We start from the raw sequence: 60,948 nt of genomic DNA on the forward strand, positions 1-60,948 counted from the left end.
GCTGCCCCATTCTGGAATCACTTATAAAAGCCAATCAGATCTTCAAATGTACTCAGTTGAATTTTGTTTTCTACCATTGGCCCTGCCCAGCTCCTGGCAGTTTTGCTTCAGATCTCAGCACTCAGCTTTCTTGCCTTGAGGGCTCCCCACTAACATAGTCTACTTGGCCAATTAGCTAGACATTGCTAATAGAGTCCTGTCATGGAGGTCTATCTTTCTAGTCGTGTGACTTTGTCCAAAATCCCAAGAGGAGAATAGGTTCAGCTCCAGCTGGGTGGGGCCACTTTGTTCACAGAGACGTTCTGTGGTTGGAAGTGGTGACGGAGGCCCCATCAGGAAGTACAGGATGAGACACACTTGACTTTCCCAAAATTCGTCCCTGATCCCCTCTCCAGCCCCTGATTTTTCCTGAGACTCGCAGTCCCCAAGAAACACAACCTCTCTTACCCCCAGCCCACAGTAGCCAGAATTCAGAAATCCCTCGGGAGCCTGAGACGTGTGGGTTTATTTGATACATTATGGGTTTTGAAAGTTAAAATAATTCCAAGTTCATTTCCCAGACAAGATGGGAACCTGGGCACACTCTGTGCCAGGAAGTCAAGAAAACTCAAGGAATGATGGGAATGTCATCCAGTTTGGGGGTCCCTGTAATAACCCCATTTTCTAGTTTCTAGTTTTAATGCTTTGACATCTGGGGCCTTGTTGACCCTGGAGGAACTGTCCCTCTGGGGGTACCTAATTCCTAAACATAGTGACTCATCTTTTCATACGCAGACCAACCATTGCAGAGCCCACACTCCAACCTCTTCCTCTATCAGGCTTTCGTGCTCAGGGTCACTGTTCCCCTGCCCTAATCACCCCAGGCCCCGGTGCAAGACAACTAAGGACAGCCCCTTTGACCCAGAGCCTGCTGAAATTATTCGAACTAGCCACTCTTACCCCTGCCTACCTTGCCTGGCCCATTCTTTCCCATGGAAACTACAGGAAAGGCCTCCCCCATTTTCCCCTCACTTCCTCTGCCTCCTTTACTGACACTGGTGCCTCCCCATGTGGCCCCATGCTGTGTCTCCTGTTTCAAGGGATCTGTGCGTATAAAAAATGTCTTCCTGCAAAACAGTCATCCTTGTGTGTGATGTTTTCATATCCTGATTAAAACAATCCTGAGTATCCTTAAAACACTCCCACTGGCCAAAGTGGGGACAGTTTGAACATCAGAGTAAGGAATGACAGCAATGGCTTAAAACCCATTGCATAGACTTCCACTCGTTACTATTGATAATAATGAATAAAGGAACAAAGAAGTTGATGGGGAAAGAGGAAAGCTCTTCCTTACAGTAGAGTGCCAACCAGTGAATGTGGAGGGGACAAGGGAATCAGAAATACGTTAATACTAAATGCTGAAGCCAGTGGGTAAAGGTCTTAGGAACAGGGTATTGGCATGGTCTCAAAGGATCTCCCCGGAAATTACTTGTTCATTTGAAAATAAAACTCGGTAACTTTACCGAAGAGAAACGGACAGACACAACCCTCACTCAGAAGGGAGGCTGTTCAGCATGGTAGACCCTGATAAAGCAAGTACGAGGCCACGAGAAGCTTAGAAAAATCTGTAAGAAAGGTTGCCTCAAGAAGGACTTTTAACCACACTTCTGAAAATATCAGAAAATCAAATTAAGCAGAGGATCTTTTCCCCTGAAACTCTAACTGGTTGAATATTGCTGCTCAAGTGATAGGAACTCAGATACCCTGCCATTGGGGGTAATTCTGCCACTTCCAAATTACTTTGCCAAATATTATCTCACTCGACGCTATTTTTCACAGTAATTCCGTGATGCGAGATATTGTTACCTCCTGTTTTACGCAGGAGCAAACTAAAGCCAGAGGCGAAGAGACTTGCCCAAGGTCACACAACGGAGCCACGACCTGACCTGACCCCGTGCTGTTGGCTCAGCGCCGGCGTCCCTCCCACGCTGCACTGTCACCGGTAGTCACTAGCACCCTCTGTATCCTTTGAAAAACTCTGGGTGACTCCACCTTACAAAGGAAAGTGTTCTTGACGGGGTAAGAAAAGCATTTTAATATTTCTCTTGAGTCTCATTTCACAAGTACACTTAACCTGGATCACTGTGCTCCTTTTAGTAAAATTCCTGAACACATCAGAAAAAAAACCAAATATCAGAGCAGTAAATTACATTAACAGAGTTGTGTGTGTGTGTGTGTGTGTGTGTGTGCGTGTGTGTGTGTTAATGTTGGTCAAGTGAAATGTGAAAAACCCCACGGGGATGAATTTCCATCCATCCGGAAAAGCCAAGGAGACAAATATCACCATCCCCCACCCCTCAGCACCACTTTTGTCCTGACGGGCACACAAACCTCCATCAGTGTTGTTTTCCGCATCTTCTGGTACCTTGTACGCGGAAAGAGTTGGCGGGAAATCAGTCCCCAGAATGCTATCTTACTCTCTCCAGATTGCTATCACAGAATACCATAAAACTGGGTGCTTTCCAAACAACAGAAACTCATTTCTCACAGTTATGGTGGCTGGAAAGTCCAAGACGAAGGCACCAGCAGATTTGGAAGGAGAGTCGTTGGCTCAAAAATGGCCATCTGCTTTGTGTCCTCACGCAGCAGAAGGGGTGAGGGAGCTCGCTAAGATCTTTTTCATAAAGGCACTAATCCCACTTGAGAGGGCTTCACCCTCGTAACTCGATCACCTCCCAGAGGCTCCCACCTCCAGATACTATCACCTTGGGGATTAGGTTTCGACATGTGAATTTGGGTGGGACACGGCCGTTCAGTCTGTAGCAGATATGTTTCCTGGTTATCCTCATGGTTCATGCCAATCACAGAGCAATCACTTGTTTTCCAGAATTAATGCCTTGACTTCTTCTCTTTCTTTCTTTCTACTTGTAATTTTGAGAAATTTACAAAATACCAACAAAGTCAAAATAATCCAAATGTTAAATATTTAACAAATATCCTTATGCCTACTTACCCAGAACTGACTACTGTTAAATTGTTGATATTTCTTTCCATCTTCTTTTTTATTAAAAAAAAAAAAAGTAAAATAAAATAACAATACTATAGATAAAACAGAAGTTCTTTTTGTTGTTCTCCACCTAAATGTATTCCCCATCCTCGACAAAAAGCAAATATTAAGGGTGCCTGTGTGGCTCAGTTGGTTAAGCATCTGACTTCAGCTCAGGTCATGATCTCACGGTTCATGAGTTCTAGCCCCGCATAGGGCTCTGTGCTGACAGCTCAGAGCCTGAAACCTGCTTTGGATTCTGTGTCTCCTTCTCGCTCTGCCCTTCACCCGCTCACGCTCTGTGTCTCTCTCTCAAAATAAATAAACATTTAAAAAAAATCTTTTTAAAAAAAAGCACAAACATTACAGGAATTTATTTATAAAATATTGTACATACATATGCTCAAACAGCCTATACTATTATGTTTATTATCCAATACTTTAGCACAGATTTTTTTCTTCGCAAGAGAAGATAAAGATGACTACATCCTTGCAGTTTTGAAGGCTTTCTGGCTAAAATCGAATCATCTTATTTCTTCCCAACACAAATAAAACTTCATGAGGTGAGTAATGATGATAATCACATGCATGTTTATAGAAATTGTATATGTATGTATAATGTGTATACATTTATATTTATTCATATATAATATGTTATATGTTACATATTAAAATAATACATTGTATTATATATTGTATATTATGTATATAAATTCAATACCCTTATTGGCTACTCATGTTTCCTGCTCCTGGGAGCACCATTTTCTCTTGTTGTCTCCATAGATCTTTGCACTTCAGGACTCCATGGCTACCTTTTGGAACTTTCCGTCCATTAAAGCAGCTAGACTCCACTGCTCCGGACAGTTCAGCACTGCATCTGGCCTCTGCTGGTCACATATCCTTTTTCCCTCTTGCTTTTGGAGACTCTAATTCTGTGACCGTATCTCCTACCGGCAGCTCTGACCCACGTCTCCCTCTGAGCAGCTCAGCAGTGCTGGTGCTCCCGTTGAAGTCTTCATAAATCAGTCCCATCGTCCTGCTGAGGGAGAGGTGGGACAGAATCGCAGACCCATCTAACGCACTCGGTTCTCTGGGTCTTGCTTCAGGGTCTGCCTTGGGACCTTCATATATGTGTGCTTATTTCAAGAGGGTAATCACTTTTGGCAAGCTACCAACAGTCATATTAGAACTGGACCCAAGGAACATAGAAAAGATCTTTAAAAGGTTTCAGAGAGAGGGGTGCCTGGGTGGCTCAATTGGTTAAATGTCTGACTTCAGCTCAGGTCATGGTCTCGCTGTGAGTTCGAGCCCAGCATTGGGCTCTCTGTTGTCAGCACAGAACCCATTTTGGATCCTTTCTCTCTCTCTCTCTCTCTCTCTCTCTCTCTCTCCTCCCTCTCTCTCTCTCAAAAATAAATAAACACATTTTTTTAAAAAAGTTTTCAGACAGAAAAAACAGGCTATGTGCAGAACAGGAATCTGAATGACATCAGATTTTTCAACAGCCAAACTCTGAAAGTTAGATTACAAGCAATGCCTTTAAACTTATGAGGAAAAAAAAAATTATTTTTTCAATATAGAATTCTAAACTCAGCAAAACCACCAGTTAAATGTGAAGACGGTTTCAGACATGGAAAATCCCAAAATTTGCCCCTTTTGAAGAAGCTACTACTATGAATTGAGTGTTAGTGTTCAACACCCAAAATTTATATGCGAAGCCCTAACTCCCCGATGCACCAGTCCTTAGAGGAGAGACCTTTGGGAGGTGATTAGGTTTAGACGAGATTATGAGGGTGGACTCCCCACAATGGGATCAGTGGAAGAAGAAGAAAAAGAAGAAGGCCAGAGTGCCCTCTCCCTTTTTCTCTTTCTCCTATGGAAGACACAGCAAGAAGGCAGCCATAGGCAAACCAAGGAGAGGACCCTCACCAAGAACCAAATTTGCCAGCCCCTTGATCTTGGACTTCCAACCTCCAGAATTGTGAGAAACGAATGTTTTTTGTTTAAGTCGCTCGGTCTGTGGTATTTTGTTACAGCAGCCTGAACTAAAACACGACCCTGGTCTGCGCTCTACCATGATGAGAGACTCCCAAGAAGGAGGAAGATGTGTCATTCGCAAAACAAGGAATCCACCCCAGGAAATGAGGCAAGGAATTCCCAAAGAGCTTTGGGATCCTCCAGGAGGGACGTGTGCACAGGATCTGACTATGTGAGAGGACTGACCATGTAGAAACTGTTTTTGAGAAGCATTTTGTTGAACTGCTCAAGCATACAGTAAGACTCAACCAAGGAGTCAAAGAAACACACGCCGTTTTTTTTTAATCGACTCAATTATTAACTCCAAGAAAAACAAAACTACATCAAAGGTTCGCTTGACTCAGACGAAATTGCCATTTTCATAGGTCAGAATGAACAGATATTGAAAGGCTTAACCTGACCTACTCAGAGGAGAACACTCAGCTCATCAATGAGCCGGATTTACTTACTTAAAACTTGGGGGGAAAAAATCAACGTGTTGATTTAAACAAAAGTTGTGATGTAAATGTGAAGGGGATAGAAGGGAATAGAAAAGGACTACTCAACTCTCATGATAGGAAGTCAAAGCAATGCATAATGTCTAAAATGTATGAATCAGGAAGGAAAGAGCAGAAAATAAATTCAGAGGACTCAACGTTTAAATACTATTTGACTTTCTGGGGCGCCTGGGTGGCGCAGTCGGTTAGGCGTCCGACTTCAGCCAGGTCACGATCTCGCGGTCCGTGGGTTCGAGCCCCGCGTCGGGCTCTGGGCTGATGGCTCAGAGCCTGGAGCCTGTTTCCGATTCTGTGTCTCCCTCTCTCTCTGCCCCTCCCCCGTTCATGCTCTGTCTCTCTCTGTCCCAAAAATAAATAAACGTTGAAAAAAAAATTATAAATACTATTCGACTTTTTAACTACGTGCAGGTATTGCTGTGATAAAAATAGACTTTCTGAAAAGACATAATCATCTCATAGCTGGGCTAAGAGAAACACATCAGTTACCTCCCACCACAGGATAAAGAGCTTGCATCCCATGAACCATGGGGCTCGTGCTGGAAGTTCAGAGCCGGGAAAGCACCCTGCAGCACCCCCACCCCACCCCGGGGCTCAATTCCACAACAAGGTTCGAGGCTCAGCAGCTCTGCTCCCCACGGCAGCCTGGACCCAGCAAAGTGGCTTTCTCTTGAACCGGGAGGGTTTCTCTGACACATCGGAAGGTTCGCACAAGAGCAGCATCCAATGGCAGAGGCCAAGTGATACTTAACTTTAATTCCATCTCTGAATGAAAGATGCTTCCAACCTTTGGGGGAGACAGTTTGCTGCCGTTCTGAAGATGGAAGGAGTTGATTAACATGGTAGATCCCACCCCCTGCTTGTTCATGGTTTCACTTTCCGCTGTTTCAGTTCCCAGGTGGTCAACCACGGTCTGGAAGAGACGATCCTCCTTCTGGGGTGTGGTCAGAAGGTCAGTGGTAGCCTAACGCTACCTCTCCGTGCCCACATGACTCCCCTCCCTGCACCTCATCACGTGGGCATTTTATCCGCTCACTCCGTGGTGAGAAGGGAGGGTGTCATACAATAAGATATTTTTGCAACGTTTATTTATTTTTGGGACAGAGAGAGACAGAGCATGAATGGGGGAGGTGCAGAGAGAGAGGGAGACACAGAATCGGAAACAGGCTCCAGGCTCTGAGCCATCAGCCCAGAGCCCGACGCGGGGCTCGAACTCACCAACTGAGATCAGGACCTGAGCCGAAACCAAGAGTCAGCCGCTTGACTGGCTGAGCCACCCGGGAGCCCCACAGCAGCGGCTTTTCAGCAAGTCGTACTTTATGGAATGTTGAGGGTGAGAACAAACCTTACGGAGACCAACCTTCCTTTTGTAGATGAAGAAATTGAGGCCCAGAGGTTTAAATGATTATGGGCCCAGCACAGCCGGCCCTGGGGTCAGGTCCAATGGCACCCAGGGCAGCCTCTGCTTCTCACCATGCTTGCAGTGCTGCTCCTTCTCCATGAAGAAGGCTCTATTCCCTTCATGTCACAGGAGCATCCCTCCACTGAGATCTGAGGGTACCGACTACACCGTCCCGAGTAACTGAATTATTCTTTGTGTACACGTACGTGTCTTCCCAGATGGATCCGAGTTCCTGAAGACGATGATACGGCATCACGTGCACGTCTGATGTACTTTAGCATCCTCGCACAGTGCCGAGGTAAGGCTGGCAGTTAAAAGGAAATCAGTAAGTTCTTCCTGTTTCTGAGAAAGCAACGCTGTGAAGTCACTCTCACGTTGGCCCGAGGTCAAGTCTTGGCCAACTTCTCTGTAACGGCGTGTGCTGTTTTGAAAGGTCTCTGTTCCCTCAGCACGTGGAAGCAACGTGGAGATAGTGTCTTTCTTTGGAAACTAATCTTGGTGGTTCTCTTACACGCTTTGTATTTACATTTTATGGAAGATACCTCCGCCGCCATGATTCCTGTGTCTTTCTTCTGGCAATCGCAGTGCCGGCTATAATATGAAATCTTGCTGGGGCGCCTGGGTGGCGCAGTCGGTTAGGCGTCCGACTTCAGCCAGGTCACGATCTCGCGGTCCGTGAGTTCGAGCCCCGCATCAGGCTCTGGGCTGATGGCTCAGAGCCTGGAGCCTGTTTCCGATTCTGTGTCTCCCTCTCTCTCTGCCCCTCCCCCGTTCATGCTTTGTCTCTCTCTGTCCCAAAAATGAATAAACGTTGAAAAAAAACTTAAAAAAAAATAAATAATATGAAATCTTGCAGAGCTCGGTTTTTAGAAACTTACTGAATTCTAGTGCTACTTGTACGAACCTTCTGCACGGTCTCCTTATACCCACATCTTAAATTAAAAGAAGGTTAAAAGCCTCAATAGGCACTTCCACATCTGTGCAGGAAGATAAAGGTTCAAAGGTAGGTTTGTGCCAAACACGTGCGGGCCCCATGAACAGAAACACTGTCATGGGATGCTAGATAAGCTGTAGGTAATAAGCGCATGTATGCATTAGCTCCAGGTTTTACGTACTCTGTTAAAAGACAATTTTTGGGGGCGCCTGGGTGGCTTGGTCGGTTAAGCGTCCGACTTCGGCTCGGGTCATGATCTCACGGTCCGTGAGTTCGAGCCCCGCATCGGGCTCTGTGCTGACAGCTCAGAGCCTAGAACCTGTTTCGGATTCTGCGTCTCCCTCTCTCTCTGCCCCTCCCCTGTTCATTCTTTGTCTCTCCCTGTCTCAAAAATAAATAAACGTTAAAAGAAAAAAGACAATTTTTCAATAAAAATATTGAACCATACAAAATATTCATTCCCTTGATCCACACCTATACATTTAGTCTAAAGAGAGCATTACAAAGAAAATAATTGAATGCATAAAACTATTTCCAGCCGGAGCATTTATAATCATGAAGAATTTGTAAGCAACACATAAACCCAACAATTGAAGAAGATTAAGGAAATTACAGAATATTATCCAATGGAATTGTATACAACCATGAAAATGATAAATATGAAGACTGCATAAAGGGTCACCTGGGTGGCTCAGTTGGTTAAGCATCCAACTCTTGATTTCTGTTCAAGTCATGATCTTATGGTCATGGGTTTGAGCCTGACTTTGGGCTCTGTGCTGACAGCATGGAGCCTGTTTAGGATTCTCTCTCTCTCTCTCTCTCTCTCTCTCTCTATCAAAATAAATAAATAAATAAATAGGGGCGCCCGGGTGGCTCAGTCGGTTGAGCGGCCAACTTCAGCTCAGGTCATGATCTCTCGGTCCCTGAGTTCGAGTCCCGCGTCGGGCTCTGTGCTAACAGCTCAGAGCCTGAAGCCTGTTTCATATTCTGTGTCTCCCTCTCTCTGACACCCCCCCCCGTTCATGCTCTGTCTCTCCCTGTCTCAAAAATAAATAAAACGTTAAAAAATTTTTTTAAAAATAAATAAACTTTAAAAAAAGACTGCATATAAAATGGAATAGTCAGGATGCAAGATCAAGGTACAAAAATCGATTCTATTTCTATACACTTGCAATGAACAATCCAAAAATGAAACTTAAAAAAAGTAACTCCATTAGCAACAAAGAAAAAATGTCCCTTCTCACCACTCCTTTTCAACATCATATTGGAAGTCTGAGCTAAAGCAGTAAGATAAAAAAGAGAAATACAAGGTACACAGGTTAGGCAGGAAGAAATAAAACTTCCTTTGTTTGTAAATGACATGACAGTGTATATAGAAAATCCAGAAGAATCAATAGCAAAAACTCCTGAAACTCATAAATAATTATAGCAAGGTTGTAAGATATGAAAGTCAATTGCTTTCCTTTATACCAGCAATGAACAAATGGAATTTGAAATTTAAAACAATACCATTTACATTAGCTTCCTAAAAATGAAATAATGAGTTATAAATCTAACAACATATATAAGATCTACATGAGAAAAACAGATAACTCTGATTAAGGATGTCAAAGAATAACTAAATAAATGGAGAGATGTTCCAAGTTCACGAACAAGACTCAATATTGTCAACACGTCTATTCCTTCCAACTTGATCTATCGAGTCAAGGCCATCTCAGTCAAAATCTCAGTGAGTTATGTTGTGGATATTGATGAGCTGATTCTAACCTTAATATGGACAGGCAAAAGATTCAGAATAGCCAACACAATACTGAAAGAGAACAAAGTTGGGAGATTGTCATTACCTGATTTCAAGGCTTACTATAAAGCTACAATAATCAAGAGAGTCTAGTATTGGTGAAGGAATAGAAAAATAGATCAAGGGAACAGAAGAGAGAACCAAGAAATAGACCCATATAAATATAGTCGACTGTTCTTTGACAAAGGAGTAAAGGCAATGCAATGGGGCAAGGATAGTCTTTTCAACAAATGATGCTGGACATTCAATGCAAAAAAAAAAAAAAAGAGTCTAGATCTGTGATGCATCCTCACACCCTTCACAAAAACTACCTCAAAATGGATCATAGACCTAAACGTAAAATGCAAACGTGTCACACTAGGAAAAAAATCTTGGATATGGTGATGACTTTTTAGATACAACAACAAAGGCCCAGTCCATGAAAGAAATAATTCATAAGATAGACCTCATCAAAATTAAAAACCTCTTCTCTGGGAAAGACACTGTTGAGAGAATAAAAAGACAATCCACAGACTGGGAGAAAATATCTCCAAAGACATATATGACAAAGTATATGAAAAGGTGCCCAACACCATAAGTCATCAACAAATTGGAAATTATAATAACGGTGAAACACACCTCTTAGAACAGCCAAAATTGAGAACACTAACACAAGATGTTGACAAGGATATGGAGCAACAGCAGCTCTCATTCATCGCTGATAGAAATGCAAAATGGTGCAGACACTTTGGGAGACAGCTAGGCAATTTCTGACAAAATTAAACATACTCTTACCATACAATACAGCAGTTGAACTTCTTGGTATTCATCTAAAGGAGCTGAAAACGGATGGCTACACCAAAACCTTCACATGGATATTTATACCACCTTTACTCATAATTTCCAAAACTTGGAAGAAATCAAGATGTCCTTCAGTTGCTGAATAAATAAACCGTGGTATATCCAAACAATAGAATATTATTTAGCGGTAAAAAGAAGTGAACTATCAAGCCCCGAAAAAGCATAGAGGAACCTTAAATGTACATTACTAAGTGAAAGAAGCTAATCTGTAACAGCTACATACTGTATGATCCTAACTCTCTGACATTCTGGAAAAGGAAAAACTAAGAAGACAGTAGAAATATCTATGGTTGCCAAGAAAGAAGGCTGGAGCGGGGTGGGGGGGGGGATGCATAAGCAGAAAGAGGGCTGGGGGACAGTGAAAATGCTCTGCATGATACTATAATGATGAATACAGGTCAGTAGGTATCTGTCCAAACCCATAGAATGTGTAAGAGTGAGTCCTAATGTACTGGGCTTTGGATAATTGTGATCCATCAGTGTAGGTTCATAGATTGTGACAAATATACCACTCTGATGTGAAATGTTGTTAGTGGGGGAGGTTGTGCATATGGTGGAGTGTGGGGGGGTATATTAGAACTCTTTCTATTTGTTGCTCAATTTTGTTGTGAACCTAAAAGTACTCTAAAATACAAAATCTCTTCAAAACAATTTCTATTCACAATAGCATCACAAAGAATAAAATATTTAGGAATAAATCTAACAAAAGAAGTTAATAACTTACACTCTGAAAACTGCAAAATGCCAGTGAAAGAAATTAAAGACAACCTAAATAAGTAGAAAGACGTTCCATGTTCGTGGACTGGGAGACAATATTGTTAAGACAGCAATACTGACCAAATTCACGTATACATTCAATGCAATTCCCAGATGCCCCCACCCCCCCTTTTTTTTTTCAGAAACTGACAAAATGATTGATATGGAAATGGAAGGAACTCAAAAGAGCCAAAACAATTTTGAAAAAAAGAACAAACTTGGAAGACTCACACTGCCCAATTTCAAAATTTACCACAAATCAAGACAGCACAGGGGCGCCTGGGTGGCTCAGTTGGTTGAGCGTCTGACTTCGGCTCAGGTCATGATCTCATGGTCTGTGGGTTCGAGCCCCGCGTCGGGCTTTGTGCTGAGGCTCAGAGCCTGTGCTCAGAGCCTGGAGCCTCCTTCGTATTCTGTGTCTCCCTCTTTCTCTGACCCTCCCTTGTTCATGCTCTGTCTCTCTCTGTCTCAAAAATAAATAAACATTAAAAAAAAAAAAAGCACAGTACTGGAATAAGAACAGATATATAGATGACTGGAATAGAATTGAAAGTACAGGAATAAACCCAAACATCTGTGGTCAACTGGTTTTTGATAAAAGTTCCAACACAATTCAATGGGGGAAGAAACAGTCTTTTAAACAAATAGCGCTTCAAACAAAAGAATGAAATCAGACTACTTCCTTATACCGTACCCAAATTTAACTCCAATCAAATCATAAGCCTGGATATGAGAGCTAGAACTCTGAGGCTCTAAGAGAAAACATAGCAGCAAATCTTCATGACCTTCTATCAAACAATGATTTCTAAAATAACAACACCAAAGAGGGGAGCCTGAGTGGCTCAACGGTTAAACATCCAACTCTTGATGTTAGCTCAGGTCATGTTTTCACAGTTGTGAGAATGAGTCCCGTGTGGGACTCACATTGGGCTCAGATAGGCTCAGGATGGGTTTGTGTTGGGCTCCATGATGAAGCCTGCTTAAGATCCTCTCCGTCTCTCTCCCTTTGCCTCTCCTCCACTTGCCTGTGCTTGCTTATACATGCACGTGCACTTGCTTTCTCTCGTTCTCTCTCACTCTCTCTCTCTCTAAAAAAAAAAAAAAAAAAAAAAAAAAAAAAAAAAAAAGATACAGCACCAAAGAAGAAAATAGATAGATTAGACTTCATCAAAATTAAAAATTTTTGTGTTTCAAGGGATACCATCCAGAAAGTGCTAGGATAACCCAGAGAATGGGAGAAAATATTTGCAAATCCTCCATCTGCTAAGGGACTTGTACCCAGAGCACCGGAAGAACTCTTAGAGCTCAATTACAAAAAAAGATACACCTAATAAAAAATGAATATTGGGGCGCCGGGGTGGCTCAGTTGGTTAAGCGTCCGACTTTGGCTCAGGTCATGATCTCACAGTTCCTGGGTTCGAGCCCCGCATCGGCTCTGTGCTGACAACTTAGAGCCTGAAGCCTGCTTTGGATTCTGTGTCTCCCTCTCTCTCTCTGCCCCTCCCCCCACTTTTGCTCTGTCTCTCTCTCTCTCTCTCTCTCTCTCAAAAATAAATGAACATAAATAAATTTTTTTAAATGAACAAAGACTCCAAACAGACATTTCTCCAAAGTAGATACACAAATGGCCAATAAGAACATAAAAAGAGACTCAACATCAGTAGCCATCAGGTAAATGCAAATCAAAACTACAGTGAAGTACCATTGCACACAGCTGGGATGACTAGACTCAAAAAGATAAGTAGTAACATGTGTTGGCAAAGATGTGGAGAAAGTGGGCCCCTCATACACTGCTGGTAGGGATAAAAATGGTGCAGTGGCTTTGGAAAACAGATTAAAAAGAGTTACTATGTGGCCCAGCAATTACATCACTAGGTGCGTACCCAACAGGAATGAAAACACACGTTCGTATAAAAACGTGTGGGCCAATATTCAGAAAGACGTTATTCATATTAGCCAAAAAGCATGACGAACCCAAATGTCCATCAACTGATGAATGGATAATACATTGTGGTATATCCATGCAGTGGAATAGTATTCAACACTAACAAGAAATGAAGCACTGATACATGCTCCAACATGGATGAGGCTTACAAACTGATGCTAGGTGAGAGAAGCCAGGCACAAAAGGCCATGGTGTGTATGACTCCATTTGTATGAAATGTCCAGAAGAGGCAAATCTATAAGGACAGAAAGTAGATTCATGGTCACCTAGACCTGGAGGAACAGGGGAAAGTGGGAATGAATGCTAATGTAATGTGTACGGGGTTCTTTTGGAGTGATGAAAATACTCTAAAATTGTGGTCATGGCTGCACAACTCTGACGGTACAAAGAAACATTTAAAGTGTACATTTAAAACCATGTGAAATGGAATTGTATGCCAATAAAGCTGTTGTTAAATGAGCTGTATCACAATTTTAAAAAATATATAAATTATACCAACAATACAACAATTATGTATAAATTCAGCCAAGCATGTAAGATAGATAAAGAATGAAACTCATGGTCAAATCTGACCATTTATATTATTCAAGGGGAAGATTATGGGTGTAGTTACTTTCAAGATGTTGTAGGGTTTTTTGTGGTTTTTTTTAAGGTTTATTTATTTTTGAGTGAGAGACAGAGCGCAAGTTGGGGAGGAGCCGAGAGAGAGAGGGGACAGAGGATCCGAAGCAGGCTCCATGCTGAAGTAGTGAGTCTGGTGTGGGGCTCGAACTCACAAACCGAGAGATCATGACCTGAGCTGGTCAGAAGCTCAACAGACTGGGCCACCCAGGCACCCCAAGGTGTTGTAGTTTTTTTTAATAAATGCTATCTTCAGATGGTCAAGGGGTGGGGGGAGAAGGGATAATATTTCTTTCTTTTTATTGGTCCAGTAAAAATGGGGAGCACCGGGGAGGCAGAAAAAGGGCCACCTGCTGACCCACTTCCTGATTACTCCTTGCCGGTACTCATAACCCACCTGGGACATCTGTATACCAGACCTTGCCCAAGTGGGCCTTCCTTCTTCCTTCACTCCTTCTCCGTTCTTTTCTTTCTGCCTGCTGCCTGCCCTCCTTCAAAAAGCAATTATTGAGCCTCTGCCACTAGGCGGGCCCGGTGGAGTTGGACATTCCCAGACCCACACCCTCTACATGAACCCACAGCCAAATGCTACAACTACGCAGAGTCATGACATGATATCATTTGTGTGCTTTGGGTATGCCAGTGTCTTCGCTTGGGATGCACTTTTTTTCCTTCTCAGTCTACCAAAGTCTGTCAAGGCATGGCTTACAACTCACCTCTTCCATGAAGTCTGCCCTGATTTCCCCGATCAAAATTACACCTTCCTGTGTTTACATTCCTCAGTCACGTTGCTGGTATCATTTTATTTTATTTTTTTTTGATGAATATGTGTTCACAAAACTTTATTAAATCACATATACTTAGGTCCTAATTTTTCTGGTTTTGATTTTACCACGGTACGCGTACCAAATTTCTTAAGCGATGTACAATCTTTTGAGATCTAGTTATCAGTTTGCTGTGACATATCCAAGTTTATTTTCTCAATTTGAGTGCGGAGTTTCTATGACCCAGAATATTGTCTATCTTGGTGAGTATTCCATGTACACCTTCATCTGATTTTTATCATTTATTTTATTCTGTTTGGTATCATAATTGGTCATTGTGCAAATGCCATTGACTCTCATCAGGTATTAAGTTCCTTGAGAGCAGTTACCTCATTTAATTCATTTATTTCCCAAAACTTAGCATAGGGCCAGACACACAGGAGCTGCCCAATAAATGTTTGTAGAATCACCCTGCTGTTTAATCCTTAATACTTTTTCATGATTATTAAACATGCCTAGTGTCAGCATATTTATGCCTGTTAAAAGCTATATGAACTGTGCTCTCAGTTTTCAACTTTTTTAAAAAGTTGAGGGGTGTCTGGGTGTCTGGGTGGCTCAGTCGGTTGAGCATCTGACTGTTGATTTCAGCTGGGGTCATGATGCCAGGGCCATGGGATCAAGCCCTGTGTAGGGCTCCACACTCAGCATAGAGCCTGCTTCAGATCCTCTCTCTCTTTCTTCCCCTGGGCCCCCTCTCCCACTAGCAATCTCTCTTTCTCTCTACAAAAAAAAAAAAAAAAAAAAAAAAGAAGAAGAACTTGAAAAATTAAAATGCCAAAAGGAAATTCTGATTTCTCAAAATTGTCTGCCACATGAAAAAGAGTTATTTTCTTTAGCTTGGTAAACAACTGACAAAGACATGTGTTTGGGAATTAGGGGGAGGGGAAGATATTTGAATAATTACGATGAAGAAACAACCTAAGATAAATGAAAATACCCTCCAAGAATTTCTTGCAGGTAATTTCAGTGTATACTTAGCCAGGTATCATAGTCTGTAGTGAATGAAGCATTATTACCAATTGGTTCTGATTTCCCCAGGGGAAGGAAAAAGAGCTGGAACATAGCTTTTCGTTTGGTCTTTGGACAAGTCGTTCGGCACTAGAGTGACAGAATTCTCTCTCTCCCTAGCGGTGGGCAGTCCTGGGCTAGGTCACTGGTCCCATAGATCTCCTGGGTGGCTCAGTACCCCATCACAGGTCCGCAGAGTGAAATCAGGGAAGTCCAAAGCTCCTGCTGAGTGAGCACACCGCCACCTCCTGGTCGGAAGAGATAATGCAGCCATCTGGCCCTGACCAAGGTCGCCAGGAAGAAATGCCCTGACCAAGGTCGCCAGGAAGACTGCCTGTGGGTTAGGCCTTTTTCCAGTACACACAGCCAGCAACCAACCAGGAAGCCTGGGTATGCAGCTCTGAGGGGAGTCTTACTAGCCACCCTTTGTGTGCTCTGAGGCACCATTCGAGACCCCGAGACTTAGCAGGGAACCAACCAGACCAAGTTTCCTGCCCCCAAGGAGCTTAAAGTGTAATGGGGAGACGGACAGCAAACAAAATATATGCAAATTATTTATAGGGAAGAAGGCACTAGTGCTTGGGGCAAAACAAAACCCGAGAAGGGGTAACGGGACGCTGGAGGTGCAGCAAGGAGGGCTGCAATTTTAGTAAGAGGTCAAAGGCCTCCCTGCAGCCTGCAGGAAGGTGTCCCCATCAGAGGTGCTGTGAAGAAAAGACCCTGCAGAAGAGCAAGGCCTATGGGTGGCGTCCTCAGAGAATAGCCAGGAGCTTGGTGGGGGTGGGGGGTTGGGGGTGGGGAGGTGGGGGGGAGGGGGTTGGGGGTGGGGGGTTGGGGGTGGGGAGGTGGGGGGGAGGGGGTGGGGGTGGGCGTGGGGAGGTGGGGGGGAGGGGGTTGGGGGTGGGGGGTGGGGGTGGGGAGGTGGGGGGGAGGGGGTTGGGGGTGGGAAGGTGGGGGGAGGGGGTGGGGGTGGGGAGGTGGGGGGGAGGGGGTTGGGGGTGGGGGGGGAGGCTAGGTGAGATCCGCTCGGCCTTACAGTAAGGATTTTTTACCTGGCTGAGTGAGTTGGGCCTCACTCAGTTGGAGGGTCTCCTAGAGAGGGGCACAGTCTGACCTGCCTTCTAAAGATTCACTCTGTGCGCTGAAAATAAACTCTGGAGGGAATTAAGAGTGCAAGTGGGAGGCGACTCTGGTAACACAGAGAAGGCATCATGGCGGCTTGGGCCTGGGTGCAGCAGCGGGTCAGGAGGAGGCCTGGAGGGTCGGGGAGCTGGTCCTCCAAGGCAGCCCCGGATGTCTCGTGGAGCTCCAGAAAGCTGTGAGCAGGGGAATCAGGACCCAGTTTAAGGCAGCAGTCCCCCAGACTGGGATAAGAGGCCCCGCTCGTGTTCTGACAAGCACATAATCTGGACAAGTACTGGGCCTCTCTAAGCTTCATTTTCTTTATCCTCAAAAAGGGATCAGAGTTCCCATCACCATGGTGTTTTTAAGATAAGTAGGTTAAATAAAAGCACATGGGTCCGTGCTCAGCAAATCATAGCTTTCTTTCGAGTGAAATCTCTATCCACCAAGCATGCCCTCATCACGTTCTCTCTCCTTCTTCCAGGGAAGGCAGGTGAAGGCCACCTCTAGGATTCAAATCTTCAGATCGATGGGGACTCCAGAAACATCGGTTCACAGCCTTCCAGCTGCACAAGCTCGCAAGCCAGTTCCACCCGGGGAAACTTCTGTGAAGGAAAGAGCCTACTAAATCAAACGTCCGTGCCAACTAGAAGCAGAAAGGATGCTGAGCTCTGGACGGTGGGTGATCACACGAGATGTCGTGTGTGACTTGTGTTTGGGGCCCAGTCTTCCCGAGTCACACTCGGGGCCCACGCTTGTGGCCTGGCGGTCTGCTACACGTTCCCCACACTTACTTCAAATCGAGTTTCGCTAACTTGAGTCTATTTTCCATTACACATTCTACAGACACTGACATAATTTCCTACTTCAGAGACACCGATTTTACACAGCTGGTGGCGACATTGGACTTCTTCTGTTCTGTGCTCCGTCGCACGTACCGAGCGGTATTGTGACAAGCCACTGTGCCAAACCTCCTTCAGCAGGCTACTCAAATCCAGTTCACAAGCCTCCTGTCAAGCAAGGGGTACTCTAGGTCTCACGTTTGCATTGGTAAGGCATTTTGATGTCTCCTTCCTAAACAAAAAGACTCCTGTGTGGGTTTTGCTACTGTCCTCTTCACAGAAAGTTACAATGAGTTCTCACACTGAAATCGGAACTGCTGTCTCCCCGTTCAGATGCTCCGTTACAGGAACAGGAGGCTGCATTATCTGATAATTTGGGGGAGAAAGATCCACTCCAGGTGAATCTCCTTTAACACGAGATCAAAATGTCTCAGTGGCTCGGTCGGTTGAGCATCCAAGTCTTGACTTCGGCTCACGTCATGATCCCAGGGTTGTGGGATCAAGCCCCGCATCGGGCTCTACACCGATCGTGGAGCCTGCTTAAGATTCTCTCACTCTCTCCTGCTCCTCTCCCCAGATCACGCACTCTGTCTCTGTCTCTCTCTCTCTTAAAAAAAAAAAAAAAAAAAAGTCCTAATAAAAATGAAGCACGACAAGAGATCACTAGATCACTTAAAAAGGAATAAAACCTCAGTAGTCATTTCTTGAGGCTTCTAGGGAACTCACTTTAACTATGAATAAAAGGAAATAATTGAGTATTTATTTTGTAGTCATCTATACTGTCCCCCGAGGTGACCAAACTGTTGATGAGGGAAGTTTCTCTTTCTAGAAGTATTGTGTCTATGTATGAATAAACAATGACAACACACTGTCACATTGCAAACCCGTAATGACTCTAATGGATCTAAGTACTCAGTATCCGTGGCTCACGAGAGTCACCCGGGCAGACGTGCTCACGAGGGTCTCACTCCACCTATGAGGTGCTCTTGCCGAAATATCAAACCTGAGTCTGATCAGACTTCTGGATCTAACTGTCAATTTACGGAATACACGGGAGACAAAAAGATGTGATAACCATGTCCCCAGCAAGCAGGGAGGAAAATCAGGCTCTGAGGAGTTCTGCAGGACAATTCCGGTTCCTTCATCCACGGCAAGATTGCAGTGAGGGAGAGAGGGGAGGAGGAGGAGGAGGAGAAGGAGGAGGAGGAGGGCGAGGAGGTTTCCGGGGGCAGGGCGGGGGACAGGCAAAGACAGAAAGGGAGAGAGGAGGGAACCTAGAGATTAAAAGAAGTTTAAGGAATCCTGTTATTTAGATCATGATTCAAACAACCTGCAAAATTTTAAACTTGTAAAACAGAGAAATGTATGCATGAAAGATATTTGCTGCACTCAGGCACTATAGCTAATTTTTAAAGTGTGGTTATGGAATTATTGTTTTTTTTTCATCTCTATCTTGTAGACTTACATTCTGAAATATTTTCAGATGCAATGATAGGCTATAGAGTTGAGGGAAGGGTGGGCATGGAGAAAACAGGCTGTGTGCGTCTAGTACGTGGCGTTAAAAGCCAGGACGGTCACTACTGTGGGGAAAAATAGTGGCCTCAAGGGAGCTGGTGACACGGTATCTCTTGACCCCTATGCTAACTAAATTGAATGTTTTATTTTATTTTATTTTATTTTATTTTATTTTATTTAGCTTATTTTTTGCGAGAGAGAGAGAGAGAGAGCAGGGAGGAGCAGAGAGAGAGGGAGAGAGAGAATCCCAGGCAGGCTCCACACCGGCAGTGTAAAATCCAATGAGGGGCTCGAAAACCACAAACCTCGAGATCGTGACCTCAGCTGCAAACAGGAGTGGGACACTTAACCGACTGAGCCACCCAAGTGCCCCCAATTGATTTTTTAAATTTGAGAAAATTTATAGGCCATACGTCTTATGACTTATGCACTCTCCTATATATGTTTCTGTGTTTATTCAAAAAAGCTTGGCCAAAGTTAAAAAAAAAAAAAATTGGCCAAAAACTGACCCAAAAAATTGGCCATGAGTTAAGAAATTGTTCAAGCCTGGTAACAGATACAGAGGCGTTGATCAAAGAATTACCTATGTTTATGTTTTGGATTTCCCATCATAAACCAAAATCGTTATAGTCAAGAGTCCAAACATAAGATTCAACTCAAGCTTTGTCTTGAGAAACCACACTAAGCAAGCCAAAGACAAGTTTGTCCGAAGTTTGACAGGATGCAGGTTAAAACTGTATCCACGCGCCAATTCTTAGAAGGAACAAAGTGAATCTTGGGCAATGGCATCTTTTGCAGCACTGAGTTTCACAATGAATCCATTAAAGTGGGTGGTGTTTTGCTCCATGACACTGCTTCTGCCATTTCCCCGGGGACCTCCCCTAGTCAGTCCTTCGATGGTAAAATCACACCCTGATCCAGCGCGTGGCATCGTTCTTGATGAGTTTCTCTCCTTCTCGCGTGGACTGCTTGAGTTCTGTCAGATCCTCACCCGTCCGTGACTCTGCAGATGTTCTGAGCCGTTCTTAAGCACCTATTTCAACACTTGCATGAAACCCCAACTCTTTTGCAAGATCTGAAACTCACTGCTCAGTAATATGCAGTCTTGTTTGGGCTGTGGCTATTCAGAGGCTTACTGGTCAGTCAACACCGACAGGGTGACCAAGAAAACAATGGCCGGAGACCAATTCTGCTTCTTTGTGTCCCCTGACCCACCCCCCCACCCCCGCCCACGAAAGCGAGTGAGAGTGAGGGAGGGGCAGAGGTAGAGAGAGAATCTTAAGCAGACTCCACATCAGTGTGGCTTGATCTCATGACATTGAGATCATGGCCTGAGCCGAAATCAGGAGTCGGACGCTCAACCGACTGAGATACCCCAAGGCACCCCTTCATTTTAGATAAAGAGAAAAAGTCTCCTTAAAACACAATACATAATATACTATAATTTAGGAGGAGGAAATAGAGATGATTTAGCAATGGCTCAGTTTGCATGTGGTCAGTGTATTCATGAATGTTTTCCTGCCAGTTGGCTTGGGCTTCCCTCAATTGGTTCCCTCAATAAATTCCTTCCTCAAATAAATAAATTCCCTCAATAAAACTGAGGGCAAGTGGGGGCGATCAGATAAGGAGCAGTCCGGCAGCAAGGACTTCTATGGCTAACGGGTGAGAATCTATCGCTCCTGACATTGGTGAGTGTTGAAAAATGTCCTGACAGTTTCTGAAGCATGACAGAAGAGGCTTACCTCCATCACAGACCCCCTCATTAAACAGAGTAAGAGGTCCTTCCCAGACCCTGCAGCCCTGAGAGTTATTATCACCCCCCTGTCCCTCATGCCATGTCCGCCTCTCTTGATCCCCTCCCCCATCCCCAGCTTAGCATCTCGCCTCTCCCCCAAATGAAACTCAAAACCCTCTCCCCTCTTTTATATAGAGGGGTTCAGCTTGGCCCCCGCCCTGGTCTTCAAACTGCCTTCCCGTTTCTCACAACTCAAAGCACAAGAGGACTTCACAGCCACCGACGTGTCTCTCCTTCGAGGGTCATTCGGCAGACTGGAATTTTTATCTGAGTTTATCTTCTGGGGCCTCCACTGACCAAGCATCCGTACATTCCTTCCAGACGCAGAGAGTGCTCTGCTCATGACAGACTCTGGCCAATACTGTTCTCTTCACCCTGGGTGTAAGGAGAGAAACGGAAAAGCTATTTTAACATGAGTTCTCTCAGAATGGCGTCATTGTGAGACCCTTGTACTTTATTCTCTTTTTGCTTATCTGTATTGTTAAGTGATCTGTAGTATAAACATCTATTTAAAACATTTCACCTTTTGTAAAAGATTGTATTGAGCATGAAAGGTTGTCATGTGTGTAATGTCAGTGAAACTGACTTTTTACCTAAAAGTTATAGCTTATAGAGAAAGACGTATACTTTTTATCTCAAAGGGAAGAAGCATAAATGGTTTGATATTTATTTTGTTTTTCCCTATCTATCAACTATTGTGGCTCCATTGTTTGATTTTCTCACGTCATTTATGGGAAAATGTGATTGAACAAGAATTCTGGTAAATGTAGCAGGATTGGCCAAGGGGCAGTTTGTAATCAGCCCATTGCTTATATAATCAGCAGGGTTTTAACCACTCAGGAAGGAACTTCCTGCCCTTTGTTTAATTAAAACAAGTTCTCTTGAGAAAAAAAATTCCCTTTCCTGACTAGTATTTACATGAAGAATTGCCCACATTAAAAGCGGCCGCAGTCTATGAAGAGGCATCGTTAAGCCAGCTATGAGTTTTCACGGTGCCAATGACCACTGTCAACAGGGGGCATGAGAGATATCTTAACCTTGAAAAAAATAGAAAAGCCTGTCTTGGCTACGATGATAAGGAAGTGAGGCTTAGATCTCCCCACAGTGTGATAACAGCTTCTGGGAAATTTACTCTGGGCTGTGTCTCTATCGCTTGTTCCTGATCCACACATTTGCAAACGATCGTGTCACATTGCTGCTGTACCCGGCAAGGTTTGATTCTCTTCCTCATCCTCCAGCCCAAATCCTCACCTGGCACAAAGGGTTAAGAGGATAGGGCAAAGAAGGCAAGTTCTCATGAGATTAATTTCACCAGTCATAGGGGCACCTAGATGGCTCAGTGAGTTAAGCGTCCAGCTTCGGCTCAGGTCATGATCTCGTGGTCCGTGAGTTCGAGCCCTGCACGGGGCTCTGTGCTGACAGCTCAGAGCCTGGAGCCTGTTTTGGATTCTGTGTCTCCCTCTCTCTCTGTCCCTCCCCCACCCACACTCAGCTTCTCTCTGTCTCTCAAAAATGAATCAACATTAAACAATTTTTTTTCTAAGTTTAACCAGTCATCTGTCCAGCAAACCTAGCCAAGGACTAATGGTTCTACTAATGGAAGTCCCTTCTACTGCTGGTGGTTACCTGTGTCTCTTCCTGAGCCCCAGCGTCAGGGCTCCACCAACCACTCTCTCACCAAACCAGATGCCCAGAGGTTACCCTTGACTCTTTCTCCTTTACTTCCCACACCCAATTAATTGTAAGTCCTGCCGGCTTAGCCTTCTAAACTTTTCTTAGGTGGTCTCTTCCTCTTGTCCTTGCCCCTTGGACATTACAACGCTTCAGTTTTTACTTATGGATAGTTCATTCTTTGCAGCTAAGTAAGCTGAAGAAACCCGGGAATAAAGTTTGAAACAAAGGTTAACCAAGTTCTTTGCCCAGTAACAAAACCAGAAAACTGGCATGCCCTATTTTAGTCCCTCATTCTCTACTAGGCGTATCCTCCACTGGTCTTACCCTTTCAAATCCGCCATCAGATCTTCAGCATTATCCCCTTAATGAAATCTGCCGCTGGCTCACTGTGCATGACGAACGAAGTCGGCTCCTCGGTGGGGGGCTCGAGGGCCACCTGCCACTGGCCAGGCACTCTGGCCGCCCCTCTTCTCCTCTCTGCCTCACACCTCATGCTCCCTGTGTGCAGCTGCCCGGGGAGCTGTGTCTCAGCCCATGTGCCCCCCTCCAACACCCCATCCACATCCCACATGCTTCTCATGTGATTTACATGAGAACTCCTACCTGCAACTGACAACCAAACCCCAATATCTTCTCCTTTCTTTATTGCACACCTCCAAACACACTCATAGGCCTATGAATCCCTATATGGCCTATGTGTGTCTACTATGATACTTAGCACATTGAATTCATATTATTCGTCAGCCCTCATGCTTTTCCTTATGGGGTATTTAGTGATTAAGTTCACAAGGGTCGAAGAAGGGCCACAGTGGTGTTAAAGTTTTGGCCAACAGGTTCAAGATCTTTCAGGTAGCAATCAGGGAGACACTTCAAGATAGCAGCGCAGGGAGATCCTAAACTTACCTCCTCCCAAGACAAATCTACGGCCACATATGGAATAGTTTCCTCTGAAGCAGTCCTGAAAATTAGATGAACAGTGCCTCCACAACAAAGAATAAAGAGTCACACTGAGATGACTAAAAGGAGCAAAAATAGCCTCCTCTGTACGGTGACCCACAATTGGAGGTATCCTGAAACTATGAAGCTTTTCCCAAAGGAGCAAGGAGTTTGTGCCCCACATCAGGCACCCTAGCCTTGCGCCACCAAGATGGGCCCCCAAAATGTAAAACCAATGAGGATTAGGTCCAGAGAAACCATAGAACTGTGGGGAACAGAGAACCCGTCCTGAAAGGGCTCGAGCACAGACTCAGAGCACTGCCCTGGGGCCCAAGTTTGGAAAGCACGCAGACCATTTGTGAAGAAGACTCACTTACTAATTACAGTGATTGCCAGAGAGGCAGGAACCTGCTAGGACTCCCTGCAGAGAAGGAAGTGTTACGAGGCGCCCCTTTTGCTATCTCACTCTACCCTGCTAATGTTGGGGATGGTAGGTGTCACTTGGAAATCTTCCTCTAACCTGCTAGTGCAGGTGGGCGTGCCTCACTTCTCCCACAGCCTGTGGCCACAGCCACAGCCGCACCACAGCCAGCCAGGCACGCGCCTCCCCTCCAATGCACTACAGTCGCGCCACAGCCCGGCAATCAGCCTGTTCCTACACACACACACCACAGCTCTGGACCCACCACAGGCAGCAGGCATGTCCAGCCCACACGGGGGACACCTTTGCAGTGCCTGGTGGCCAGGGGATTGTGACTCTGAGCCCCATGGGTCATTTTCTATACAAGGCCACTCTTTCAATCCAGGGAGAGGTAGCTGTTTCACTTAACACAGAGACTCGGGCAAAATGAGGACACAGTGGGATATGTTCCTAACTAAAGATTAAGACAAAAACCCCAGAAAAAGACCTTGAGGGAATCGAGATAAGTAATCTACTTCATAGAGAGTTCAAAGTAATAATGCTGAGCTGTGGAGAAGAATGGAGGAAAACACAGTAAGAACTCCAAGAAAAGGGTAGAAAACATAAGAAAGTGCCCGACAGAAGTCACAGAGCTGAAGAATACAATCACTAAACTAAAAAATACACTAGAGGCTTTCAACAGCAGAATGGACGAAGCAGAAGAACAGACCAATAAGCTGGAAGACAAAGCAAGGGAACTCATCCAAGGAGAGCAGAAAAAAATTAAAAAATTTAAAAAAAAGAAAGATTTTAAAGTGCAGCTAGCTACCTTAAGGGACTTGTAGGACAACATCAAGCTGAATACCGTCTGCATTGTTGGGGCTGCAGAAGAAGAGAGAAAGAAGAGGCCGGAAAACTTATTTGAAGAAATAATGGTTGAACACCTCCCTAATCTGGGCAAGGAAACAGACAAGCAGATCGAGGAATCCCCAAACACTCCAAACAAGATGAACCAAAAGGGACTCTCACCGACACACATTATAATTAAAATGTCAAAAGCTACAGACAGAATCTTAAAAGCAGCAAGAAAACAACCTGTACGTACAAAGGAAGCCCCATAGGGCTATCAGCAGATTTTTTGGCAGAAACTTTGTAGGCCAGAGGGAGTGGCATGGTGCATTCAAAGTGCTGAAAGGAAAAAAAAAAAACTTCCAACCAAGAGCATTCTCCCCAGCAACATTAGCACTCAAAATAGGAGAGATTAAAAAAAATTTTTTTGGATAAGCCAAAGCTAACGGACTTTATCACAACACTGACCTTACAAAAAAATGTTAAAGGGGCTCCTTTAAGCTGAAAAGAAATGGCTGTAATTAATGATGAGAAAATAGGGGCGCCTGGTTGGCTCAGTCAGTCAAGCGTCTGACTCTTGGTTTCCACTCAGGTCATAATCTCAAGGTTCATGAGTTCAAGCCCCACGCGGGACTCTGCACTGATAGTGCACAGCCTGCTTGGGATTCTGCCCTTCCCACACGCTCTCTCTCAAAATAAACAAATAACCTTAAGAAAATGATGAGAAAATATGCATTAGTAAAAATCTCACTGGGAAAGGTAGATATATGGTACAGTTCATGGATGAATCACTTATAAAGCTAGTATAAAGATTGAAAGACAAAAGTAATAAAATTAAAACTGCAATAATCTGTTAAAAGAGACATAAAAAGATGTAAAATGTGACATCAAAACCTAAAACATGGCCGAGGATTAATTTTTTTTAAAAAAAGAAAAGTTGAATCTTCACTGAGGGACCCATTCTTATGATGACATTTAAAGGCTAATCAGGGGTTCCTGGGTCCTCAGCAGGGTAAGTGTCTGACTCTTGATTTCAGCTCAGGCCACGCTTTCACGGTTCATGGGATCGAGCCCCGTGTCAGGCTGTATGTTGACAGCATGGAGGCTGCTTGGGATTCTCTCTCTCTCTCCCTCTACCCCTCCCCCACTTGTGCTCTCTCTCTCTCTCTCTCTCTCTCTCTCTCTCTCTCTCAAAGAAAAGGCTAATCAATGAGCAAGTTATAGCTACCAAATTTTCCTATCAGGCACTTCTGTTTGTTTTTTTTTTTTTTTTTCATATTGCCAATTCCTGTTATACAGAAGACAGGGATCGATGCAGAGATTTATATAAATGGTATTTATAATTTCAGACAATTATGATAAATATTATATATTTAATTCTTGGGAGGACATCGGGATAAATATTAAGAAATCTAGAGAAGGTTCTTCTTTCCTAATTAAGGGATATCTTTAAGAAATTAAAAAGAAGAAGTAATAGAGATACATATGGAAGAACTACAAGAGTGTCCACAAAGCAAAGGAAATTTCAACATTCTGGTATTACCCCACGTGAAGAGAAGAAATTGTGCAGAGTTAAAATATCTAAGAAGTAGAAGTCACTGAAAGAGGAACTAAAAAGAAGAGAAGGGACAAAATGGAAGGACAAGAAATGTTGGAAACCACACTGGAGGGACTAAAGTCCAAGCTCATCCAGTTTTATAAAAAAACAAATCCGTGTGTTCAAACAGGATATTAGCATCTGCTCTGTTGAGTCTCTGAGCGTTTTGAGTGGATGGGGGGTTGGTTCTGATTCTACTGCTGATTTCTTCCCCACGGGCACCAACTGTGATCTTCTCAACAGCAAGTGGCCCCATTAGTCGTATCATGTATATAGTGTCATGCAACAAAATACCCCAGGACTTAGTTGGTTATTGTCCAAGATTCTCTGGTTGTCAGTTTGGGCTGGGCTCAACGAGGCAGGTCTTCTGTTGGTCCCGCATGGGGTCACGCGTGAGAGAGAATCCCAGGCAGGTTCCATGCTGTCCGTGCAGAGCCTGACTCAGGGCTCCAACTCAGGAACCATGAGATCATGACCTGAGCCGAAATCAAGAGCTGGTCACTTAACTGACTGAGCCACCCAGGTGCCCCAAGTGGGTGTATTATTAAAAGTACCGATTAACTTAAATAGATCATAAGGTCTTCCCAGGTAGGTGGATGCGATATTCACCATCGTGCAGGGAATGCACAGCTTAGCGTCTAGATAAAGTACAAAATTGTTGAGTGAATGAATGTAGCTGTAGTTTCCAATGCAGGTCTTCAGGAAAATCATAACAGCTCCTCCTTTGGCTATGTTCCCAGTCAATGCTCTTCCAGACTATCCTGAGTCACCTTGTGGAGTGATCATGGAAGGGGTGAAACTACCATTTCTGCATGATGGCAAAATTATACCCGACACCTTTTCTTTGTGCTTTTTCATATCCGACAGACCCTAAAGATCTAGAAGAGAAGGGGAACTCTGTAATAGCCACACCATGGTTCAGTAGTGAGCCTGAGACCAGAGAACCACTTGAATTGTACTCATTCCCCCATCGAAAAAGAAGCAAAAATGGGGCACCTAGGTGGATCTGTCAGTTAGGCGTCCAACTCTTGGTTTCAACTCAGGTCATGATCTCACGGTTTCATGGGTTCAAGCCCCGCATTGTGCTCTGCGCTGACAGTGGGAGCCCGCCTGGAATTCTCTCTCTCTACCTCTCTCCCTCCCCCTCCCCTGCTCACGCGGTGTCTGTCTCTCTCAAAATGAATAAATACTTTAAAAAAATTTTTTTTTAAACAAGCAAAAATATGTACCTTCACTGATCTTGGATGAGACCTTGCAACAGAAGAGACATCGGGTAAAGACTAGGAACATATGAATGAAGCACAACCTTTAGTGAATAATAATGTGTCAATGTTCATTCATTAATTATAACAAATGTACCATATTAATGTAGGATGCTCACAACAGGGAAGATTTTGTACAGGGTGTATGGGAACTCTCAGTTCTACCCTCTCAATTTTTCTGTAAATCTAAGACTGTTCTAAAGAATAAAGTGTAGAGGTATCTGGTTGGTTAAGCGTCAGACTCTTGGTTTTGGTTCAGGTCATGATCTCGCAATTGTGAAATCAAGCCCCACATCTGGCTGACATTAGGGAGCCTGCTTGGGATTCTCTCTCTCCCTCTCTCTCTGCCCCTCCCCCACTCCCATTCTATTTCTCTCTCTCAAAATAAATAAACACTAAAAAATTGTTATGTTTATTTATTTTTGAAAGAGAGAGAGAGAGAGAGAGAGAACTCGAGGGAGGAGGGGCAGAGAGAGGGAGACACAGGATCCGAAGCAGCTCCAGACTCTGAGCTGTCAGCACAGAGCCTGACACGGGGCTGGAACTCACAAGCCACGAGGTCATGACCTGAGCTAAAATCGGACACTTAACTCCCTGAACCACCCAGACGCCCCTCAAAATAAATAAATAAATAAACTTAAAAAAATAAGGAATAAAGTCTATCTTTAAAAATGTATTGAGGCGCCTGGGTGGCTCAGTCGACTGAACGTCTGACTTTGGCTCAGGTCATGATCTCACGGTTCGTGAGTTCGAGCCCCGCGTCGGGCTCTGTGCTGGACAGCTCAGAGCCTGGAGCCTGCTTCAGCTTCTGTGTCTCCTTCTCTCTCTGCCTCTCTCCCCCCTCAAAAATAAATAATCATTAAAACTATTTTTTAATAGAAATTCTAAAAATGTATTACAAACTCACAGAATGGTGCATAATTAATATGCAGTCTAATGTGTGGACTAAGGCCACATCTCTTTTAGTACTCAAATTCAGTGACTCCTAGTGTCCGTGGGGTTAGCACAAAATGATCTTTTCCTTCCTTCTCTTCTCCTCCTAGAAAGAAACACCGGCAAAACCTGAGCAGCTCAGAGGGCCACGTCCGCTGATGGGTCCTGCCGCAGCCACACGGGATCTTTGCTGGCGGGGGCTGGTGCCACGGCCCAGTGCCCTAAGCAATGTTGTCCTGGGCACCACCACCAGCAGCCCGCTGTGTGTGGATGTTAGGATTCCTGGGCTGCCTTCCTTGTGTGTGAAGAGGTTGTGGTGCAGCCGAGTAACGTTGGTAAGGACAGTAACGATCATTGCTAACATGTCTTCAGTGCCAGGCACTGTTTTAAGCACTTTGTGTATATTAACTCACTTAATCCTCACAACCCTCCCGGGTAAAGTCCCGTTTTACTGCATGCCTGTTATGACGTTTGGCAGTTTCTAATAACATTAAACCTACACCGTTGGACCCGGCAATCCCGCTCCGACTTGTTTCCCCAAGGGAAATGAACATTTACGTTGACATCGAAACACGTACGTGAATGCTTAAAACAGAATTATCCATCCTAGTGAGAAACTGGAGACAACCAAATTTCCTTCCAATTGGACAGATGGAAGGACATCACACAACAGAATACTCTCGGCAATACAGAGAAACCAACGAGATTTCACGTACCGTTTGCCCGCGATGTTGTTTCACGTGCTCCTCCATGCCCCGTGTTTCCCAGAAACAGGTACTTCAATTAGTTGTTGAGACTTTGAAGAGATTCGAGTTCACTTTTTTAACAAGACTACTTCAGAAGTTCTTCTGTTAGGAACATAACGTCCAGTGGTCTCTCTTTTGTGAGGTTAACGCCATCGACGATCGTTGCTTAGGTATATTGATTCACTAAGGATTTGCAAAATGAGGGGATTCTAATTCTGTCATTCCTTCTGGCAGCCTTCTGCAAAGAGAAACTTCCCTTCATCCATGTCTGATTAACCACAGGCGTCTAACCTCCTCCCAAGGTAATTGACAAAAAAATGTTTCGTGGCTATGAACTTGTAAATGGGAATATAGTTGCTGTGTTTCAGTGCCCTGCTATTGGTATTCTCACTGATGCTCAAATTGTGTGGTATTTGACCACAGGGAACCTCCTCGAGCTGTTTCCAAGGTCACTGTGACATGGCCATTGTGTGTGTGTGTGTGTGTGTGTGTGTGTTTCATTGAGAAATAATTGATGTATAACCTCATGTTGGTTTCAGGTGTACAATATAATGATTTGATATTTGGAGATTTTGTAAAATGATCACCACAATCAGTCTAGTTCCAGCGGTTTTCACGGCTTCCTTCCCTCAGTTAGAACAAGATGTCCCAGATTCATCGTGTGGATTTTCTGTTCCAGACTTGGGTTCCCTCATTTCTCCAAGGAGCTGTTATTCCTTTTAGTGGGAAAGAATATTCACAGACCACAATCTGGGTGCTAAAAGTCATGTTTTATTTCTTAATATGACAGGGGTCTCAATAAACTGATGTGGCCTGGGCCTCTCAGTGCATTTAAGAGACCCTCTGCTGAGTGCTATACGCATGCACACACACACACACACACACACACACACACACACGCCACAGAATAGAGATCTAGGGCCTGCAGTTTGGGGAAAAATTCTTTCTCTCATCCACTCAAGGCCTGTACTATTTTGTCTTACCTTGTCATAAGAATATTATGTAATTACACACAAAAAATGCTTTTAAGAAAATTGAAGAGTAAACTGTATATGGTGTAATCCCATTAACATAATATATAAATATGTGTGTGTGATTAAGTGAATATACAGAATACAAGACTAAAAATATGTTACCATTTGAAACTCTGAACTTTAGTCCTATGAAGCCACATGTTGTCCAGCTTCTCCCCACCATTCCACCTTCATTTTCCTCATTTTCGTCTCTCTTGCCTGAGAACCTTGAGCCACACTGACTTTCTTCCGGTTCCCAGAATGCACTATGTCTCCATGCTTTGGTCTCCCTTCCTGGATGCTGCTTCTCCTTCCGGCCTAATCCTTCCAGTTCCTGCTCCTGTGCCGTGTCCCTCCCAGTGATGCCCTGAGAAGGTAGGTGGTTCTTTTCTGCCAAAGCACCTTGTTTCTTCGTAGAGCTCAACATTTTGTAATTATGTATTTGTTCATCTATTTATCACCTGATTCCCCCATTAATCCCTTAGCTTCTTGAGGGCAGAGGCCATGCTTCCCTCACTATTCTATACTCTGCAAGTATTTTTTGATCCATGAAATAGTGAATATATATATATATATAGTATATACATAGTGTATTGTATCTAGAAAGAGCTATCAAACTAGTAGTAGTAATTCTGTCTGAACTGGGATAACATTTGTCTTCTGTTTGCTTTCCAGTACTTTTCAAAATAAATTTGAGCGCAAATATATATTGCTTTCGTAGTAAGAGGAAAAACGCATATTTTTTTGACTTTTGCTTTTTGAGAGAGAGAGCGAGCGCGCACGTGCGTGCACTCAAGTTGGGGAGGGGCAGAAGGAGAGAGAGAATCTCAAGCGGATTCCATGTCCAGCGCCGAACCCAACTGTAACACCGTGAGATCATGACCTTGGTACCAGTGGCCGTGAGATCATGACCTGAGCTGAAATCGAGAGTGGGACGCTTAACCAACTAACTCATTCAGGAGCCCTAATAATGCATATATGTTTAAACCCTGAAGGCAGGAATGATACTTCAATACTTTCTTGAAGGTAAGGCCTTATGCCAGACTGGGTATCCCAGCCTCCACCCTGGGCCCCTAGTGGGATGTGAACTGCTACATCACCAGGCCGGGTCTCCAGGCTGGCACATGTGACAAAGTGCCTCATTGTTTATGATGGACGCTTGGTCCCATTTGCGGTCCAGGGGGAATATCAGGCAGGGCTGCTCAAGGCACGACATTCAGCCGCCATCATCCCTGCTGTCCCTCCCAAGCCCCTGATCATTAAAAGCCTGTGGACTTCTCCACCAGGCTCCCGGTCTTTTTCAGAGGACCAAGCTCTCCTGCCTGTCCCAGAAGCCTGACCACCTGGAGGCCTACTGTTTCTGGAGCCACGCGTCCAAATAAAGGAGGAGTATTCTGTAGGTGGTCCCACTTCCACAAGTAGGACGTGGCAGTTGAGATTCTTTTCCACAGAAGGAACAGAGAAGAGGCTGGTGAGTTTTCCAGACGTCCATGCTGGTCACAGCAGGCTTGCACCAGGAGGGTCACTAAATTCTGGTGCTCATTCTGGGAGCTGGGGCATGCTGCTTCCTGCCCACGCAGAGCTGGCAACAAACTCAGGAAAGGGCCCACACTCGTGAAGCTTCGTAAAACCCCCAACTAGGGCTCTGTGAGGTGATGTGTTTTCCCAAACAGTCCATGAGAGACACCCAGAAGTGGAGAGAAGAGCCATCCCTGGGAAGGACTACAAAGAGTTTCATTCTGAGTTCCAGTTGGAAGACTCAATAGGCAGTGAAGTCACCCGTGAAACTCCTGGGATTTTTTTCTAGAACTGGAGACACGAATGTTTCACCTGAAACTATCTGTGTGTTTTCCTTAGTTCACAATTTCAAAATGGCTTGGAGAACTCAAAGGGGAAGTTCCTGCAGCTCTCTGGGTCAGAAATGGAAATGTGCTAGGGGTGACTAATAACTCTCTGTGGCCTGACCTCTGGGACACGAAAATGTCTAAAAATTGTGGAAAGGCAGCAACAGGGAAAGTGTCCGTAGGCTGACTGCAGTCTAGGGCAAAGGCCACAGCTCGCTCCAAAACTGCACCAAGGGAACATTCATGTTGGCTTGCCAGAGAGAAGACAGTGACTCACCAGCTTTTCAGATGAGCGCAGACACTTCCTAAGCTGATGCAGCTCGAACTTACTCACCAGGCTGAACCTAGCAGTCCATGCCGTGGCATCTGACGTAATACTCAAGACATGGAGAAGCACAGAACTGCAGAGAGCCGTCTGGGGCTGTTTGTTCAGCTGGCAATGGGTACATACAATGACCGACGCCACGGGTGGGTCAGGTAGCAAGCAAACGAAAAAGCAATGAAATGACTGTGGCAGAACACGAGGATGTTGTGTACAGCGAGGCCTGGTAAACACACACAGGCACACCAAAAGGTGGGAATGGAGAGGAACAGTGTATTTTTGTGCGTGTGGTTTGGACCTGAACCGGTCCTAGGACACCCAGAACTAGATTCTCTTTGTGTCCAAAGGAAAATGAGCGGTAGGCCAGGGCTTGAAATGCCAAGAAGGATGAGACCAATGCTCAGTCTGGAGAAAAGAAGACTGAGAAAGACAGAAGTCCTCAAGTGTTTGAAGAGCCATCGCGAGAAAGAGAATTTGACCGTGCTCAGAGGAGGGAGCAGGGACCACTGTGAAATGAGAGCTCCCTAAATTTTCTAATAATTAGATCTCTCTGAAGTGGAAGGAGCTGCCTGGAGAATAGAGCTTTTCTGCCAGTGGGTGTGTGTAGCAGAAGCTGGACGCACATTACGATGACTGCAAAGGCCCCATTCAACCCCATCTGAAGTCCGGATCGAGAATTCGGCCTCGTGCCTTCCTGGATGCCAGACGTCAGACTAAGGCCTTTGGTTACATAAATTGAACCCTCACAGAGCAGGTGTCATCATTCCCCCATATTACAGATGAAGAAACCGAGGTTCAGAGAGGCAGAATAGTCTGCCTAAAGTTGCCCAACTATTACTCAAATATCGCATGCTCCCCATCACACTAAATGAGCCATTCGTCTCTAGGCCCTTAAGGCAGAAAAGGTATTCTTTTTAAATGTTACCCAAATCCTACATTCCTAAAGTCATAAATGAAATTCTGTCAAGTGTAGAACCTAATGATTCCCCAAGCGTCTGATGGCATGCCAATGGACCCCTCTGCTGGAAGTCCTTTGGTTTCGTAATTAACAAGAAGAAATAGAATGAACAGGCCCCTTCTGAAACTTCTACTAGGAGTCTCAGAAATTAAGTTTGTGTTCTTCATACCATAAAATCAATGCAACACTATTTCTTAAACTAGTGGTTCATATGTTTTTGTTACTACCATGCTTGTTTTGTCTTGTGACTGCGGGGGCTCTACGTCAGTCGTTTTCAAAGTGTGGTCTAGGGACCCTTGGGGGTCCTCAAGATCCTTTTAGAGGGTCCACAAGCTCAAAGCTATTTTCAAACAAAGATAAGTACATTGTTTACCCTTTTTGACTCTCGTTCTTTTCTCTCCGTGATGGTTTTTGCAGAGGTTATATGACCTAAGACACCACAACAGATTGCATAGAGAAGCAGATATGAAAATCCACGTGTCTTCAATGAAGCCAGATATTAAAGAGATTTTCAAAATCATAAAGCAATACCATTTTATGCAGTAGTTTTTTTGTTTTGGAAAATAGTTATTTTCCGAAAAGTTACTTATGCTAACATGTAATAGTTATTTTCCGAAAAGTTACTTATGCTAACATGTAATTGTTTTATTATTTTAAATAAGTGAATAAATAAATATTTTTTTTTAATTTCTCAGTTGTAAGTTCTAATATCATGAGTATCAATAGACACAACGGCCATACACAAGAGCTTTCTGTGATCCTCAACAGATTTTTAAGAGCATAAATGTATATGTGACATGGTTTATAAACTAAGAATTAGTTTAATTAATGGCAATTTGACTTACTTTGCTTTGAATTTCACACACCGTAAAAGGTGTTTACCTGGCCTCCATTTCTAACTACTGATATTCACCCTATAGTCATGCCTCTAATGGCTTCCAGGAATCTGAATTCTCCCTGTCTCCTGCCGGATAGGCTCAGCCAAGGCACCCCAACAGAATGACAAACCAAAGGTCTGGTGGTCTAGTAACTGTACTTGTACTTCTGTTTTACAGAGATGCTAACATTTGAAGGTTGTAAGGTTGTAAGTTTATTACTTGAGAATGTATCCATCTCATCTCATTGATGCCTCCCTCTGACTTAACTTCTTGGCCATCTGAAGAATATGTCATTTGAATTACCATGTCACTGAGTCCCTGATGTTTCTTGTTATTCTATATGCTATATTCAAGAACTTGGAACAATTTGAGATTTTACCCTATTTGCAAACTAACAATTTCGTATGACCCAATTTCATGGATACTGACAGAAGACACGAAACTCCTGAATCAGAAACAAACGACTTTATTACTCACAGTAATAGCAATAGTCTTAGTGTCACCATTTGGGCAACTTCTCCAGGTCCAAATTCCCACAAGGCAATGAAAAAAGGCCAGGTGATGCCTGCACACACACTGAGTTGAGATACAGGAGAGGAACACTGAGCTGAAGGAACCCAAATCTTTTATAATGGGCAGTAAACCAGCATGATTTTTGTCCCAGAAGAAGACATTATCTCTATTATACTGGATACACCCTCAATCGTCTGACACTGTTTACTATATAAACATCCTTGAATAGATAATATAAAACAGAAGCCATTTAGTACCTCTGCAGATAAGACATAGAGAAACACAAGAGGAAGTGGAGAATTGTCTCTAACAATCACTGCTTCCATTAACGCACAGTGACCAGTCTTGAGCCCAAATTTGCACCATTTTCATTTTTATTTTTTTCTTTTCCCCAATCTTATGAACAGGCCATAAGTCCTTCTTCTCCTGTACTTATTCAGGTATGATTATCTTTTTGAAGAGTTTTCTAGTTTTTTTTTTTTTTCCATTTCCACCCAATTAAGGCAGATATTTGGACACCTTCTCCATGCCCACAACAAAATTCAGAAACAAATCTATAGAGATATCAAAATAAGAACTAAAAAGGGGAGGGGAGATTGCAAAGTAAACACCAAATGAGAAACTCATTCTAGAGGGGCTTGGAAGGATGTGGATAAAATGATTCCCTGCCCTTTTCAAAATGGGCATTCTTAATTTTGTGTAAAGAAACTTTCTCCCACACCAAAAAAATACGATGTTCACTCCAACATTCACCTTTTAAAATCTGCTTAAATTTCTGGCAGCATACCCAAGGAACTGTCTGTCAGTAACAACTTCTTCTGAAAAGAACAACTCTGGACCAAGGAGGAGAGAGCACTTTCACTTTATTGCATTCTACTCTGTTGACTTATATGATAATAACTTAACATTTTTATTTGGCGTTTGCTTTATTGACCCCATTGCATAGGCTATCTGGCCATGGGCTTCCCAAACTGAAGCTGTTTTTCTCTGCATCTTGACCCAGCAACCTGTTCCACATCTTCTACCTAGCTTAGCAATAAGCAAAGGAGATATCATAAATGTTTAATATGAAGAACCCTAACACAACAAATCCATTGGAGCAAGCCTGCTACTCAAAGTAAGCTGAGAATTGTTTCAAACCAATTTGTCCTGGATACTTTTCTTAAACCATCTCAAAAATGCAGACAGACCTCACCAAGACCAGGGGAATGGAAGGTGACAACACTGGACAAAAGTCTTTGTATTCAAGACAGAAATACTATGAATTTCACATTACCTCTTAGAACAAAGACAACAGGTACTCTAACAATCCTTGAAAGTTTAAGGAGACACTTCTCATGAAAGTCAAGACTTATCTTTGTTATCTCCTGGAAATTAGCAATACATTATCATGGAAAGAAGCTAAAATGAGGGATCATTAACAGCTGGATTTGCAACCCCAATTCACCGTTAATCAGTTGTGTAACCAGGAGCAAGTTACTTGAACTCTCTGAGTTTCTATTTCTGTTCTGCAAAAATGGGAATAAACACTTCCACCTTTAGATAAAGAGCTTGGCACAGATCCTGGCACACAGTGGGTGTTCAGTAAGGTGTTGTTGTGTTGACAGGCGAGGATTATAACTCATTTGTTCTCCACAGTGTCAGTCACATTGTGAGTCATCAGCTCATGTTGGTTGATGACAGTTTGTGCCCTGAATCAGAGCTCAGTGTCCACTTAGAACAGGAAGCAAAGTTGGGTGTTAAGAATGTAGATTCTGAAAACAAACAAACAAAAAAAGAATGTGGATTCTGCAGTCACGCCGCCCAGGGTCAAATCCCAAGTCCACCATTTCCTAGTTGATAATCCTGAACACGTCCGTAACCTCTCTGCTTTAGTTTCCTTGTCTGCGAAGTAGGGGAAAACCAGCCTCACACAGTAAAATGTTGGCTTGCTTGCTACTCAGACAACACTAAATAATAATACAAATAACACTACGAATTTGTATTATTAGAAGGGCAAGTCCAGGAGTAAAGCAGAATCATTCCCCAAACCTGAAATTCAAAATGAATCAGGAAATGCAGAGGTCACTTTTGGAAACAGAAGGGTCTCGATGACTCGGGTATTTAGAACTTTCTGAGAAGAGGCAGCTGCCGGAACGGAAGGGTTGAACTCCAAAAATTTCCTGTGTTCTTTTTGTGTGTGTGGGAAAAGAAACTGATTATCTTTACAGTACGTTTTCTAATAGTCCCGCATATGAGCCTCACATTTATATAGCAAGTCCTAAACAATCAAATTTGTTGATCTGCTTTTCGAAACACATCACGAGAAGAGTTTAAACCATTACCTGGTAATGCAAAGAAGCCCTTGGAAGACCTCAGTAACTTCAATTGAATCTTTCATAAAAATACTCCAGGACACCCTTGCCATTCATGAGTAATATAAGACCCACAAATCCTCAAACTGTTAACAACACAAACGACACTGGAGCAGACGATGAGCTTTTTCATGCATCACGTTTCTTTGAGGGTCACGTTTTCTTTGCAGATCCCCAAACCACTTGTTACCTGTAATTTAACTTGAAGTAAGTCTTGCCACATTCAGTGGAGATTTTTCACAAAGAAACACATCCTTTTTCAATTCATAGAGCTACTGAATGCACCGTGAACCTGCAGCCACGCTCCCCGCGTTCAATTCCTGCTCATACTTCTGCCGGAGGGACTGTGGGCATGCTACTCAGAGTCTCAGGACCTCAGGTCCCACATCCCACCATAAAATAACAGCCCCTACTTCTCACGCTGGTTGTGGGATCAAAGCACATAGACCTGTGGTCACAGCCCCACCTGTGTAAAACCTGAGCCTTGGACTTAGTTTACTACATGATGTGAATCTTCTGTCAGCTCATAAAAATAAAAAGGTATCGTAAATCTGCAAATGTCATGGTCCAACCAATAGCTAGTGGAGTAGCTCATATGTTCCAGGTGCTACGCTATTAGTTCTAATCTCTGCAGCGCTGCCCTAAGATTATTACCTTCATGTCACAGAAAAGGCAATTGAGGTGCAGAAAGATTAATTACCTGTACCTGCATAGGTCAAGGGTCAACAAGAGAGAAGACATGAGAGTTTACTTCAAGAAATAGGCACCAAACAAAAATAGAACAAATACCAGCAGATTTCACAGAGAATATAAGAAAGCCAAGGGTTTTGGAGGTTGGGATTTCCAAGAGCTTGTTAAACAACACAGATTATTAAGTCTAGTCACCTCCACATCAACTCTCTTCCCCAGAAGTGCTCCAAATCAGTGATTTTTGCCAAGGGATCCAAGAACAAACAATTCACACTGGCAGGGTTTGTTATTCGCGAAACAATCAACATGACACGTCACATCAATAAGAGAAAGGACAAGATCATAAGATCATTTCAATAGATGCAGAAAAAGCATCTGACAAGGTACAACATTCATTCACGATAAAAACCCCTCTGCAAAGTAGGTCTAGAGGGAGCACACCTGAAGATAGTGAGAGCCTTCTATAAAAAACCCACAGCCAGCATCATCCTCAATGGGGAAAAGCTGAGAACTTTCTCCCTCAGGTCAGGACCATGACAGGAATGACCACTCTCACCACTCTTATTCAACATAGTATTGGAAGTCCGGGACACAACAATCAGACAACAAAAAGAAATAGAAGGCATCCAAATCAGTAAGACATCGGGCTCTGTGTGTACAGTGTGGAGTCTGCTTGGGATTCTCTCTCTCCCTCTCTCTCTGCCCCTCCCCTGCTTGTGCTCTGCCTTTCTCTCTCTCGCTCTCACAAATAAACAAATAAGTCAAAGAGAAGGCAAATTTCACCCCTACGTGGATCAAAACTGGGCTTTGGGGGCAAATTCTTTTTTGTTTCATCCGGTACAGTAAAAATTAAGAAATAAAACTCGATGTTGGTCTTCCACTCTCCATTACCTTCCCATTCGCCCACTTCCCCAAAAGAGTTTTGGGTGGAGAATTAGGATACTCAAGGCTAATAATCACAACATTCACCCATCTCGAAACAGAGTATATCGATCAACTTGTTAAGGTGCCAAGTAGAACACAAAACAAATTAAGACTTCCAGGTAAAACTATCACGGATGCTCTGTGCGTGGGTTGGTTACGATGCGCTCAGGCCATGAGACAGAGGGGAGTGCGCCGCATGGCTTCTTCAGAAGCTTCTGGTTCTATGAGGTTCTGTAGCACAAGTTCTGCCTGGCCAGGGTGGCTCCTTATATTCCTAGCCTTTCCAGGATTGTGTTGGAGAGAAAGACCTGGAAAGTCTGACAGTGAGCCTGAATTTTCAACACTCAGCACTAGATGGCACCAAATATTTGTCGAGGACCTGGTTTTTCTATGTTTGTAACTCATCTCTAACTAGCAAAATGCCATTGAACTTTTTGGCGCAATATTTTTTTTAACTCGTTGGTATCCCATCGTGACTTTTTTTTAAGGGTAATTCTATCATCGGCACCATCTAAGCCTGAAGCGGATGCAGGAGAAGGCTGTGAGAGCCCAGTGTGGAAATATGATCTCCAGGTATGTGACCTGGCTGAGGAGCAGCTCTCCGCAAACCCTGGTTATCAAATGTATAAATAACCCAGTTTCATACTTCAGACTTCAAAGGCCAAGAGCAGAAGGATGTATACAAGTAAAAGAAGCAACACAATTCAGTTCAGAGTAACACCGTTCTGTGTTCAGAATTTGTGAAATTTCCAAGGTTGAGTCTACGCCTTTCTGACGATAGAAGAAAGTCAGGTTTTAACTGGATCACAATATGATGCACGGGTTATTATTGCTCCTCTTGTGTTTTCTCCTCCTCCTCCCCAAAGACCTTTTCTGAACGGCCAGTTACAAGTGCATGAGTCAAGCCTAAACACATGGGTCCCTGGTGGCCAACGAAACTTGGCCTCTTTTATTTACTTTGGGTGCTAAGAATGACACTCGCCAAATAAGTGCGCGGCCAAAACTATCTATAACTCTCCAAGTCTCTTGCCTGAGCCCAAATGCCGTCCACGCGAAAAATAGTAACAGCTAACATTTCCTGAACACCTTACTGCATGCCGGGTGATGTGTTAAGTCCTCTGAACGCGCACTTCATCCTATGAGAAGCCTTTGAAGAAGGTAATATCACACCCGTTTTATGGTAAGTGAAGAGAGGCTTATTTACATAACTTTCCCAAACTCACACAGCCAGGACCTAGAGGGTCTGGGTTCAAATCCAGGTTTAATGACCGCCCCCCCCGCCAAAACCAATAAACTGCCAAGAATTTTTTTAAATTCTTCACGGAATTTTCCAGCAACACAGCAAGTGAGGTTAATAAGGGCTCATGCGCAGGGCTGATCTTGGACTTTTTCTATAGTCTGTCTGCTCTGTGGCCTCCAAGGGGCCCAATCACGTGGCCCTTTATAAAGACCGTTATAGTACCTTAGATAAGCTGTTCCCAGAGAGCTGGGAAATGGAATATTTGCTGTTGGGATGTGGAGCCCCTTCCCCATGCGTGTGCATCACATGAAGCCTATGTGAGCACATGATTCCTATGTGAGAAAGGAGACTTGAGTAATGGAGTGCCTTAGTAACTGAAATGGTTGCCAATTTGCTCTTTGAATTTGCATGTTGTGAGGGGAGTCTGGCAAGATGGTGGAACCTGTGCTCCAGTTGGAGTCTCCCCCACAGTCCTGCCCCCTGCTGGCTCCTTGCCTCCAGGTCTTTGGCTGCCACTTCTCCCTGCTGTCCCAGCCCCCCACCCCTCCCACCCCCCCACCCCCACCCCCGCTGCCGGCCACACCTCCCCCTCCCCCCCACGGTGGAGGCCTGGCAGGGGCATAGGCGTAAGATATACATGATTTATGTGCCTAGTCACACAGCAGGGCCCTGGGCGTCTGGGAGGGCCTGTGTTCACCCTGCAAGTATCCAGTGCCTGAGGGAATGAGATATTAAAGAGAAATAAAAAGCACCATGACAAGTTGAGAGAAAGACTACAGAAGGAAGGAAACCGCTCCCCGCCCCCCACATTTATTTTGTAATGTTTATTTATTTTTGAGAAGGGGGCAGTTAGAGGCAGAAAGAGAGGGAGACACAGAATCCCAAGCAGGCTCCGGGCTCTGAGCTGTCAGCACAGAGCCCAACGCGGGGCTCAAACTCACGACCATGAGATCATGACCTGAGTTGAAGTTGGATGCTTAACCGACTGAGCCACCCAGGCGCCCCTCCCCTCCCTGCTCTTAGGCCAAGAGGCCCCGCATTTTCATTTTGCACCTCACCCCGTCTCCTTGAGTTGCTCAAGTTTCCAAAAGCACCGCAGAGCCAGATGGGCCTTTGAACGGGGCCATTGCACCAGGCCAGGAAAGAGTTGTTGTCTTACAAAAGAATTCAGTCAGGCTTCCTCAAGCAACAGCCTCCCTTGGGGCATTTAGGAACGGGGTCTGGTTAAGAAACACGTTTGTGCCCATCTAGAAGGAACGTTTCCCATGACGGGGATCTTAGCCTCTTTTAGTCACTGCTGTATCCCCAGTGCCCACAGCAGTGCCTGGCACATAGTTGGTGCTCAAAAAAATACTTGTGGAAGAAATGAATGAATGACTGCTCAGGAATCGCTCTATGGAGAGGTGTTCTTCCAGAAGGCAAGGCCCGTATCTTCGTTCCTATTCCCCTTCGAGCTGAGTGCTTGGCCGAGCACTGGGGAGGGAACCAGGTTCGTCCTCGCTGGTGGCTCAGTTGGCCCTCTGATCAAACAGGCAAAAGTCAGCCATCTTTTCACCCAGGGAAGTCTCACGCACTGGATCTTTATGGGCACCCCCTGCACATCCGAAGGGTGCAGAGGGCCCCACACAGTGCTGTGATTGTCATGCAGATGCTCACTGATGAATGACCAGGAAATAAGTTGCGGGGGCAGGGAGGGGGGGGGGTGGAGGGGGGTGGGTGAGGGTAGGGAGCCTCCTCCAGAAGAAACGAGAATTGCTGGCTCTTCCCTCCGCCTCTGTGTGGCCAAGTTCCTATTCGCCCTGGGGGGAGGAGTTGGGGGGCCAGGCGCACCCAGCCACGTGAGGCCTCCAAGAAGAGCAGCCAGGGGCAGGAAGGGAGGAAGTTACAGCGGTGAGCCACAGGAGTCACAGATTTCACAGAACATGGACGCAGCTCTCGTCAAGGGCTGACCACAGAGCCATAGGGGCTTGTGCTCTTTGCCCAGGTTACCTGAAATGTTGTGCCCAGAGGGCAGTGACGCACGGAGGAGTTTCAGCAAGCGTGTCTGGGGGGCCAGCCACCTGTCGGACTAATCCATTTCTATTGGAATAACGTTCAGTTACCTAGAACTGTCAGAACAAAGCCTTAACTGTGCCACCCCCAACTTCATACAGAACTAGATTTCCCTACCGCTGGGGGGATGAGTTCGCCTGCTCTGGAAGACAGATAGTAAGGCCCCGTGCTAATGCCATTTAGGTGTCTACAAACTTAATCATTTTCCAAATGAGAACATGCCCATCAATTGTTCTCCATATTCACTGGGGGGCAAAACAGAAGGAAATAGGTTAACAATTTTGAAAAGAGACCTTGAGTAGATTGAGCAGGTGCTTTTTTAACGTAAAGATGACTAATACATGGAACAGGTTTCCAAGAAAATTACACAACCCCCCTCACGAGACAGACAAGGCAAGGCGCTTGTCTATTCATTCAACAAGCCCCTAACAAGTGCATAGCGCTAAGCTAGGTGCTAGGGCAGACATAAAGGAATGTGAAACAGGGACAAAAGGAGAGATGGAATTCACAGGCGACACAGTGGAAAAAAGCAATCACGCCTTCACTCAACGTACGTGTAAGTGCATGCCATGCAAAATATACATGCAAGGCTCGAGAGCAGGTTATGAAATTGAGTAAGAGTCCTGCTTCTAGGTGGACTGGAAGTCCTGAAACCCTTGTGCTACAAGACCTAAACATTTTAGATAAAATATAAAGTCTAAAATTTTAAATGAGTGGATAAGCTCGTAAGAAAACTAAGGGAGCTCACACAAGAACAAGATAGGAGAAGCACAAGTTCAAGGAGGCAAGACGACAATGCCGCTGGCTGATCCAGCCTAACCTCTAAACAGTTTCGTTTCGGGACGCAGGAGACAAGCCTTGTGCACCACTGAAAAGGAGTCAAATCAATGAACACCCCCCGCCCAAACCTGAACGCACACATGCACGCACACACACACACAGCCCACACCCAGGGAAAGGCCGGATCCTCAGGAAAGGGTGAAGTGAGAAAAAAGGAAATCTACCTCCCAGAAGCACAAAGCAAAGACTAGGTCGATCTCTGCATTGGTTCTAGGGTAAGGTTTTAAAATTCTCCCTGGGTACTCATAGCCACTGATAAGCCTTCAGGTCAGAAGGGTTTGCACAGCCTGGAAAAGCCACAGATGGAGACTTTTTTTTAATTGAAGGACAGTTGGCACGCAATCTCGTATTAGTTTCAGGTGCACAGCATAGCGATTGGGCAACTCCACTCATTACTCAATGCTCGTCACGGTAAGTGTAGTCACCATCTGTCACCATACAACATGATTACAATATTGTTGACCATATTCCCTATGCTTTTCATCTCTGTGACTTGTTTATTTCGTCACTGGAAGTTTGTACCCCTTAAGCCCCTTCACCTATGTCACCCATCCTCCCCCCCACTCTCTGGCAACAATCAATTCTCTGTATTTAAGATTCTTTGTTTTGTTTTTTAGATTTCACATATAAGTGAAATGATATGGTATCTGTCTTTGATTGACATATTTCACTTAGCATAACAACCTCTAGACCCATCCATGTTGTCAAAAATGGTGAGAGACTTCTGATTTATTTTATTTTATACTGTTTATTTATTTTTGAGAGAGAGAGAGACAGAGTGCAAGCTGGGGAGGGGCAGAGAGAGAGAGAGGAGACACAGAATCCGAAGCAGGCTCCATATTCTGAGCTGTCAGCACAGAGCCCGATGTGGGGCTTGAACTAATGAACCTCAAGATCATGACCTGAGCCCAAGTTGGATGCTCAACTGACTGAGCTACCCAGGAGCCCCAAGACTTCTGACTTTAAGTGGACATAGTTTGAAAAAGTCTTCAGTGCCAGGAAGATACAAACACAAATCCTTTCTGATAATGAATTTATTCAAATTAATTAGGCATTAAGTAACTCCCATAGTGCAATGACAAATATCATGGGCTCACACTCAAAAATGATGACATACACGAGGAAACAAGACACCATGAGTAAGAGTGAGCAGAAAGAAGAACAGAACATCTCCAAAAGCACTTTAACATTGTGGTTAACTAAAAATACTAATTGCCATAATGAAAAATTGAACAGCAAACATCAGACTAGACACAAATAAACTGGAAGATAGTTCTAAATAAAATACCCACAATATACCTTAGAGGGACAAAAAATGAAAAAAGAAAAATATTAAAAAAAGAAGTGACATAGCAGAATGAAAGGGCAGTCTGTAGAGTCAGGATTTAGAAAGCAAATGAAGAAAAGGAAAGAAAAGAAAAGAAAAGAAAAGAAAAGAAAAGAAAAGAAAAGAAAAGAAAAGAAAAAAAGGAAAGAGAAGAAAAGAGAAGAAAAGAAAAAAGAAAAAAAGGAAAGAGAAGAAAAAGAAAAAAGAAAAAGAAAAAAAGCAAAAATAAAGAAAGTATGAGTGAGGTGATCTTGGAAAAGTTAAGTCTGAGAATTTCAAAAATTGATATCACATATTCAATAAATCCAGCAAATCCCAAGCAGAATAATTTTTTTTTTAATTTTTTTTTTCAACGTTTATTTATTTTGGGGAGAGAGACAGAGCATGAACGGGGGAGGGGCAGAGAGAGAGGGAGACACAGAATCGGAAACAGGCTCCAGGCTCTGAGCCATCAGCCCAGAGCCTGACGCGGGGCTCGAACTCCCGGACAGCGAGATCGTGACCTGGCTGAAGTCGGACGCTTAACCAACTGCGCCACCCAGGCGCCCCCCAAGCAGAATAATTTTTAAATGCATGCCTGTAGAGATTTTATGCTAAACAAAACGAAAATGAAAAGGCCTTAGAAGAAGCCAGAGAGAAAAGACAGATAATGTACAAGGGAATGAAAATAAAATGAATAGCTGTTTCTCAACAGCAAAAGTAGAAGCCAGAAAACTGTACGTTAATATCCTCAGTATTAATGCTGAAAAAAGTGAATATCAACTGAGAATTGCCTGCCCAGTGAAATGATCTTTCAAGAAAAAGAGTAAAAAAAAAAAAAAAAAAAAAAGTCAAATGGAGACATTTTCAGAAAAAAAAAAACAAAAAAAACACACCTGAGAATGATTACCATTAACAGATCCTCAAAACCAGCTCTTAAATAGACTTTAAGAAAAAAGGTATGATTACAGAGAGAAGGTCTGATATACAAAATTTTTGTGAGTAAATAAAGTGTAGGGAAATTAAGTGGGGAAATGTTACACAAGCATAGACTATATGAACCAATACGATATTTAATATGCGAAGTCCAAAATGACTGAATAGCTTTAGCATGTGAACTAGGAGTAAATAGATTGGTGTTAAAGCATGCTAAGGTTCTTTGATTTGGGAGGAGAACAAAGTTGGTTAACTAACTTTGGGTTCTGTTAAGTATTCATGTTAAATCATCAAAGGCGACCAATAAAAGCAAAGATAACTTACCAATGGAGGGGAGAAATGAATGAAAAAATGCCCTACTCCACACGGACGAGTCTCAAAAACATAATTCTGCACCAAACCAAGCTCATACAGTAGAAGCTGATTTATATAAAGTTAAAAAAAATAAAGTAATACATTTCTTGTTTAGGGATACATGAAAATTGGGAAAATTACAAAGAGAGGCAAAGAAGTGGTTAACAAAAATTAGGATTATAGTTAGCTCTGGGAAAGGAATGTGGAAAGATAATTTGGTAATATTTATTTCTTAACTTGGGGTAATACATGCATGTTCTTTGTTTTATGTATTTGTAGTATTATTTAAACTGTACACAGGCATTCTAGATCTGGTTCTAAAATTCAAAATGTGGGGGCGCCTGGGTGGCGCAGTCGGTTAAGCGTCCGACTTCAGCCAGGTCACGATCTCACGGTCCGTGAGTTCGAGCCCCGCGTCAGGCTCTGGGCTGATGGCTCATGATGGCTCAGAGCCTGGAGCCTGTTTCCGATTCTGTGTCTCCCTCTCTCTCTCTCTGACCCTCCCCCGTTCATGCTCTGTCTCTCTCTGTCCCAAAAATAAATAAACGTTGAAAAAAAATTTTAAAAAAATAAAATAAAATAAAATAAAATAAAATAAAATAAAATAAAATTCAAAATGTGTTCCCACTTCAATGAGCTTGCCAACTGCTGAAAGCCACACCACACCAAAACTCAATGGTTTTAAACATGAATCATTTATAATTGCTCTCATGCATCTGCAGATTCTAGGGGCTCAGCTAATCCCTTGGGTTTGACAAGGGACAGAGAAATACGCCCAGTTGCTTGGGAGGAACTGTAAAGTCAGATGACAAAAGTTATTAATAAAGATGGAAGTGAAAACTTGAGGTCAATAATGCACCGTATCACAGCTCTTAAGAAATTAAGAAGTTCAATAACTCAACACATTTATGTCCTTCTTTACTGTGGTAAAATACACATAAAATTACCACCGTTCACCATTTTTAAGTGTGCGGTTCAGCGTATTAAGCGCACTTACACTGTTGTGTGGCCATCACCACCAACCATCTCCAGGAGTCCTTCCAACTTGAAAAACGGAAACTCTCTACCCATCATACACGAATTCCTCATTCCTCCAGCCCTCCGGTCCCTGGAGATCACCATTCCACTTTCTGTCTTCACCAACTGGATTACACTAGCAAGGCACGTCCTATAAGCGGGATCAAACATTTGTGTGAGTTTTTTTTATCTTTTTGTGACTGGCTCACTTCACTTAGCATAATGTCTTCCAGACTGATCTACGTTGGAGAGTGTGTTGGCATTTACTTCATTTTTTAGGCCCACATTTCATTCCATTCACCTGTCAGTGGACATTTAGGTTGCTTCTACCTTTTGGCTACCATGCTGCTCTGAATGAGGATGTACAAATATTTCTTCAAATCCCTAATTCTATTTCTTGGGGGCATATACCCAGAAGTGGAACTGCTGGATCAGATAGTACTTCTATTTTTAATTTTTGGAGGAATCCCCGTTTTGTTTCCCATTGTAGCTGCACCATTTTACATTCCAACCAAGGGGGCACAAAGGTTCCAATTTCTCCCCATGCTCACCAACACCTGTTAACTCTTTGTTTGTTGGTGGTGGTGTTTTTATAGTTGCCATATAATGAGTGTGAGGTAATAGCTCACCGTGGCTTTAATTTTCCCGTATCCAGGGATTAGTGAGTTTGAGCATTTTTTTATTTGTTTCTTGGACATTTGTATATTTTCTTTGGAGAAATGTCTATTCACGTCCTTTGTGCATTTTTAAATCAGGCTTGGGGTTTTTTGTTGTTGTTGAATGGTAAGAGTTCTTTATATATTCTGGATATTAGTCCCTTATCAAATAAATGATTTCCAAATATTGCCTCCCATTTTGTGGGTTGCCTTTTCATTGTGTGGTGTTCTTTGATGCACAGAAGTTCTTAGTTATGCGGTTAACTTGTCAAAATCATTGCCGAATCTAATGCTGTGAAGATTTTCCACTATTTTCTTCTAAGAGTTTTATAGTTTTAATTCTTATGTTCAGGTCTTACATTTAGGTTTTTATTTTTTGTACATGGCATAAAGATCCAATTTTATTCTTTCGAATATAGATATCCAGTTTTCCCAACATCATTTGTTGAAAAGACTGTCCTTTCACCCCTTGAATGGTCTTGGTATCCTTGTTAAAAGTAATTTGACCGTATGTAAGGGTTTATTTCTAGGATCTCTATTCTATTCCATTGATCTATATAACTTTCTGTAAGCCAATACCAGTTTACTTTAAATGTTCTGATTCCTGTATTTTTGTAGTAAGTTTTCAAATCAGGAAGTGTAGGCCTCAAACTCTGTTTTGTTTCTTTTTTTTCCCCAAACCTGTTTTGGCTATTCAGGGATTAGCCAAAATCTCTCTTGAGATTCCATATGAAGTTTAGGATAGTTTTTTTCTTTTTCTGCAAAAATGTCGTTAGAGTTTTGATAGAGATTGCATTGAATAAGTGGGTCTCTTCGGGTACTATTGAACTCTTAACAATATTTTGTCTTCTGATTCATGAATATAGCATGTCTTTCCATATACTGGTATCTTTCATTTCTTTCAGCAATATTTTGTAGTTTTTAGTGTACAAGCATTTTGCCTCCTTGGTTAAGTTAATTCCTAAGTATTTTATCCTTTTTGATGCTGTTGTAAATGAAACTGTTTTCTTAACTTCCTTTTTGGTTTGTTCATTGATACGTTTACTTCCTTTTTTTTTTTTTAAGCATGGTGACTTAAACGTATGCCCAAGTGAGTCATTCATCCATGTACCAATTATTTCTTAAGTAAAAAAAAAAATGTTAATATTGAAAGTAGATCTATTGTATAGTTATAGAGCACTTGAAGAAAAATAATCTATAATTAGGTATCTTAACCACAATGAAAATTCAGGCCCCCAAATTTTACAGGTACGTTTTACCAATTATTCAATTATTCAAGGATTCAAAAGGTTGACTATACCAATTGTTTCAGAGAATATAAAATCAGGAAAACTCCCTAACATATTCTATGAGTTTAGTATAACCTCATCATTACCAAATCACACATAAGAAAGAAAATATGACTCCTGAACACAGATGCAAAATTGTATGCAAAATATGTGCAAAATGAATACAAGAGCATATTTTTTTTTTGAGAGAGAGAGGGAGAGAAGGGAGAGGGGAGGGGCAGAGGAAGAGAGAATAGTAAGTAGATTCCACACCCAGTGGGGAGCCCAACGAGGGGCTCAATTCCACAACCACGGGATCATGAACTGAGCCCAAATCAAGAGTCAGACACTTAACTGACTGAGCCATGCAGGTGCCCATAATATATTTTTAAAACATACCATGGCCACTGAGTTTATTCCAGGAATGCAGCAAGATGGCTTAATTTTTAAAAAACATTCATATATTTCACTACGAAATACATTAAAGGAAAAAATTGTATGTTTATCCCATAAAAAGCCTTTGATCTTATAAAAACGTTTGATAAAATTCACCAGCAATGCATTAAAAAAAAAAAAGTCTTGGGGCGCCTGGGTGGCGCAGTCGGTTAAGCGTCCGACTTCAGCCAGGTCACGATCTCGCGGTCCGTGAGTTCGAGCCCCGCGTCAGGCTCTGGGCTGATGGCTCAGAACCTGGAGCCTGTTTCCGATTCTGTGTCTCCCTCTCTCTCTACCCTTCCCCCGTTCATGCTCTGTCTCTCTCTGTCCCAAAAATAAACGTTGAAAAAAAAAAAATTTAAAAAAAAAAAAAAAAAAAAAAGTCTTAGCAAATATATTAGGATCCCTGCACACTCAAATGGGGTAATTTGAGAAAAATTTAATGACTTGCAATGGCGAGGGCATAATAAAGAAAAATCAGTTGAGATATTGTATCTTTTTTTAAGTGTATTTATTTTGAGAGAGAGAAAAAGAGCGTGGAGGAGGGGCAGAGAGTGAGGGAGAGAGAGAGAATCCCAAGCAGGCTCCACGCTGTTAGCACAGAGCCTGATGCAGGGCTCAATCTCACAAACCATGAGATCATGACCTGAGCTGAAGTCAAGAGTCGGATGCTGAACCAACTGAGCCACCCAGGTTCCCTGAGATACTGTATCTTTTAGGTCAAGTTCCCTTAAAAGGCTTGAGACAGGAGTTCAGGTACATGTATTTACTGAGAGTGTTCTCAGGATAAAAGGAGTGAGGGAAGCAGGGAAAGAAAGTAGAAAAGGTGTGATTTACCTAGACTCTGGCTTCAGTCTAATCCCATAAGAAGTTCTGCAGCATCAATTGCACTGCAGTTGGTCCCACCTTTAGGCAGCCCAGGGAGTCAGATTTTTGTGCCCCCGTTTTACTCAATCTTTGGCTTATAGGCTGCTCCAGCAGGGGGAGGTGGGAGTGAGAGTTTATTACATCTCTGGCAAGGCAGTTTTTCTTAGGCCAAAAGTAATTCTACCTGTTGAGGACATAAGAGTCATTGGTTGAAGGTATATCATGCATCCTGCAGTGTAGTAATCTAGCCTCACAGAGGTCCACTCCAAGTTGGAACCTTAGCTACAGCTTCAAGAGGATGGGGCGCCTGGGTGGCTCAGTCAGTTGAGCATCCGACTTCGGCTCAGGTCATGATCTCACAGTCTGTGAGTTCAAGCCCTGCATCGGGGTCCGTGCTGATGGCTCAGAGCCTGGAGCCTGCTTCGGATTCTGCGTCTCCCTCTCTCTCTGCCCCTCCCCTGCGCATGCTCTGTCTCTCTCTGTCTCAAAAATAACTAAAAACATTAAGGAAAAAAAATTTTTTTAATTAAACAAAGAGGCCATTCCATCACCCTTTTGGGCTAGCCATTTCTGAATGGTACAGAATACAGTAGGACCTAAAGTCATGTGCCCATGATCTGTGCCCATCATCACACCTACTTTGCTGTCAAATGAATCCCTTAGTCCAAGACAATATCAAAAAGAATCCCATATCTATAGACCAGACATTCTGTGAAATATCGGATAATGGTTCTGTTCAAAGTTCTATAGATAAGGAAGGCAACCCGATGCCCCCGAAACATGACGCTCTCAGTCAGGGAGAATTATTGTCCTTTCTGAGATTAAAGGGGGTTGATTAATCAACTTGCCACCAGGGACTGGTGGTCTCTCCAAAAGCTGTTAGTATATAAGAGGCTCAGCACTGGTCTCTGTCTCTGTGAATGGCAGATCAGACACTCACCAGTGGTAGTGGCTGGGTCATCCTTGGTGACAGGGAGTCTAGACTGCTGTACTAACGTGTAGCCTGCATCTGTCTACCAGCTGTACTCTGAGCCTATTTCACCACATCATTATATTGAGGACAGGAACTAGTTGGCATTTACTGGCCAGGCAATTCTGTTCACTTGGTAATTTAGTGCCTCTTCTATGGTGAATGCTCTTTTGAGACCATTAACAAATGATGCAAAGATTCTCATATTTGGTGCCCCCGACCACACATTCATCCACATTCCTCCTCTCCAGACCTGCATATCTTCAGTCTTCTAACCATGCTTCTCCAAAGCCCCTGACCAATCGGCAAAGCGCTTCAGTTCATATACATCGTTTCCTCTTCGTTTTGCTCTCCTCACAGAATAGATGCCCAGGTGGACTGCTTGAAGCTCTGTCTATTCAGAGGATTTTTCCTCACCATTCTTCAGCTCCGCTCCTGAGTGCTACTCCAGAACAGCAGCGGCCCACTCTCCAAGTACCCCATCCTACTGTGCCAATCCATCTATGAACTGAACCTAAGCCTTTTACTATAAGTTGAGCACAGGGAACGTCCACCCTGTGGACCACTCCCAGTGAATGCCACAGGTGTGAGCTGAGAAGAAGGTGTTTGGACCAGCCCTTAGAAAGAATGAATATCTTTCAATTGCAATGATTAATAATAAACATGTTTCCTATAAAAAATTTTTTTGAGTGGTAGATGACATGAAACTTACATGTGCCTCTGGACTTTCTCCACCTCAATACCAGATGTACCTTCGCCATTTTACAAAGCATTCCTGGCTGGCCTATCTGACGTTAAGACTTGGTGGGTCTGACTATGCCCAACTCGGGATGGAAAGTTTTGGCTTCACGATCATTTGGGGTCACATTGTTGGACTCCGTCTTTACCAGGACCCAGAAGCACATCAGGGAGCCCCTTTTCAAACAAGTAGAAATGTCCTCTGCTCTAGATAGCGCGTGCTTGCTGCAGAATCTTAGGAATCTCTAACCTCCTTCTAAGACTTGTTAAAGGCTCCAAAAGATAGCTTTATCAGTGACAAAGACTTCTGGCATACTGAAGATCTTCTGAGTCATATGTCCTAAATTTCAGGGCTGCTTATAATACATCCTAGACCTGCTACGGATTGCTTTTTGAATCTGGACTCTATTTGAAAGCAGCAACATCCCACATCGTGTGGGTCAGAACAGTTTTCTCAAACGTGGAAGATGCTGACTCTAAAATTGAAGAGAACTACCAAGCACCGTGCTTCTTCTCAGTGGTAGGAAGCACAAGGCACAATAGCCTGTCCTGTCATGTTCTGGACCACAGAACCACTGAAAACTGCACCAATGTGGCCGGTCCTTGAATTTTTTGTAGGATTTTTCTTCCACCCTCTGGAGCCCATATGACTTACCAAAGCACCCTGATTATCTGCCACTCCTTGCTCATCTGATTAGCATGATGTCATCGAAGCAATGAACCAGTGAGGTTTTCTGTGCAATGTCCAAATGGTCCGGTTTCCTTGGGACAGAAAGCAGAGAAATTGATGTAGCCCTAAGGCAAGACCATGAATGAATGTATCCTGTTGTCCATTCTTAAGTGGATGCAAAGTATTTCTGATCCTATTTTCCAACAAATATCAGGAAGGATGCATTTGCCAGATCAATAACTGGCATACCAGAATCTGTCCATCGGGTTTAATAGAGTCCACATCTGGCCCAACAACTGCAGCTGGGATTTAAACTTGGTGAAGTTTGCATTAGGTCACTGTCATCCGTGCTAACCCAACTATTTTTGTAGGGACTAGAGTGGCAAAGGAGAGGATATGATGAGGATCACTATTCCTGCATTCTCTGTATCTGAGGGTGGCAGGGATCGTCATTCCCCTCATGATTTTAGGGGATACTCATTAGCTTTTTCGGCTACAATAACTCTTCCTCTAAAATTCAAGAGACAAGTGTGAGTTCCAAATGCTAGTGGGTGCTTCGTTCCTATCATACATTCAGGAATCCAGGAAGTAACCACCAGGTGAGTCTGTGCACTTTGTGGACCCACTGTGAGATGGACCTAAAGTAGGACTCCATTTACCACCTAATCTCAGTGTGCCCCTACTCTAACACAGGCCCAGGAAGGCAGGAAACAACTCAACTCGGTCTTGTCTCCAATAGTCTTCAAAAGAGGTGAGTGTGCCACTTTCCTCAGCATACGATTGCCCAAGTCAATGCTTTAAGGGAAGGACTAGGCAAATCATTACTTTATTCAGATACCATGATGTTTCGGGATCCTTTAAGGAAACGTGGCCTCCCTGTCAGCTGATACTTTTTTTAAGTCTAAGGGCATTTCAAGTCCAGAAACAGAGAAAGGGGCTCTGACTTTCCATTGTGGCGACTGACCTCAGCCTTCTTTTCACTTATTGTTGAGGTCCTTTGATTTTATATATTGAATAACATCTATCTCTCTTGTCCTAGGACCAACATCCTCTGTTACACATCTTTATAGACCTCTGTGGATGAAGGCCATTCCAACTCTGCTCCCTTCTGGTCATTACATTCACCTGGCTTCTGAGAGTTAAATGTTGCCAGCTGGCATCACTTTGGCTCCTAGGGACCCCTATTCTAGAACAACATCTCCTCCCATCAGCCCTGGCCCAAGAAGATAACCTCCACTGAGCTTCTCAGCCATGTCTGTGCTCCCCTAACCAGCACATTCCTTATTATCTTGGTAAACAGGGTCTCCTACAGGGCCCCTCAAGAAACAGCATCAGCTGGTGGTTTCCCTGTCTTAGCAAATCTCAGCAGGAGGACCCATCTCTCCAGGCCTTTTGGTCCCCTTCCTTCATAGTCTCTACTTCAGTTATCATGACCCAACACTTTTCCTGAGCAAAGTCATCCAGCCAAGTCTTTGCTTTTGGGCCCTCAGCAGTGTTTTCACTCCTATATAACAGGAGAGTGTCTTCATATTGGCAAACACTCCCTTTTCCAGTCTTACACTGACCCACCTTGACCCTGCACCCTCAAGAACCCTTCCACAGGTGCACCGAGAAACATGAAAAGACATAAAAGCAAAAAGACCAGAGGCAACCCAACTGTCCCTGAATGGGGGAATAGATAATGAAATGACAGTCTTTTCTTTTTCTTTTTTTTTAAAGACAGTATTTTCTTATAATGAACTGCTTACCCATTACCAAGACCAATAATGAAAATGAACGAAGTGCAGATACGTCAGTATGAATGAATCCTCAAAGCTTTAAAAGCAAATCGCTGAAGAATACATACAGTATGACCTTGTTTTTATAAAGTTCAAAATCAAGCAAAAGAAACAATGCTTACAGTTTGATGTAAACATGATAAAATCTAGAAGGAAGCAAGGAAATTCAGGAAGATAGCGCTGGTAGAGGGAAGGACATGGGGTCAGAGAGGAGCCTCATTAATAATATCAACCTCATTAGGGGCTCCTGGGTGGCTCAATAGGTTGAGCATCCGACTTCGGTTCGGGTCATGATCTCGCGGTTTGTGAGTTCGAGTCCCACGTCGGGCTCCGTGCTGACAGCTCAGAGCCTGCAGCCTGCTTCGAATTCTGTGTCTCCCCTTCTCTCTGCCCTGCCCCCGCTCATACTCTGCCTCTCTCTGTCTCTCAAAAATAATTAAATGTTAAAAAAAGTTGAAATAATAATATCAACCTCATTAATAACGTGTATTAGATTTTTTCTACATGTATATTAGTTCATAATTTTTAAATAAAAAATAAGACTTATTAGACACAATCCTTTGCCTCAAGCTGCTCACAGTCTCGGAAGAGAAGTCAGACTTATAAAAACAAACCCTAATACAAAATATAGAAGAAAATTGCATCAGGGAAAAAAAGTAACTAATTATAACTGGGAAGATCAGAAGAAACTGGCGGCACTTGAGGTAAGCTTTGAGTACATTTCTAAGGAGTAGAGGGAGAGAAGAAAGTTCTCTCTGAGGTATGAGCATATTAGGATAACCTGCAGAGAATGCCGGGAAATGAGGGACACGGTCCACGATTCCATCTATTTGCTATTCCTTCCACCTTCACCCCTTAGAATAACTTCTACAACCCCCAGGGTGTACTCATTTTCTCCAGTGAAACAGAAAAAGCACAACTTTGAGCACAGAGAAAGGTGGTTTGAATTACCTTCCCACCATTCACCAACTCTTGGACTCTCCCCCGTTCTCCTGTGCAAAATGGAGACATCATAGTTACCGAAGAGTTATCTCGAGGGATGAAAAACGTAAGGAAAGGTTAGCTCCTATTCTCAAGACACATTTCTGTCAGCGGCTTGATTTCTATCATTAGCTGGATTTTATCTTTCAGTTCTATGCAGAACAGACATTGTTTCCTTGACCTCAGAGAGAAGGCGGCCTCAAAGCCAACCCAGCCATGACGTATTGCACCGGAGGAGAGTTTATTTGACCTCCCTGAGCCTCGGTCTCCTTCCTTGAAAAGCAGGAGGAAAACTGAACCAGGGGTAGATAAATCGATTTCATCCCACTCGGGGGTAGATAAAGCGATCACGTCTCACTTGCCATCAGTAGGCAGTGGCTATCTGGTCTTAGCGAGGAAGGCTTCTGAATCTGCCTTTAGCTTCCGTGAAAGAGAAAGTCGAGGCCAGTTCGTGTCTGATCAACGGGCCTTGAGCAAGAAAGAGAGCAAGTCTGCCCTCCTTCTAAATTGCTGTGGAGTCAGAGGCAAAGTGAAACCGCTAGTCGGCTGGCCAGACAGTCTGAGTGATAAAGGTTATGATGAATTCCCTGCTCCCCCGGCATTTCTTGAATCTAAGTAAACAAGTCAATTTATGGTGTAGGCTGATTTCATCCCCAAAATGAGTGTCACAAAAAAGCTGAGTGTACTTTTAGGAAACAGCCCCTTTGTAGAGAGTTCATATCTAAGGTGATGTCATGCCAAGGCTTCCAGATGAAGAGGAATCTTTTCTGGAGGAAACTTCTGACCTTTAACCAGGGGTATTCGATAGCCTATCCTCATTTCAACCGGGGCCTCTGGGTTCCAGCTTTGATAATCAATGCCCATAAGAGTTCGATGTGAAACTCTGATTTGGTATGAGTCACCATAAGCCAGTGTGGGGCAGGGGAATACCCTGTCCACTAGAAAGAAAAGTCACTGCGGCACGGGGTGGGGAGGGGGGTGTGGGGTGAGTCAGACCACAGCTACTCTTGAGAACCTTCATGCTGATAATTCACCCACTTATCTCAAGGAACCGAGGGGCTTTTTCCTTTAAAACAAAACAAAACAAGAAAAGTTGCCAACACCCCAACTGGGATTTCAGAAGCTGATTTCCAAATTGCTCCATTCCACATTACTTTGAGGGAATCTTTGGTTTCTTGGTATTAACATCTTGTTACGGGACAGTTTTAAGGGCTATGGAATCAGAGGGAATAAGAACACAAACTGCCTGTACTGATCCCTCAGCTTTGGCCGTTTTGAATCCATGGACGGTCTGGTTTTACCTCTTCCCCCACCTGCTGCCCACCCCATCCTCTGGGTTATTTCGAAGTAAATCCCGCATATATCATTTTATCGGTAAATTCAGTGGGGTTTTTATACTTGTGCTTTTCTACCAAAACTTATCCCCCATCTGTTACCACACCCTCTTACAGACCTGGCTGCAACCTGTCCCAGGTCACAGGGATAGTAAGTGACAGAGCCAGAGGTTAAACCTGGGCAGCTCCAGCTCAGACCAGCAGATAAATTATTTAAACTCAGAGCCCTTATCTAATTACAAGCGACTCTTTAATAAAAAATACTGAGGGGCGCCTGGGTGGCTCAGTCGGTCGAGCTTCTGACGACGGCTCGTGTCATGATCTGGCAGTTCATGAGTTCAAGCCCCGAGTGGGGCTCTGTGCCAACAGCTCGGAGCCCTGAACCTGCTTCGGATTCTGTGTCTTCCTCTCTCTCTGCCCCTGCCCCGCTCTCTCTCTCTCTCTCTCTCTCTCTCAAAAATAAATAAAACAGGGGCGCCTGGGTGGCGCAGTCGGTTAAGCGTTCGACTTCAGCCAGGTCACGATCTCGCGGTCCGTGAGTTCGAGCCCCGCGTCAGGCTCTGGGCTGATGGCTCAGAGCCTGGAGCCTGTTTCTGATTCTGTGTCTCCCTCTCTCTCTGCCCCTCCCCCATTCAGGCTCTGTCTCTCTCTGTCCCAAAAATAAATAAACGTTGAAAAAAATTTTTTGAATAAAAAATAAATAAAACATTTAAAAAAATAAATAGTGAATGTAGAGAGTAGCTGCTAGCTTGCATAATACAGTCAACCAATATTTCTAAACACCTACTATGTTCACAATAAACACTTATACATAAATAGTGTTTTGCAACATACAAAGCCATTTATTTTTTTAATGTTTATTTTTGAGAGAGACAGAGAGACAGAGAGCATGCATGAGTGGGGGAGGGGCAGAGAGAGAGGGAGACCCAGGATCCGAAGCAGGCTCCAGGCTCTGAGCCGTCAGCACAGAATCCAATCCGGGGCTCGAACTCATGACCCATGAGATCATGACCTGAGCCAAAGCTGGACACTTAACCGACTAAGCCATCCAGGCGCCCCTGTTAAAAGCCCTTCAAACTTCCAGATGGCCCCTGAGAACTATTACAGTGTGTATCTTGTGAGGTAATAAAGTTCTGAACAGCCAGCTCAAGCTCTCTAAGTTTTGCTGGTAAGTGGTCTCAAACTCTGACTTCAAGGGCAACTCCCCTTCCAATATAGGTCATGTGTTGCTGTCAGCAAAAGTAAAGACTGGAAAAGCAAAAAGCATTGTACGAATGTAAGTGACGTGTCTCCTTCGCTACCAACGATCTACCGAACAGAATACATGAACAGTGAGCAGTGTTTCCCAAAGGAGGGCAGAGTATCAACTCCTGAACTCACTACAAATTATTTGTGAGTATCTATCTGAAGGCCTCATCTTGTGGCTGACTACACCAGCAATTCAGACTGTGGTAACACGCTGAAGTCTGAAAAGACAAGATGTGCTCTAGTGAAAATGAGAGCCCCCACAGGAAATTCTGCATTACTGAAAACCACTCATCTCCAGCGTGGCTCTGCCCCCGACCCCAAGCCCCACGGCCTGGTCCCGCCCCTGGGAGGAATGGGTTGATTGGGAAGTTAGACATTACACCAAGCCACACGGACAAAAGCCTGTCTGAGAAGCAGCCTCAAGAGGGAAGAAAAAAATGCATTAGATAAAGGAAACTCAAGAGGCCACAGGAAAAAAAAAAATACGAGCACTGAAATGGCATTTCCTGTAGTTTCAGGGAAACATGCACTGTCGTCATTCTGTGAAACCTCATCCACTATGCTGCTTGCGGGCAGGGAATACGAGGAGAAGCCTGCCGGTGTTTCCTGCCTCCTCCACTCCTGCGAGCTCACAAAACCACCCATCAGAATCTTCTACCATGAGGCCTCTTGACCCAAACATTCAAGCCACTCTTTCAACAGAGTGCTCACACCAAAAAACAATGCGTGCGTTAATTGTTCAGTGGACCCAAAGGAAAAAAATGTTTGCTTTACTGATGTACTTGAGACGTGTTGCCTTGAATTACTTTTGCACGGAATACTTAAAATATATCTCGAAACGGTCAAACGTCCACCACGCGCACATTGTCAAGCAATTTAGGGTTTAGTATGTTCTAGTGAACGAATTCCTATATTGCAGATTTAACACAAAGAGCCCTTTGAAAAGTCTTAATTATTTTTTCAAATAAGAGCTAAATAGTCAGTCCACTTGGTAAGTATCTTTGGCTGTGATTTTTAATTTTTTTTTTTTTTTTATTTTGACCTAACTTTTCCCCAGATACAAGCCAGAAAAATCTGCTTACTTGAAGATGGTTTTAAGGTGACAGTAAAATTACCAATTCCAATGAGGCAGATAGGACAGCGTGTCTCCTACGAGAAGGGTCTAAGTTATGATATGTATCTTCCAGGAAGAGACCATGGGGTGGACGGGGTGATCAAAGTGAAAGACATTGCCGGAAAGTCTACACTGATAATGAATCTTGTTTATGAGTGGCATGACCTTGTTTGCATCATTGATTTTTGCTTCCAGTCCTTAGTGGTCATTTCCTGCTGGTTTCTTAAAATGAAATGACCAACCTCATTCCTGCCCCCCAAACCTCATTCCCAACCTCATTCCTGCCCCCCAAAAACTAACAGCCTCAATTCAGTTTTGTGGTTACTGTTATCCCATAGGTTCTAATCAGACATTTTTTCCCCCTCACCTGAGCTTAGCAAACTTGCTCATTCCTGGGCTGTGGAACCAGCTGGGGACCTCTTGCCTCATGGATACATGAAGGACCAATAAACATTTAATGAGTATTTGGAGTTTAGGCTCTATCCTGAAGTTGATTTTTTTTTTTTTATGGTGGAAAAAAAAATGTATATTTAGATTTAGCCAGCTGGACTCCGTCTCAATGAAGCCAATCTTGTTGGCGGAATCCAAAGTGTCATAGTCGGGACTCAGCCGAACGTATGCCTTCTTCTCTCCGTTGGGCCCGACCCGGGTGTTGACCTTGGCCACGTCAATGTCATAGAGCTTCTGCACAGCCTGTCTGATCAGGTGTTTGCTGGCCTTGGCATTGGCAATGGATACAAGTGTGTTGCTGTCTTCTATTTTCTTCAGGGCTGACTCGGTGGTCACAGAGAACTCGACGATGGCACAGGGCAACTTGTTTCTCTGGAGGCGCTCTTTTAAGGATATTTGGGCTGCCTTTGGAGACGCCATCAGAATGGCCATCAGAATGTAGGTGATAGGCTGCTCTTCCTTTTTTGTGACCTTGGATGCCTTTCAGCACCACTTTCTTGGCCTTCAAAGCCTTTGCTTTGGCTTCGGCTTTGGGAGGGGTAGGGGCTTCCTTCTTTGCCTTCGGCGTCATCTTTGCGAAAGGTATCCTGAAGTTTAGACGCTGCTGACCGCAAATTTATTTTTTAAATGCACTCTTCAGTAATAATCTAGATCTTGTTTGTTTTGAAGAACAGAGCTCTAGTGACTAAACAAAAATACATATACCAGATGCGCTTCTCTGTTCCAAAGGAACCAGAATGAATTTTCCAACCACATCTCCTTAAATCTCCAAACAAGGGAATGAGTGGATGACCTGGTATCTTCATTTTCCATGTAAGAGTCTGATGATCCAAGTTGGCTCAGAGAGTTCAGTCAATTTCTGAAGCCACATCTATCCCTTTATAAAACCTGGCTCTTAACCAAAATGTAGATGGCTACACACTTACACACACTGAGTTTGTGTACTTTATGCATTTGGGTAACTTAACACCATGCACATAGAATCTGATACTGACATTTGTCCCATATATACTTACAAATAAAAACAAGAACAGACAGCATACGATGAAGAAGGAATATGGAACTTTTGCTTTTTCACAGCCATTAAGAAGGATTCCAGGCTGAGGATTAACTGTCACGAAGAATTATCTGCTGAATTACCTGTGTGTTCAGCAACGCTTATCATGAGGAGTAATCATTCAGTGGCAGAGCACAGATAGTAAATATAGCATGTTCTACTTACTATAATTCAGTAGTTCTCCACCTTCCACCAAATGCCTCCTTTACTGTTACGAAGTGAACCTGATAGAAAATAAAACCTACACGCATTAAAAAAAAAAAATTTTTTTTTTTAATTTTTTTTTTCAACGTTTATTTATTTTTGGGACAGAGAGAGACAGAGCATGAACAGGGGAGGGGCAGAGAGAGAGGGAGACACAGAATCGGAAACAGGCTCCAGGCTCTGAGCCATCAGCCCAGAGCCTGACGCGGGGCTCGAACCCACGGACCGCGAGATCGTGACCTGGCTGAAGTCGGACGCTTAACCGACTGTGCCACCCAGGCGCCCCTAAAAAAAAAAAAAAAAATTTAATGTAGAGGGGCGCCTGGGTGGCTCAGTCGGTTGAGCGCCTGACTTCGGCTCCGGTCATGATCTCGTAGCTCGTGAGGTCGAGCTCCCCCCGTCGGGCTCTGTGCTGACAGATAGGAGCCTGGAACATGCTTTGGATTCTGTGTCTCCCTCTCTCTCTGCCTCTAACCCACTCGCATTCTGTCTCTGTCTCTCTCAAAAATAAATAAACATTTATGTGTGTGTGTGTATATATATATACATATATATATATATCTAATGTAGAAAGATTGGGGG

The 60,948-nt window shown here is 43.7% G+C and overlaps 1 protein-coding gene and 1 non-coding gene across 2 annotated transcripts; one reads left to right on the forward strand and one right to left on the reverse strand.

Moving 5' to 3' along the window:
* The first annotated feature begins 11,563 nt into the window (after positions 1–11,563).
* TRNAR-UCG lies at positions 11,564–11,648 on the forward strand. The gene has a single exon. It is a non-coding gene; the product is annotated as a tRNA-Arg (tRNA).
* A 5,165-nt stretch (positions 11,649–16,813) lies between these two features.
* Positions 16,814–59,680, reverse strand: LOC123591759 (60S ribosomal protein L23a-like). The gene is made up of 2 exons (XM_045466446.1): positions 59,206–59,680; positions 16,814–17,000 (listed from the first exon to the last, which is right to left on the reverse strand). The coding sequence occupies exons 1-2, from the start codon at positions 59,535–59,537 to the stop codon at positions 16,814–16,816; spliced, it is 519 nt and encodes a 172-aa protein (XP_045322402.1). The 5' UTR covers positions 59,538–59,680.
* Between the last annotated feature and the right edge of the window lie 1,268 nt (positions 59,681–60,948).

The sequence above is a fragment of the Leopardus geoffroyi genome, chromosome B4, assembly GCF_018350155.1.
Source record: "Leopardus geoffroyi isolate Oge1 chromosome B4, O.geoffroyi_Oge1_pat1.0, whole genome shotgun sequence".
Lineage (NCBI taxonomy): Eukaryota > Metazoa > Chordata > Mammalia > Carnivora > Felidae > Leopardus > Leopardus geoffroyi.

Excerpts from the sequence above, each read along its gene's own strand:
- LOC123591759 (XM_045466446.1), bottom strand. The coding sequence starts at position 59,537 with ATGGCCATTCTGATGGCGTCTCCAAAGGCAGCCCAAATATCCTTAAAA. Across the intron at positions 17,001-59,205 it reads ATTGGCTTCATTGAGACGGA|CTTTCTGGAGCTCCACGAGA; the intron begins GTCCAGCTGGCT and ends CCCTGCTCACAG.